This window comes from Bombyx mori, chromosome 17 (assembly GCF_030269925.1).
Source record: "Bombyx mori chromosome 17, ASM3026992v2".
Taxonomy (NCBI): domain Eukaryota; kingdom Metazoa; phylum Arthropoda; class Insecta; order Lepidoptera; family Bombycidae; genus Bombyx; species Bombyx mori.
The window spans coordinates 2,511,529-2,583,617 of record NC_085123.1 but is presented as its reverse complement, the minus strand read 5'-3'; the positions used below and the strand labels follow the sequence as shown (position 1 = coordinate 2,583,617).

The following is a 72,089-nucleotide window of genomic DNA, read 5'->3' as shown; positions in this document are numbered from 1 at the left end:
TTACATTCAGTAATGGCCAGAAACTTCTAAGATTTTCTTTGTGTAGCCAGAAATCATTTATGCTAATAGATAACAATCATTTCGCATTACCAAAATCTTTAGACACACCAATTGTTGCGAAGGACAGAGCGAGCTAAGTGATGTGGGACAGGATGCGGCGATAGCCAATTGAAATAGGGAACTGTCGGGACATACGCGGAGAGCCGATAATAGTGGTTCTACTATTACAGCAGAAAACGCAAAATCTTTATCTAAAAATAATAATTAAACAATTATTATTAAACACAACTTTATATACATTTACCGACCAATTTTTTTCTTTTGTTTCTGAATCGATTTCCTTTTTTTTATTGCTTGGATGGGTAGACGAACTCACGGTAGGACCTCTTGTGAGTCCGCACGGGTAGATACCACCACCCTGCCTATTTCTGCCGTGAAACCATAACACGTTTAAGCTTAAAGGGTGGAGTAGCCGTTGTAACTATACTTGAGACCCTAAAACATATACTCAAGCTGGATGGAGCATTTACGTCGTAGATATCTATGAGCTCCAGTAACCACTTTACACCAGGTGGGCTGTAAGCTCGTCCACCCACATAAGCAATAAAAAATAAATACTTTCTTGGAAGTGTGAAGTGTGTGACCTATTTTATTTATCAAGATATGTATATGCTGCACGAGTAAAATATTTAAATAACGAACTTATGTATAAGGGCTCACATATATTTACATAAGAACTCATTATGAATGAGTTTTTTTTTGGGAGTTGAAACATTTCATCACATAATTAATTGGTTTTATTTAAAAGTAACTACGACCGCACAGAAAGCGTCGCTGCCAAAGACAAAGGACTTAACAATTAATTTTATATTAGTATGAAGAATCCACCTTCAAACGAATTAATGACTGAATTTTTGATAAAAACTACCTGCAAGCTATGCCACATTAACGTTAACCTAATTAGCGATGTGTTTTGACTTAAGTCAATTAATTTTTGCAAGTATGTATCGACAAGCCACTTCTCTACGTTCGTTGAGTGACTAATTAGCTTGTGTCAACTGTTAAAGCCAATTCGAAATATCGAAAAAATATATATATATGTAGTAGAATCGATCGGAGACAATGCATACCTCAAAACAGCGTAATAAAAAATTCAAATTTTGCACTGGCAATAACAAAAACATGTTTCAGGCCGTTTTGGCGGGCTTTCTGACAGCTCACGTTAGTTCGCTAAATTGTTTTATTTTTTTGCTTTAATGTTACTCCAGATTTAAAAAGTGGTGGCTTATTATCCGTTCAGAATCTGTTGTTGCACATTTATAAGAAGTAGTTAGGAGTAGGTAAGGGTAGGTTCTTGTAAAATTGGGTATTTTAGTTTAATGCCCATTGTTTTACTTGGACTTAATTTAAGTTCAACTCATCTCGTGTCGATCCAATTCGTCCCGCAGTATTACGGTTTAAAAAAAAAACTATATGTATATCATTTCGCTCAATTTCTCATTTAATAAGATATCCGTTTTTTAATAATAAATGATTATTTCTTTTAAATTGGACATTTGCAATAATGGAAAAGTAAAACGGCAACTGCATACAAAAACCAAGAGGAACATGCATCATTTAATTATTAAAAACAATTTTAAAAAAGCAACGTCTAAATCTAGACTCCGCGTCTGTCAATGACCTAATGACCCACATTAATGTTTACTGAACTAGCTAGGTCTCGAAATATCATTAAATAATAAATAAATAATTGGAACAAATCACGGTCATCCGGCCCCAAATTAGGATTCGCTGTGTTATAGGTACCAGAGACTGACATACATACTTATATCTATATATTAATACGTGAAGCAAAAACTTTGTATCCCTTTTTACGAAAATTGCGCGGACGGAGGAGTATGAAATTTTCCACACTTATAGAGAAGAAGTGCACAATGCTAATATTTTTTTTAAATAATGCATAAAAAATACATTAAATCAATAACGAAAACATTACACACACTACATACCATCTATTTGACGCACACACGCATGCATACTATTTATTGTCAAACTTTTGTTCTTGACGTCTGTTGTCAAATTGAGAATAGATTAAATATTGTTTGTCTTTGTTAATATTTTTATAGTGTAGTCTTGGCGAAATTTGTGATTATAGAAGTATAAAATACAATCATAATAGTGTACAAACTTACAATTCCAATTAATTATAGTCGAATTTCGACTACTGCGGGACCTCTAGTACTTTTAAATAAGTATGTTCTTTGTTGTGGTTTCCTCACATTATCTTTAAAATCACTAACTATTAATATTCGACTGGAAACATTATTATTCAGCGCGTAATTGTCTGTGATTGCTGTTGATAAAATACACACTGAACGATTATGCTATATTTTTATAGCATTACTAGCGGATCCGGTAGACTTCGTAGTGTCTCAATCGATAAATAAAAGACCTAAACTTTTGTATGAAATAAACTTAAAACTAACAAAAGGCATCCGTCCAACGGGGCACACATCAAAGGAAAAACAAAATTGTTATTTTTATTTAATTCCGAGCATTTTTATATCTATCTTACATTTTAAACCTTCTCTGGACTTCCACGAATAATTCAAGACCAAAATTAGCCAAATCGGTCCAGCCGTTCTCGAGTTTTAGCGAGAGTAACGAACAGCAATTCATTTTTATATATTTAGATACAGTATTGAAAATGCGTCTTATTATTTTTCATTTTCAAGAAAAGAGAACAACCAAAAAGTTTGCGAAACATTAAAAAAAAATTTAAGAACATGCGATAAAGCATTTTATATTTCAAATCACAACTCTCTCTGATCTATATGTAGTCAATTTCACGAAACCAAAGCGGGATTCGAACAATAAAATTGAGCCAAAATGCTAAAAAATAAAAACTATGGCTAGTCATGCACGAGTAGACTCTGCGGCCCGCTATCAAATCTTGATAGATGTCAAAGACTTGTATAAGGAGGACAGTAAGACGTTGACGTTTTTAATATTTTAATTATAGAATACTAGCAGCCCGCTCTGGCTCCGCTCGGTTCTTTAACAAACATTTCAACGATATTTAACGTTCTTTTATTTTTTTAAATAAAAGAACACTACTTGTGGCATAACTGTAATAGTTAGACATATGCTGTCACGACACTTTTTATAAATAATAATGTGTTGTACAAAGTCGTAGTACATTATTTTATTCAATCATCAATAGTTTTCGCAGGGCACGCGATGTAAAGAATATTTTAGGTAATTTTTTTACACTTTGGGTTACATTATTGGAGTTTTAGTAAGGATCCCTAATTTTTTTTTCAAAAAAGATTATGGCCTATATCACTTGGGAATAGCTTAGCTTCCAAACAGTGAAAGAATTTTTCAAATCGGTTCAGTTGTTTCGGAGCCTATTCAATACAAACAAACAAACAAATATTTCCTCTTTTTAATTATAATATTAAGTACAAACAATGAATTGGAACGTAGAAATTCCTAAAAAAAATGTAAGAAAACATATGGCCACTTATCTTATGAAAAGAACAAATTGAGCAATGCAAATTTTATTAAATTAAACGTACATTTAAATAGTAATTTGATTAGTTTATCACATTCTAGAACATTATATTTAGAATACAGCATTTTTTTTGCATTATTTAAATATCAATTTCAGTTTTAATTAAAAACTTATTTTTAAGAATAATTTTGAAGTACATATATGTTACTGTTCTCTCCTCTTCGTACTCTTTTTCGAAGCTTACAAATAAGGCATGCCACAACAGTTGCCACTGAGCACACTAGCTTGCGTAGCTGAGCTTAACGTAAATACGTGTATAGGGTCATGAAACTTAAAAGGAAATGTGTACTACCAACATTTTTCTAGCGGCATTTGTAACATTAAAATATTTCGTTTCCAGTCTCGTCACAGAATTAGGGCCATTTACACGTTTCTTGACAGATCTTCATCAGACAGCATTAATGAGATTTTATTAGAAAAGTGAAAAGTCATTTTCAAATAGATTTGTCTTTATGTGTTTAATTCCAAGAGTGTTTTTTTTTATTGCTAAATGAGTGGACGAGCTCATAGCCCACCTGGTGTTAAGTGGTTACTGGAACCCATAGACATTTACGACGTAAATGCGCCACCCACCTTGAGATATAAATTCTAAGGTCTCAAGTATAGTTACAACGGCTGCCCCACCCTTCAAACCGAAACGCATTACTGCTTCACGGCAGAAATAGGCAGGGTGGTGGTACCCACCCGCGCGGACTCACAAAAGGTCCTACCATCAGTACCTAATTACGCAAATTTTAATTTTGCGGGTTTCATTATTATTACGCGATGTTATTCCTTCACCGTGGAAGTCAATCGTGAACATTTGTTGAGTACGTATTTCATTAGAAAAATTTTGTACCTAATTTCTGCCTTATAACAATTAAAACAACCATTAAATTAAAAACAATTAAATTAACATATTAGTTAGGTCCTTACTAATTTCCTTAGACATAACAATGAGAGCACCTACCATCTTGATGACGGTTTGGATTGTATATAATGACTATTCCGCTATTTACATCTTATCACATGAATGATACGCGGCAAATGTATGAATTAGTAAATAGGCAATCATTGACTATTTTTTAATTTTATTTTTTTATTGCTTTTTTATTAGGTTGGACGAGCTCACGGCCCACCGGATGTTAAATGGTCATCGGAGCCCATAGACATCTACAATGTAAATGCCGCCACCCACCTTAAGACATAAATTCTAAAGTCTCAGTTTTAACAGTACAACCGCTGCTCCACCCTTCAAGCCGAAACGCAATACTGTTTCACGGCAGATATAGGCGAGGCGGTGTTACCTACACGTGTGGACTCACAAGAAGTCTTACCACCAGTAAATTAATACCATAAATTAATACATCAGTAATAATTCAGATTACAGATACCATCCTCGTGAGTTAATATAGAGCACAACGTGTTTTTGAATGGTGACGTCAATATGCAAATTTCATAACCCGATTTCTAAATAGATTTAGATTCGGCTCACGCTAATGGGACGTATTTCTGGTTATCTTTTTGTGAGACAATAAAAATAATTAAGTGGCACACGAAATCGTTAACGAAAATAAACCTCAATCGACAGCGAAAATGATCCTTAATTGGTTATAAAATTAAAAAAAAAACAGTAGAACGGACACTCGTGCCACTTTCCAGTCACATATCGGCTTGTAACGTATTAATAATATGCATTAGGAACCGGATTTGTCCACTTATAGTTTTATAACGAAAAAAAAAAAACAAACCCATCTATGGGATCGGGCGTTGACTGATCGAGAAACAATTTTCTTTAATAAAGCACTTTAAGCACTAAAGAACTTTAATAAAGCTAGTATATATAAATACATTACGAGGAATGACGACGTCTTGTGAAGCGCATCACTAGGCTTTTCCGGTCACCGTCCTCGTCGAACCCGTCGCTTGCGACGAAGAGCTTGACGAGTGAATTAGCCCATAGACACAGCCCACTGAGTTTCTCGCCGGATCTTCTCAGTGGGTCGCGTTTGCGATCCAGTGCTAGATTCTGCGAAGCACTGCTCTTGCTAGGGCCAACGTTAGCAACACTTCCGGTTTCAGCCCCGTGAGCTCACCTACATGTTAGGGTGAGGCTGAAACAGCCTCTCAAGGCTATCAGCATATATGTATAGGAAAAAAAAAACTAGACAAACTGATGACCACGATCACTCTGCGAAGAGTAAAATAAGAAAAATAAAAATCAACATTCCCGTCGTAGGTAGTCGTGAGCTTGTATGGTAGATTTAATAAATAAAAAGCTATACTTAAAAAAATTGAAAAAGTATCCATATACATTATATTATTATTTCATCTCACAAACATAGCACTGCATAGTAAATCGATCAAATCTTTTTATACTATATTTAAATTGATAAGTTGTAATGTTTATTATATAATAATATGTATATAGGTAAACGGTATATAAGAATGTATGTATGTCTGCCGCCTGGTACACATACACAGGGAAACCTAATTTGGGGCCGGACGACCGTGCGTGATTCATTCCCAGTTATTTATTATTTATTAATTTCTTTTAAATGTATTATTCTGTTTTAAAGTCGTAGCTTGGTTGACTTTCGGTTATATTGTAGTATTCTAGTATTCTTTTACGAGTTCATATCTGATTGCTATTATTTAAAATAGTAATCAGATGAAAGTCTCCGCTATATTTAATTACTAATGTATACTTTGAGCCACACGCCACTCGTTATCAATATATAATTAGAAATTCGTATAATCAATAACAAGTGTCGGTAGCCATCATAGAACAGAAGATATTTGACAGATGCCTGAATCTCACTAACAACATTATCAAAATAAGCTTACAAGTTCCAAGCAACAAAATTCAACGTCCGGTAAAACATAAGCTCTCAAGCTCAAGCTTACTTGTAATAGGCACGAAAAAAGCGTGTAAACCAATAATCGTGTACCACGGTTTTATTCTAGTGTAAGTTATGTTAATGACTCTATGCGAATAAGTAATTACCGACAAAAATTATAAAAAATCCTAAGCTGAAGTTCGAACCGTTGATATTTTCACTGAAGCTCAAAAATATCTCTTTTATCAAGGAGTATTACAGAATTTCAGTGGAGCACAAAGAAAAAAATTTGGACGTTGTTTGGTTCAGTGTTTTGTTTTCAAAGTTACGGTCCGGTCCAGTCAAGGCTAGCAACAGTCTTCAAATTTCAAAATGCAATAAATTTCTAAATAGTTAATTATAAATGTTGCAATCCATAAAAACACCATCTCATATTTCTAGCTTAATTCCCGACGTGTCAAATAGTTTACGATTACATTTCAAAAGAACATTTGCAAAAAAAAATCTCTCAAAATAATATCGTTTTCAAATTAAATGATTTTGGGTAAATTATTTTTTAAATTAATCATGATTAACGTTTGTTTGCTTGTTTGTTATTGCGTGTTATATTCAATCTTTTATCTCTTATCTGATTGAGTTTAAGCTTTGCACGACTGTTATTGGTCCTTCGACGAAGGTTCTTGTCACAATACGTATGTACAGGCGGAGTGTGATTGGTTTAAAAAAATGAATATTCCTGATGCAACAACGACAAGCACGTCATTACGGACCCTCCCGATCCATTAATGGTGCATTTAGGTACCACAAGCACCGGTCATCGTCAAACCCGTCGCTTGCGACGAAAGGCTCGACGAGCGAATTAACCCACAGACACAGCCCACTGAGTTTCCCGCCGGATCTTCTCAGTAGGTCGCGTTTCCGCCCCGGTGGTAGATTCTGCGAAGCACTGCTCCTGCTAGAGTCAGTGTTAGCATCATTCCGGTTTGAGCCCCGTGAGCTCACCTACTAGTTAAGGTTACGCTGAAATAGCCTTTCAATACTATCAGCTTAGGTAGGAAAAAAAAAACGATAATCTCAGCGGAACGTGGTCGAGATGGTACTTCAACCAGGATGCATAGATTGTTTTGATAACGGAGACGTAAGGTTGATAGAGAAAGGTAGCTATTCAATTTGGAATATTAACTTATTCCCGTTTCGTGAATAGTGTCTTCACACCCTGTATATTTCTAATGTATGCTTCCCACCCTGTATGCTTAGCGATACTGGCTGCAACCCGTACCCAAGTCACACTTGTTCGGAATGAAAACGAGTTCTATTATATAATAGAAGCTCGCAAATAGAGCAGATGTGGATAAGCTCCTTTTAAATAGTCTTAGACGCTGGTTCTTGCTTGCATATCTTCGCGCATCGATCCTAACCGGGATGATAGGAATACCACATAATTACCATGCAAAGCTGCATTGAAACACATTATTAAGCGTTGTAAGGTGTAACATTTTTGTAATGTTATACGTCTGTACACATGTAGCCCAGCCTTAATTCCCGCAATGAACCAAAGGAAAAGAGGGGTAACTTAAAATCAGCGCTGTTCGATCTATCTATCATCCTTAAACAGCATTAGCTGAGCCACCTCCATTTGCCTTTTTCTTTTGTTGTATTTTTTTTTAATGTGAAAGGCAATAAATGATTTTATTATTATCATTATTTATTATTATGGACGATTCAATGAGAACCGAGATAGAGCCCAGGTACTCCAGTATTCTTGCTAAAACATTTAATATCTATGACCGCTATTAACAAGGCAAAGATGATGAAAAAGATATAGAGCGAGTAGTTTAAAGGGTCACTTCTTGTAAACACAGAGTTCTATGTATATAGACTAGACTAGAACTAAAGTTGAATTTGTCAATGACGTAAAATATATTATACCTAATACGTACGTATTATATACGTAATTTAAGTCGCAGTGGCCTAAAGGATAAGACGTCCGGTGCATTCGTATATAGCGATACATCGGTGTTCGAATCCCGCCGGCGGTTAGCAATTTTTCTAATGAAATACGTATTTAACAAATTTTCACGATTGACTTTCAGGTGAAGGAATAACATCGTGTAATAAAAACCAAAACCGCAAAATTATAATTTGCGTAAGTACTGATGGTAGGACCTCTTGTGAGTCCACATCACCACCCTGCCTATTTTTGCCGTGAAGCAGTATTGCGTTTCGGCTTGAAGGGGGAGGGCAGCCGTTGTAGCTATACTGAGATCTTAGAACTCTTTAATCAAGGGGGGGCGGCGGCATTTACGTTGTAGATGTCTATGGGCTCCGGTAACTACATAACACCAGGTAGGCCGTGAGTGAGCTCGTCCACTCATCTAAGCAATAAAAAAAACCGTAAAATATACACAATGCATTTTCCATTCCACTATACGTCTATTAATAACTACTTTTATTTATTTATTCAAGAGAGCTCCATCGCTTTGTATGAGTACACCACCACAACGCAATAAGCAGGCGACGCTTTCCTTCAGATCTTCAGAATTCTGAGCAATTAGCAGCACGCCACGAGAGAAAACATGTATGAGAAAAACTATAGGTACATTTTGTACAATTTTATGAAACTGCTTGTAAAATTGTAATGTCGGACGATCCGAAATCCTAATACATAGGTTAATTCATGGACAATCGTTACTTTAACATTAAGTTTTAATATTCACATACATATTCACATACATTAGGACTTCTTGTGGATCCGCGCGGGTAGGTACCACCACCCTGCCTATTTCTGCAGTGAAGCAGTAATGCGTTTCGGTTTTAAGGGCGGGGCAGCCGTTGTAACTATACTTGAGACCTGAGAACACATATATCTCAAGGTGGGTGGCTCATTTACGTTGTAGATGGCTATGGGCTCCAGTAACCACTTAACCAGGTGGGCTGTGAGCTCGTCCACCCATCTAAGCAATAAAAAAATAAAAAAACATTAATGATAACACCGAAACGATAACACCATCTTAAATGATAACACCTAATGATCGCTCAACACTTGTCCTCAGCATCTGTTCACGACTTAACCTAATCTAATCCACCTTAAGAAAGTGGGAGCATGGAGATCAGTAATACAGGTCTTTGAACCTAGTACATACTTTAGCTCTTTCAAAGGCTTACAAAATAAATTATAAGGTTAATTTCTATTTGTATTTCTACTATACCTTTAAGAGAGAAATAAATTATTATTATTATTGTTATGAAATTAATATATATATATCATACGTATTGTCGTAGAAATATCCGGGAAATAGTTATTTTTTTTCGATGAAAAGTTATTTCTGTCCTATTTAATAACTCTGATGTCATCTGTGAAAATTTTTATGACAATCGATTGCATATTTAAAAAGTGAAGGCGTAATCCTAAATTGGAGCCGGCTGACAGGGCGATTCGTTAAAAAAAATTATGATTACTCACGTTTCAAGATGTGTTGCATTATTTGCGTTCTTATATCTATAGGTCATATCACTGTTACGCACTGGGGTTCGAGATAAATAAAATTCCACCGAATTATTAACTAAAAACTGTATTCAACACTTAGAACACTTAAAACACTCAACAAACACTTTAAAACTCTCAATTCGCTTGATCCGCTTCGCTTCAGGTGATCTCTTCGCTGTTTCGCTTCCAGTAATTCCGATTACTGACTGACTGCGTATCATCCCTGCAGCGCTTTTATAGTCGATACCACATCCCTAGAATTATCGAGAATATTCCACACATCTCTAGTATTGTGTTTCCGCTATCTGACAATAGATGGCGTTGTACTTCTCGAGCGTTCTAGGTGCTGCTAGATCCTTCGATATTCGTTCGACTATTCGGCGATAGATGGCATTACTCTTACCGGCATAACATTACTAACCATAAGCTGAGTCGTAAACTCATCTATGTAATATATATTTTTAGCTAAAACTAAATAAAGTAACTTGGATAATATGAGTGGAATAAATATTATATTAATAACATTTTTTATTAATATTTACGAAATCTCATTATTTTGCAACAGCTGTTTCTTCGTACTTATATGCTTTTTTTATGTTTGAGAGATTACTTGGTGGCCCGGGGGCCTTTCCCGTTTTACCAGGGCAGGTGGGCGAGCAAGGGCTCAGCCAGGAGGGGCAGAATTTTCTAACAGCTGCTCGAGCGCCTCCAAAAGAGACCTAACAACTCAAGAGTAGCTGCTTAGCGAATGAATCTACTACCGGATCGGAATCGCGACCCGCTGAGAAGATCCGGCGAGAATCTCAGCGGGCTGATGTTTAGGTTAGGCTGCATGTCGAACTCTTGGCCGAGTTCGACGAGTACGGTTACCGGGATCCCTACTCCTAGTGTTACAGCTAAAGGTGTCGACTTGTCTGTCTGACTTGACTGTCGAGAGCGCGCATTGATAGTACTAAAACGTATGACTGCTTTGCTGCCGTAATACGCATGAAGAGTGTTTTTCTTCAATGGTCGCCAAAAGTATATTCCTCTTTGTTAGGAAGAAAGGGCGAGCACGAGCTCAACCAGGAAGAGTGGTATTTGATAAACGCTGCCCGAGCGCCTTCGAAGGAGACCTAACAGCTTAGGGGCAGCGAAAATACATCTACTATTGCACCGGAAACGCGACCAGCTGATGAGATCTGGCGAGAAACTCAGCGGACTGATGTCACACACATAAGCTCTATCAAACAAAGTATGTTAGCATATAGGTAGAGAGAAGGATTATAAATATGAATAGTTCGTATCGTAAATGCAAACACGTGCTATCTTGCAACAATGTATATAGGTCGTTTTCCCCTACCTATTTATTCGTTTGTAGCCTAAGAGCCTATTCCTACACGCAGACGGGTAGGCAAGCTCACGGTTTGAACTTGAAAGAATTTGCTAACACTAACCCTAGCAAGAGCAATGCTTCGCAGAATCTACGACCGGATCAGAATCGCGATCCACTGAGAAGATCCGGCGCGAAACTCAGTGAGTTGTGCCTATGGATTGTTTCGCTTGTACCAGCATCATATTATCAAACACATAGCAGTGCGTGCTACAAAACTATCATCTTTAAAATAGCAAAACAACAAGAAATAATTATACGTAATGAGACGTAAAACCAAAAAGGAAAATTGTTCACATAAAATCGTCTAAAGAAAACATAGCGTAAACAAACATTCGAATTGCAATTATTTCCCTCGCACTCATTCCTTCCGTTGAAGAGGCCCATTCGCGTACCCATTACTACACTATTTAAACACAATTAGAATATTCCTCGCAGCCATTATGGACACGTAGGCCGGGGCTGAATAGACGAGTTGAACTAACAGAAAAAACCTCTTACTTAGACAATTACGTAGCATCTAATTTACAATTGAAGATTACGATTATTGTTTCTGTATAAACATTTATATCGACGGGTGTGTGCGTAATATTTTCTTGTAACGAAATCCTCGTATGACCAATGATGTTAGAATTCAATTTCAAAGACTATTGACCCCATTTTTCAAGGAAATGCATGTGTAAACTAACACACCTAGTATTAATATGATATAAAAATAGAAGCCCGTGAACAACCCAACCCGAATTCTACCTCCCACATGAGACATGAGGTCGAACTTTTAAACCTTTTTCTACTGCTTAGTTAAATAGAGCCCATAGACATCAACATGAAAACCATCATCCTGAATACATTCTACAACAGTGGTCCCATCCTTCGTACTGGAACACAGGACTGCTTCGCGTCTATTTAGGCGGGATGATGATATTATACCTACCCGCACGGGCACACTATACGCCCAGTATAAGCGGGGTATTCCGTGGGATATTCCATTCTAACCGGTGCCATCTAGGTTAGCTGCGGATAGCCTGTCGACCGAGAGGGCTGGTGGTTGTGGCGCCGACGACCGCCGGTCTGGCGTCCCGAGGGGGAGGGTGATGGGAGAGATGTGCTCCGCACTAAACGCGTCACTTTACCCCCTTTACCTTTTCATGAGTTCTGTCTCATGCGAGGTTCAGATGTGGGTTGTTGAGCGACAGGAGGTTTTAGTCGGTTCAACTCCGTCATGCCCCGCCCGCCATCCCCAGTGAAAGGAGGAAGACCAGCGACTTCCTTCTAACCAAAAAAAAAGCGCCAACACAGAGTTATATTTAATAAGATAGATTATTTTCATGGTATAATACATAGTTTATTTCGTAATAAATAGCAAGCTATCTCTAAGTCTAGGCTAAATTAAAATTTAAGAAGAGAGTTTTCTAAAATATAATTTTACAATCTTCAAGACCAAAGTGCATTTATTTTTGTTTTTATCATTTTTTCTAAAGTTGGTATCAAAAATACATCTCTTAATGTGAAAACTGGATAGTATGAAAAAAGACGTTTCAAATTTTTCAAGATAATAACTTCTAAGGCAATGGTATCTGAGACTATAAAGTTAAAAAAAATCTATAATTATCGACAAACAATTAATAAATCAAAACTGACCTTCGTATATATAATTCCCACGTCGTTACAACATTTTCTTGTAGTAAATCCCGTGCTTCGTAACAATAAAAAGGAGAATTAAAAATTCTTGTTGTGTAGACGTAATTAGGAACGTCATGAAAAAGTAAATTTCGCACGTTTTCTACAGAAGTAAAGGTTTTATATGTATAGTTTTCAAGTTCTTTTTTTTTTTTAATGATGCAGGAATTTTTATTTTTTAACCTTTAAGCGTAGAGCTAATGAATAAAAAACTCTTTACGTATATCACAATAATACCCAACCTATATTATTTAGAATAAGACGTGCAATTATTTGGTCTTTCACGTTTTTTTTTTTAAATGTTGCAGTATTTTTATTTTTACCTCTTTTTATTTATTTTTTATTGCTTAGATGGGTAGACGAGCTCACAGCCTACCGGGTGTTAAGTGGTTAATAGAGCCCATAGACATCTACAACGTAAATGCGCCAGCCACCTTTTTTTTATATTACCTTTATTTAAGGAGATTATTCACCTAGTGAATATGTCACTCCATTGTGCAACAAAAGATAGTAACAAAAAATTATATAAAAAAATTAAGGAAACTGTTATCGTCTCTGAAGGCCCACCAACACTATTTTATAAAGTGACTAGCGACCCGCCCTCGCTTCGCTTCGGAAACATTAAAACACACATGAAACCAAAAAATAAAAATAAAAAAAGTAGCCTATGTTCATCAGGGACAATGCCGGCTTCTAATGGAAAAAGAATTTTTCAAATCGGTCCAGTAGTTTTGGAGCCTATTCGAAACAAACAAACAAACAAATCTTTCCTCTTTATAATATATATATATATATATATATATATATATATATTTACATCCTACAATCTTTTTGGCGTCTGCACGTCGTGCATCATTACGACGTCCTCCAGTTCCCATTGCTTTTTTTAACATGTCTTAATGAATATTGCTTAGTTTTTCGATTTCCAGCTCCGTGAGATACGTCATTTTCCGATAATTTTATTTTTCGCGATATTCTTCTTGCGTTCGTGCCGCAGCATTTTTGAACCCCGAACCATGGTCTTAAATTATAGGCGTCCTGGATATATTGATCGTGATTTACCTATGGCATCGACTATTTAGCATCCTCATAGGATGAACGACATTTGTAAGTGCGGCGTTGCCAGCTTTATGTTTACTTTCTCTTTCTTTGACAATCGCTTGTCTGTACATTTATACCAATTTCGTCAAATCTATACATATACGGATGCCCGATAATTCTATATAATTTATCTATCTACACGTATTAGTAACAATGGATTTTGATGAAGCTAAGTACACAAATAGTTTATAATAAGATAAAGAAAATTAAGCTCCTGTCTCTGAGATTTTTACATGAAAAATCGCATGTAGTAGCTAGAATAACAAGCATGTAATAATTATGTACATGTTTGTCTAGTCTATTTTTTCATAAATTTAAAACAAGTAGGTATGTAATCACTTCATTTGTGGGTTTAATATAAATATAGGTATGATAAAATAGGCATTGTATCCTACTATGGCCTGAACCAATATTATATAATAAATAATGCGTCTATATTATAAAATATATAATATCCAACATTATACACGGACTCCAATATCTACTTAGTCTGGCCATAAATACTGTTACAATCAAAAATTTAAAAAAATCTATTGCAAATAACATTTATTACTCTTACAGTGTGTTAGTTTAACACATAAATATAAAACAATTTAAAGTATAAAAAGCTTATTCGAAGTAGTCTCCATTGGCTGCAATACAGTCCTTTAAACGTTGAGGCCAGTTATCAATAGAAGCACGCACTCTTTCCATGGGAACATTTTGCACTGCCAATCCTACGGATTGTTTTAGGGACTCCAAATCATCATGGCGTTTAGAGCAAGCCGTACTCTCTAAAACTGACCATAAATCATAATCTGATTAAGATCAGGTCTAGACGACGGCCAGTCTTCAGCTCTGATGAAGTCCGAAACGTTCATTTCCAACCAACACTGCGTAGACTGAGCTTTATGACCTGGCTCCGAGTCTTGCTGGAAGGACCATTCTTGATTATTGAACATAGTGTTGTTAAGGGGCTTCACTACCTTCTCAAGAATGGTATCTTGATACACTTGTGCCAATGTTTTGATACCTTTTTCACAAAAGTATGGCTCGGTCACTCCCTCATAGCTAATACCCCACCAAACCATCACTGAAGTCGGATAGTGCCTACGTTGCACTCTGTCGACTAATTGGGAAGCTTCCTTAGAGCTTTGAGCATAAATACGGTCATTTTGTTTGTTAAAATGTTGGTCAATTGTAAAAAGTTTTCTCATCCGTAAACAAAATTTTTCTATGACCTCTTTTTGCGTACAGCTTCAGTAGTTGTTTCGATTTTACTACCCTATTATCTTTTAAATTATCAGTTAAGAAATGACTAGTACGTCTTTTATAGGCTGCAAGTCCTAAGTCATCTTTTAAAATACGCGACATGGTTCTAGGTGCTGTCTTCATCTCCCGAGATAAAATATTTTGCTTTCGGACAGGATTTTTTCGAATTCTTTCCCTTACTGCTTTGACCACCTTTTTCGTACGAACACTATGTGGACGGTCAAATCTTTTTCTGTCACAAGCAGAAGAGGTCTCATTGCATCTACTAATAGCCCGGTACACAAACATTTTACTAATACCAAGCGTATGGAGAGTTTTAAAAATTGCATTTGGCTCCATATCTACTTTGTGTAATGCAATCACAGTGATTCGGTTCTCTTTATCACCCCACTCCATTTTAATATCGCAAAATATTGTACAATTGGCACCAAAATGAGAAAACTCAATGAGTAATCATATAAAAATGACAGATTCCAAATTCAAATGTAATATTTTTGTTATTTTTAATTGTAACAGTATTTACGGCCAGACTAAGTATATACGGATGCCTAATAGCTATATACGGACGCCTAATAGGTATATACGGACGCCTAATAGCTATATACGGACGCCTAATAGCTATATACGGACGCCCAATAACCTGGCTTTTTTTTTTTATTGCCGAGATGTGTGGACGAGCTCACAGCCCACCTGGTGTAGAGTGGTTACTGGAACCCAAAGACATCTACAACGTAAATGCGCCACCCACCTTGAGATATAAGTTCTAAGGTCTCAGTATAGTTACAACGGCTGCCCCACCCTTCAAACCGAAACGCATTACTGCTTCACGGCAGAAATAGGCGGGGCGGTGGTACCTACCCGTGCGGACTCACAAGAGGTCCTATCACCAGTAATTACGCAAATTATAATTTTGCGGGTTTGATCTTTATTACACGATGTTATTCCTTCACCGTGGAAGTCAATCGTGAACAATTGTTAAGTACGTATTTCTACTACTTTAATTATACTTACTACTAATTATACTTTACACTGGTGGTAGGACCTCTTGGGAGTCCGCACGGGTAGGTACCACCGCCCTGCCTATTTCTGCCGTGAAGCAGTAATGCGTTTCGGTCTGAAGGGTAGGGCAGCCGTTGTAACTATACTGAGATCTTAGAACTTATATCTCAAGGTGGGTGGCGCATTTACGTTGTAGATGTCTATGGGCTCCAGTAACCACTTAACACCAGGTGGGCTGTGAGCTCGTTCATCCCTCTAAGCAATAAAAAAAAAAAAAAAAAATACTTTACTTATAACTTAATTTTTTTTACTACTTTAATTATACTTTACTTTAATTATAAAAATACGGCAGTATGTGAGGCAGTACTGTTTGGCTACAAGCTACTGTATGGTGGAAATACTGTTGCCAATAGTGTTGCACCATATTGGATTATTCCCATTTGTCCCCACAGATTTTCCCGGGACAAATGGGAATTATTGGCAGTTGGAAGAAATATTTTTAATCGACTTCTCTTGGGTATCCCACTAGATTTGAATTGGACATCCGTATATACCAATTGAGCGTCCGTATATAGCTATTGGTCGTCCGTATAAAGCTATTGGGTGTTCGATTTCTCATTTATTTAAATAATTTACTGAACATATTTAGCAGCTTTATCATCGTGTTTTAATTTACACTCGGTAAGCGGGTGCTGAGCTGGCTACACATAGGCACGACTCGGGAGCCGAGTAGTGCCTATATGTTTAAAATAAAATAACTTTATACAGGTGTATTTTTCAAGTGGAAGTGGGTGGCCAAATCCAAAATTATGAGCGCAAAACGAGTCTCGAGCCCGATTTTGAAGAAAACTACTATAACATCATTGGATTTTCGAAATATCAATATTCCTAGCCAGGAATCGTACTTCGTTATTTTGAAATAAAAGATACACTTGTATTATTACACCATTCGATAGTGTCGGTAACAAGGAAGAAAAATACAGAACGTGTCTTTTTTTTCAGAATCACCGATTTCGGTTCCTGGCTAGAAATATAGATATTTTTCAAATCCAATTATGCAGTTTCATTTTTCATCAAAATCGGCCTTGAGACTCCTTTGAGCGTTTTTCTTTGTTCTGACTTTTTAAAAGTTTAAATAAACTCGGGCTCCTAATGATACGCAACGCGAATACCACCTACGGCGAATATATTGTTTTGATTATAGCCCGAGAGCCCGTGGGATCTACCTGTATGTATTTGACCAGACCTGAATTTTCGTACATTGAGACCCCTATACCTACCATGCATGAGGTGGGGACTCACTAAGCTCAAAGTGGTCGACGCGCCGAGCGCTCAGGTAGGACAGGTACCGATTTTGACGGATTTTAAATCCATTTGACCAAGTCTGCCGTTTTGAAATTTTGAAAATATATGATTATTATTATCGGAAAATAAGAATGGCAGACCATTATCGCGCATTTTACTTTGTGGCAGACCACTTTGAAAATGCTAAATTGTATTGAAAATGCAAAATTTTGAAAGTAATTGACTAGATCTGCCATTGATTTAATAATATGTTGTTTATTATAGTCTTAAAAACTTATATTGATCACGGCAGACCTCTACATTGCGTACATACATCAACATATAATAAAATCTTAGCTACTACCCGGCCAGATGTATATTATGTTTTCCGTTCACTGTTTTAGAGGAATATAATTTACTTGCGATTTACTTTAGCAATGTATTTACCGAAATTAATATTTTTTTATATTATATATACTAAACTTCATTAGTTAGACAATAAAGAAGTGAATTTTTTATGGAATAATTATAAATAATACGGTATAATGCTGATCAAAAAATAATTCAATTCCTCATTTTTATCATTCAACATTTAACTTGCCAGCTATACAATGCCAAAAAATCTAGTGATGTAGATGATGGAAGGTTCCAGCTATTCGTTAGCAACTATTAGTTAGACAATTAAGAAGTGAATTTTTTATGGAATAATTATAAATAATACGGTACAATGCTGATCAAAAAAGAATTCAATTCCTCATTTTTATTTCGTCAAGACAAAATTTAAAAGTGTTAAATCAGTTAAAAAAATATATCATGCATGCATTACATATTATATATATATCAATCTTCATTCATCATCATCATCATCGGAGTCATCTTTATCGTTAGGCGACTCGTCTTCATCAACCATTGAATCGAATACTGCAAAAATAAAACATAAATTGTAAAATGAACGTAAATTCATCTGAACATGTTCGAGAAAGAATTGTTATCAACTTACCAGGAACATTGGTGATTAAGTCACTCACAAAATATGGAAGTTGGTCACCTTCGAACCCTTTGAAGGCATATATGTTGTCCTGCTCAATCCAATCATACTCCAATGGGTCTAAAGTTATTGTCAGTAGCTTTTTGTAAGCATTTCTCCAAATAGAAGAAATATAGTGGGCCCTCAAAAGTTGTTGATAAAGCTCACTCTTATGCGGTGGTATTGAGCTTGCCTCAAATTTTTTATTTTTTTTTCTATAATTTTTATTGATGTCTGAATATTTATAGTTGCTAACGAATAGCTGGAACCTTCCATCATCTACATCACTAGATTTTTTGGCATTGTATAGCTGGCAAGTTAAATGTTGAATGATAAAAATGAGGAATTGAATTATTTTTTGATCAGCATTATACCGTATTATTTATAATTATTCCATAAAAAATTCACTTCTTTATTGTCTAACTAATGAAGTTTAGTATATATAATATAAAAAAATATTAATTTCGGTAAATACATTGCTAAAGTAAATCGCAAGTAAATTATATTCCTCTAAAACAGTGAACGGAAAACATAATATACATCTGGCCGGGTAGTAGCTAAGATTTTATTATATGTTGATGTATGTACGCAATGTAGAGGTCTGCCGTGATCAATATAAGTTTTTAAGACTATAATAAACAACATATTATTAAATCAATGGCAGATCTAGTCAATTACTTTCAAAATTTTGCATTTTCAATACAATTTAGCATTTTCAAAGTGGTCTGCCACAAAGTAAAATGCGCGATAATGGTCTGCCATTCTTATTTTCCGATAATAATAATCATATATTTTCAAAATTTCAAAACGGCAGACGTGGTCAAATGGATTTAAAATCCGCCAAAATCGGTACCTGTCCTACCTGAGCGCTCGGCGCGTCGACCACTTTGAGCTTAGTGAGTCCCCACCTCATGCATGGTAGGTATAGGGGTCTCAATGTACGAAAATTCAGGTCTGGTCAAATACATACAGGTAGATCCCACGGGCTCTCGGGCTATTAAATATCGTGTGTTAATTGTGATCCAATGTTGCAAACGAGCTGGCAACGTCGTAGTTGTGGACGCCAAATACGCGGATCCCTAGTCAGGAACTCCCCGAGATATGCGGCTGTCAATATACGCGCGACAGCAGTGCCACATCTGCGTTACGATTTCGTCGCGAACTGTTTAATATATTATTGCAGCCATTTAAGAAATAATTTGGCTTCTATCGATATTTTTCCTACGGCTAGCGAGGACCAATGGGACGTAAACCCCACTGGCTATCAAAGTGGCGTCCAGTATGCGGACGCCAAAAGCAGGTGGACGCCAGTTTAAATGCATTTTTTTCTTCAGAGGACGTCTAATTGTTTGGAGGATAAATATATATATATATATATATATTACCCTTCAAACCGAAACGCATTACTGCTTCACGGCAGAAATAGGCAGGGCGGTGGTACCTACCCGTGCGGACTCACAATAGGTCCTACCACCAGTTAAAGTGTATATAATATCCCCGTGTGATTATACCCCGAATAGGTACCTTGTATTCATTGATTTCCAGGGCGAAGTAACAATATCGCGTATTAAATAAACGAGACTCGTAAAAAAAAATATTTTTCATTATTTTCATCATTATTCATTTAATGCCTTTTTGTGCGGTGATGAGTCTGCCGTTCTGGTTTGAATGGTGGCGCAGGATTTTTGTAATAATATTGACATTTCAAAGTCAGGACTCAACAGTAAGCCCCTTGAACATGTTTTATCAAAACAACGGCCAGTATTTAGAAAAGATCTAACACACTAAAGAGACTGGCAACTAATGTAAATCTAGTCAAGATTATTTTCAAGGAATAAATAATGCTTGTTAAAATGCGAAAGAAATGTATGTGAAAGAAGAAGATTAAAAAAAAACATGTTATTAAATTGAGTTTGGATTTGAGATAATTATGTATTTACCATTACTGCATTACTATACTACGGAACGTGAAACAAAATATACCTTTGTATTTTGCTTTTAAAATGTATTACTTAGAAAATTAAAGAAACTGTAAAACTAAATTAATAAATCGCTAACGCTAAAATAAGGATGTAAAATACCATTAAAAATAATGCAAACAACAGATTGTATTCACGGAACTAAATAACTCTGTGTTAAAGTCGTGTTTGCTCAAAATTATCTTTTTAATACATTGGCAGCTCAGCTAATGCTCAACTCTATCAAACGGTTTCAAAACGATCATGAAAAATCTTATGTTCTAAAGTTTCATCAACTGTCACGTTTCGCTCCACTTCCGCGAACGAGTTCAGATATGTCGTTCAAACTGTCTATGGTATTTGTTTATGGATTTCTATCGAAAGAGTTTCGTTTCATCATAAATTATTTCTAAGTATTTATGCAAATAAAACTTTATTTTTCTGCGTTCCTTAAACGCACAGTTATTATTATTTTAGATGCATATTTCGAATCGTTTTTTTTTATTGTTAGCAAACTTTTCACACTTGCGTTAAACGACCTTTCTGGGAAACGGAAGCGATAATGTTTTCTAAGCTTTCTCTTCGAACTATCGTTGTTATGTATCGAAAACTCCAGAACACATGTCACTACTAAAAAAGAATACATTCAAAAACCTTACCTTCTTACTAAAAACGAGCGCGTTCAGAACACTGGCACAAAAACACTGCACAGATTAATAAATTTAAAAAAAAACATCACTAGATTCTCTTGTTCCACTTCAGAACTGACACTAAACATTTTTTTAAAGATCGAACGTCATTTCGATCAGCTGTTCGGAAGGTCGCGGCAAAAAAGCACACATGGCTGACATGTGATACAAAAGGTCATTGCACTCGAAAAGTCGCCCGACGGAGCGTGAATGGACTTGTGATTTCGTGAATTAACTGATCTTTTTTATTATTATTTTCATTTATGTTTTTGATTGTTTGATGGTGCGCGCGCGTTCCGCTCGCCGTCTCTGCAGCGAATGAGGAGCCCAAGAACTATTTCAAGCATCTTTTCCTCTAATCCTTTTGGTGCGCGTGCGCAAGTGTGCTGTTTGTTACCTGGACAAGTGGACTGGTGTGCTCCGTAGCGGAAGTAGGGTTATCTCGGCATCTATAGAATGTAATAGATATATCTTTAATCAAACACCACAGATTACGAATAATAAGTTATTGGGAGATGCTTTTTGTGCGACAGGCGGTGTAATGCGTGCCTGCCATTCTGAAGGTTTTTTTTAATTTATGGCATAGATGGTTGTCCGAGCTCACAGCTCACCCGGTGTTAAGTTATTACCGGAGCCCATAGAAATATATAACATAAATGCCGCCACCCACCTTGAGATATGAGTTCTAAAGTCTCAGTATAGTTACAACGGCTACGATTGGCAATTTGTTAGTGATTTTTTCACATTTTTTAAAGGAATTTCCCTTTGCCCTCGTGTTGTCAGAATGCATACGCTACCATAAACCTCTTTGGATGCTTCAATTAAAAATACTTTTACACGGATATCCGTTACCACGAAAAACGTAAAATATTCGAATACTGTAATTGGACCTGGAAACAAAGTTATGACAATAGTAGGTAAGACTAATTTTAATTTAGGCAGCGGCTTGACTCTGCCCCTGGCATTGCTGACGTCCATGAGCGACGGTGACCACTTACCATCAGGTGGGCCGTATGCTCGTCTGACTACAATGGCAATAAATAAAAATAAAAAATTATAATCGCGAAATTTGAAAGAAAAAAGGTCCTATTTTGTCGAAACCATTTTCAATCTCAGTTCTGTGTTTTAAGCTGCGAAATGCTTCACTAAGTTGAACTTGTAAAAGCTATAATAGTCTCTTCAAATTTCGGTCACAATACGCAGGAGTAAATATATTAAAATTGAAATAAATAATCAAGAATCGGTGGTCCTGTAAACTCGAATTTTATGTAGAGTATTTTTTTTTATTGCTTAGATGGGTGGACGAGCTCACAGCCCACCTGGTGTTAAGTGGTTACCGGAGCCCATGGACATCTACAACGTAAATGCGCCACCCACCTTGAGATATAAGTTCTAAGATCTCAGTATAGTTACAACGGCTGCCCTACTCTTCAAACCGAAACGCATTACGGCTTCACGGCAGAAATAGGCTAGGCGGTGGTACCTACCCGCGCGGACTCACAAGAGGTCCTACCACCAGTAACTCTATATAACAAAACGCAGCTACAAATTTAATACGAACACCGCACAAACCCAGTCAAAATACATGTATGTATATATTCCAGAACCATTCGTGTATTCGGCAAACGATTCCATATCATTTAGTATTCTAAATAATAGTAATACTCATAAAATACATAAAATAATATTTAATTCAATTAATGATAACTAGGAAGAAAATCACGCACGGTCATCCGGTTCTAATTTAGAATTTTCTGTACTATGGATACCAGAGACTGACAAACATACACTTATATATTATGTTCAAATATATACGTATATATAAGAAATACACAGACAAAGAGCAAATAAGCTTGTTCATCACACAATCTTTGCCCGACGTGGGAATCGAACCCACGACCCTCAGCGCCACAAACAGGGGCTCTAACTACTGCACCACCGAGTCAATCGTGTTTTATTTCATTTATGTATATTTTATCATTATATTTATAGTAGCTTTTACACGTAGCTTCATTCGAGTTAATGTCGAAAAATGATAATAGCCCTTCGGAGTGGCACTTATTTTTTTAATAACAAGTATGTTTTTATGTATCCCTCTGACAATATGAATGCCAAATTTCATATGAACTCGTCAAGTATTGCCTGGTGTTAAGTGATTACCGGAGCCCATAGACGTAACACTGCTCCACCCTTCAAACCGAAACGCATTACTGCTTCACGGCAGAAATAGGCAGGGTGGTGGTACCTACCCGCGCGGACTCACAAAAGGTCCTACCACCAGTAAAACCAGTACATGGTCATGTCTTTTTTTTCTACCTATGCTGATAGCCTTGAGAGGCTATTTCAGCTTCGCCCTAACATGTAGGTGAGCTCACGGGGCTCAAACCGGGACTGTTGCTAACACTGGCCCTAGCAAGAGCAGTGTTTCGCAGAATCTACCACGGGATCGGAAACGCGACCCACTGAGAAGACCCGGCGAGAAACTCAGTGAGCACCACGTCTCTGTCGACCCCGCAAAACTAGCAGCGTGAATATATGTCGTTACAAGGCTCGGCACGCGCGCGCTCTCGCATAGTTAGTTCATCGAACTCGCACACTTTTTTGTCTTGCATCGTAGGCGGGTCGTCACGATTAAGATCTTCTGATTATCACTGCGTCGGCCTGGTGGTTATCGACGGCTGCACCACGGGATCCGGGTTCGGTACCCGGTCGACGGTTTGTCAAAAATATTCGAGATATACAGGTTCTTATGTCATTAAAATAAATAATTGGAATCGAATGTAGGTTATATGACCCCCGGTAGACCAACGCGCGACGCTCCGAATGTGATTGTTCGGAACTTGTATTTTTTTTATTGCTTAGATGGTTGGACGAGCTCACAGCCCACCTGGTGTTAGTTGGTTACTGGAGCCCATAAACATCCACAACGTAAATGCGCCACCCACCTTAAGATATAAGTTCTAAGGTCTCAAGTATAGTTACAACGGCTGCCCCACCCTTCAAACCGAAACACATGACTGCTTCACGGCAGAAATAGGCAGGGTGGTGGTACCCACCCGCGTGGACTCACAAGAGGTCCTATTTTGCGGGTTTCAGTTTTATTACACGATGTTATTCCTTCACCGCGGAAATCAAATATCTGGTCTTCTGTGATGGCTACTGCCACACGAATTCAAATTTTTTGATTAATTGTGTGTAATCTTGTATAAAAAGAATTGTACAAGGGTAAATAAACCTCTATCTTCTGGGCAAGCGAGAGTAAGTCACCACTCATATTCGCTTCGAGAGGATCCCATCCCTTTTTACCACCACACCGCCCATCACCGAAGCTGATTCGTACTAGGAACCGCTGCCTTCATCCACTGCACTTTTTAAAACCTTTTTTGTCACATAGTACCATCCGGCTTTGGAATGAACTTCCGGCGTTTTCCGATTTTGACATGCCCTTTTCAAACGAGGCTTGAGGAGAGTCCTCTGCAGTAGACAGCGTCCTGCTTGTGTTCCTGTTATGGCTGATGTCCATGAGCAAAAGTGGCGAATTATCATTAGGCTAATCATAAGCTCCTTTCTACTTGCAGAGGCAATAAAAAACAAACCCCTCAGACGGGCAAAAAAACGTGCCCATTTATCTTGCTGTAAGATAAAAATAGGTAAGCAAATTTCTTTATTATTTATCCAAATAAGTATAGAGAAAAATCTTCAGAACGTTATATTCTAGTTGAAAATCAGAAAAGCTCAAAATCAAAAGCTACAGCCAAATTAAAGGGTTTCGTTGATGTCTTTTGTACCGAATACTGAATTTTAGATGAGAAGACGGACCGCCTAGTATAAAAAAGTCTTCAGAAAGATTTGATTGTGCAATAATTGATGTTGTATCAAAATGGAACGTTTGAATCAAATACACTGATCAAGGATTATAGGGCCGGTACTGCAATGCAGCATTAACGCGCTCCTTAAAATTTTTAACATTAAGTGGGCCGTAAGCTTCTTCACCCATTCACACCAAAATATCTCCAGATAACGTATGTACACTCGCAGATGAGTGAATAGTTATATTCAATTACTTGTTTATTTTCTTAATTTACTAAATTCAAAATAGCAAATGTTTGTTCTTAAATTTACTGTAACCGACAGGTGAAATGCGAGCCATAGTGTAATGATCCATCTTCATTCGTCATCATCAACCCATGATTTTCCACGATTGGATTCTCCTCTCTCCCAATTTATACCAGTTAGACCGGCCTCAGAATCTTCTCCTCCATTTCTTGACGGCTACCCTCCGCAAGTCATTGTACTACCTCGCCGGGGGACGTCCAATTCAATTTCTTTTATAACTGCTTTTATAATAGCCGTTGTAACTATACTGAGATCTTAGAACTTATATCTCAAGGTGGGTGGCGCATTTACGGTGTAGATGTCTATGGGCTTCAGTAACCACCTAACAGCAGATGGGCTGTGAGCTCGTCCATCCATCTAAGCAATAAATAAAAAAAAAATAAAAAAATTGAGGTCTTTTTGATTTCGCCAAAATCCAGTTTTATAGAGTCTGTGGTTTTGGTTGTGCCCAGATATCATTTGGTGTGGTTTGGACTCGTCCCCTGTTAAGAAATGATAATCGAACATCACATGAGACGTCACTGTCAATGTTGTGGCAAATGTTGCATTGTCATATTTCATGAGTGAACGCTCTGAGTAAAATAATATAGTCTGCTCTTCCTGTTTCCGGACGCTTGATTGTTGATCGCTTATTGAACATTTAAGATGTAAAAAATAACCTTACATAAAAATTATTGTAATTATTTTAAAGAAAACCAGAAATAAAGAGGTCCAGTTAAAAAACAAGCCAGATTTTCATTATCCCCTATATTTGCCTATACGCAGTCCCCACTCGAGGACCCGTCTACTTCAGCGACCATTGGTTCTGCGGCCGGTCATCGTTCTCGTCGAACCCGTCGCTTGCGACGAAGGGCTTGACGAGTAAAGCAACCCTTAGAGACACAGCCCACTGAGTTTCTCGCCGGATCTTCTCAGTGGGTCGCGTTTCCGATCCGGTAGTAGATTCTGCGAAGCACGGCTCTTGCTAGGGTTCGTGTTAGCAACGTTCGTGTTCTGCGGCTTCTGGTTCTATATGTTCCGCCCTACTTCAGCTACCCGACTTTCTGGGCTATATCGATGACTAGTTCTCTGTTGCATAACCTCATCCCTGATTTGATCGTTCACTGAGGCTCCAAGCATTGCTCTTTCTATTCGCATCATCCAATCAGCCTGCGGGAATCTTGTTAATGTTCGTTCTACGGTACGCAACAATAATAAGTTACTGTAACAATAATTTATTATGTATGCGTTGAATCTTTATTGATATTTCAATAATGCTATCAAAATTACACGTCCTGTATTAATGTCACGGCGACCGATAAATTAGTAGAATGGTTTCATTACGACTTAATAAAACACAAATAGCGAACGAGGAAAGTTCCTAGGTTCAAGCAAAGCTGGGTTATAAATATCAGGCACACCTCTGATATTTAGGGCCTGTGTAGTATCTTTAGAGATCCTTTGGGATAATATAAAGTGGATATTGATAACGTGGATGACGTAAGACAAAACAATAGCCTCTTAGGCTACCAGTGAATAGATAGAGGAAAAAAAGAAATGTAACTGAAATGTAAATCCGACGAAACATTTCAAAATAAGCGGTATAACATTTAGAATCAGATAAATAGGCTTACCTGATAGCATAAGGAATAAAAACTAAAAATCCATTCAAAATAATAATGGGACGTCAAAATCAAATCCACTATTAATTCCTAAAAAGAAAGCCTTCATTCAATGACTCAATGGTCAAAACCACTGATGATCTATATATTAATACGTGAAGCAAAAACTTTGTATTCCTTTTTACGAAAATTGCGCGGACGGAGGAGTATGAAATTTTCCACACTTATAGAGAATATAGAGAAGAAGTGCACAATGCTAATATTTTTTTAAATAATGCATAAAAGATACATTAAATCAATAAAGAAAACATTACACACACTACATACCATGTAGTTGACGCACACACGCATGTATACTATTTATTGTCAAACTTTTGCTCTTGACGTCTGTGGTCAAATTGGGAATAGATTAAATATTGTTTGTCTTTATTAATTTTTTTTTTTATAGAGTAGCCTTGGCGAAATTTGTGATTATAGAAGTATAAAATACAATCATAATAGTATACAAACTTACAATTCCAATTAATTATAGTCGAATTTCGACTACTGCGGGACCTCTGGTAACATATAAATAAACTAATATGTATGTATTCGATTCGAAAATTAATACTCTAAATTGACGTTTGTCAAAGTTAAACGAACAAGAAGAATGAAATTTTATTGGACCTGTCATCCCGGATCGCGTGTCGGAGACGTGTAAATCAAGTGTAACCGCATCTCGGATACAGTGATAAACCAACGCCACTGACTTTAGATTATATCGAATACTAGACGTGATTCGCGGTTTGACACGCTTCAAAATCAAAAATCAAAAACTTTTTTTTTTTTTATTCAACATAAATGAAAGTACATACTTGTTGAACGTCAAAAGAACTACTGCCAATTCACAAGAACTAGCCTCCGTCCTGAGAAGAATTGGCAAGAAACTCAGCAGGCATGTTTTTTTTTTTAAATATTAGATAAAAAAAAATTGGATTTTTTTTAAATATTCATTTTTACAATGAGTATTATAACGTAACAATTATTACAATATTGAAATGCCCGGAGTGAGCAACTCGTTCCCACTTTGTGCAATCTTCTAGATAATCATTGACTTTATAGTAAGCTTTATTGCACAGATGTTCTTTAATAGTTTTCTTAAACCTATGTATATGTAGGTTCTGAACATCTTGTGGGATTTTGTTGTACAGGCGCACAGACAAACACCCGAATGAATTTCGTATCTTATGTAACCTACTCATCGGCACAACAAGAGTTGTTATTCATATATTTAACCGTTGGTAGGTATGTAATGTACTAGCCGTACTCGCCCGCTTCGCTGCGCATTTAAAATTATTATTTGTCATTATTATTAGGAAGTCCAACACTCATATAAACATTAGCCTATACATTAAGTACACGTATTTTCTATATGGATACCAAGCTTCAACTCAATCGGATGCATGGTCCAGTAGTTATAACGTAACATCCGTAAAAACCACTGTAGATTTATATATTAGTATAGATGTAATAAGGTAGGTATGTAAAGCTATCATATTCGCTAATTCAGATTATAGACAATCTATCTGCGAAATGTCATCCAAAGATACATATACAGATTGTAATTTAAGTCTAGATACTCACACTGATTTATTACGTTGATTTATCATTAAATTAATTGAGCAGTTTATATATTAATTGATTATACTCTATTCCAATTACGAAGTCCCATGAGACAGATGTTATTATTATGTTTTTGTGTGTGTGAATTAATTGTGTAATGATTTAGATTGGTTGTGTATTTTTTAAATGATTTTTACGACCATTAACAAAAAATTATAATTATTTAAAATTACGCGAAACGTGAAGAGTTACGTTGTAAGAAGTGTCAAAAGAGACTTCGTAATTGGAATAGAGTATAAATAAATAAATATTTACTAACAATCACGCCACGTTAACTGGTCCCGTGATAAGTTCGTAAATAACTTGTGTTACAGGTACCAGATAACGGAAATAAATGTAAGATTTTTTATTATACATATACATATATTTTTTAATATACATCCATAACCCTGGAAAAGACATTTATATTTACCATACAAATATCTTCCCTTGGCGGGATTCGAACCCGCGACCCCCTTGTGTAGTGACCATGTACCACTACACCAGACGGCCGATAAAATTATAGTCGTATAGTTATAGTCGTTGAAGTCTTTAATTTAGGACTTCGCTTTTTGTTGAGTTGTTTTGTTTTCAATTTCTCCGAAGACCATGTGAGCGTAGTACAGCAGTATCACTTCGGGCTTAGCCTGCGCTCACGAAGCTGGAAAAACCTTCGTACCACCAGGAATCCCTCCATTAAAATAAATTCGACATATAACAATGTTTTAATGTCGTTGTTTTTAATGAATTTAAATGGCTTCTCGACTGCTCTCTCAATAACACTGACATTGATAGGTAAATTTTGATCTCATAATTGGTAAGGTTGTTTGCACTCCTGGCTGTACCACTAGATGATTCCTCGTTAGCATTTTTGTTAAAGATACGACGTATAGAACAACGATAATTCGGGACAATTTTGTCTGGAACTATTGACTGCTGCTTGATTTTTGATTTTTGAAGGATGCAAACAATGCGGTAAGAGACCGCAAGCCTGACTAGGTAGTCAGAGAGATTGTAAGACATTGAAATTCGACGAATATCTGCAGCTCTCTGAAGCAGTTCGGTAAGGCACGTCCGTGTCCCAAATCGCCATTTTACAAAACCAAATCGATCCCCGCTTGTTGATTGCTTAAAATCAAATGTGCCTGTTTGGCTTTTGTTCTCATTCAAACTAATCAATTTCTTTTTTGTGCAATAGAATGTGAGTAAGAAACTTTTGTGATAAGACAATGAAGACTGCTCCTAATACTGGCGATTCTAAGCGCGTGTAAGAATTTCACGCAATGTTCCTTAAAAGATCAAGTGCAGTTTTGTTGTTTGTTCAAAGGTTTGTCCCAGAGTACAAACAATTCGCGCTAGGTAACACGCTAGTCGCATAACAAATGGATTTCTAATACTATTCGCGGATAGTCACAACACAAATCGTTCACTAATCTATCCTAAAATACTAATATTATAAAGAGGAAAGATTTGTTGGTTTGTTTGTATTGAATAGGCTCCGAAACTACTGAACCGATTTGATAAATTCTTTCAGTGTTTGGAAGCTACATTATTCCCGAGTGACATAGGATATAATCTTTTTTGAAATAATTAGGGATTCCTACTAAAACCCCACTAACGTAACCCAAAGTGTATAAAAATTAACTAAAATATTCTTTATATCGCGTACACTGCGAAAACTAATGATGATAGAATAAAATAATGTATTACGACTTTGTAGAACACATTATTATTTACAAAAAGTGTCGCGACAGCATATGTCTAACTATTATAGCCATGCCGCAATAAGTATTCTTTTATTTAAAAAATAAAACGACGCCAAATATCGTTAAAATTTTTGTTAAAGACCCGAGCGGAGCCGGAGCGGCCTAGTAGTAAATAAATATAAATACCTACGTAACGTATAAGAACATATTTAAATTAAAAACAAATATATATTATTTTTACAGCCACGTAAGAAGTTGTTGTGAGTTTATACATCACGCACACTTAAAACCAGTAACGCCATCTATGAACAAAGTAATGAATTTAATTCTCAAACATTTACCGAAAAGATTAGAAATACGAGTATTTTATTAAATTGCATCGACGCGTGCTTATAATTTACTTAGGTTGACAAACGAGTTTACTTCTAACCCTGTATCGCTGGCTGAGACCATAAGGGCTGTGAATGTCACTTTTCACTTTAAAAACCTACCTACTAATAGATAGCGACTTGGCGTGGTTGGTAAACTAAACTCGCCCAAAAACACGTCATTACGGATCCTCCCGATCCATTAACGGTGCTTTTAGGTACCTCAAGCACCGGTCACCGTCCTCGCCGAGCCTGTCGCTTGCGACTAAGGGGTCGACGAGTAAATTAACCCATAGACACAGCCCACTGAGTTTCTCAGTTTCCGATCCGGTGGTAGATTCTACGAAGCAGTGCTCTTGCTAGGGCCAGTGTTAGTAACACCTCCGGTTTGAGCCCCGAGAGCTCACCCACACGCTAGGGTAACGCTGATATAGCCTCTCAAGGCTTTCATCAGCGTTACTATCATCAAAAACTTTGAGTTGGTATTAAGCTCGCAGATATGTTAGCTGAAAAATCTGTTTGTCTGCCTGCGACTTTCTTTTAAAATTATTTTTACGCTAAGTAACACCTACAGCAGCCGTTATACTGTAAGGCGGAGACTTAGAACTCATTTCTCAAGGTGAATAGCGACATTTACATTGTTGATGTCTATGGGCTCCAGTAACCGCTTAACGTCAGATAAGCCGAGAGCTCGTTCACCCATCACGACAGCAACATGGTCGGAGTTTTTGATTACTTTGAAGAAATCTACTAAATCTACAAGAATTCATGGTTACACTAAAGAATTAACTGAGCTTACAAAAGACCGAGCTTTATATAGCGTTTAATGTTCCTCGTCACTACGAGCAAACGACTTTATTTCAAAGCTGCACTTTGTGCATGCACGTTGTAAATGTCAACGTCATATTATTATTTTAACGTGAAATCCAATCTTATAAATGAATTTCTTTTCTTTTCTTTATTTCTATACTTTAACCAACATTTCTGTCTTTTATCTGTTTATTTGGTGGTGTTTGGTGGTTTTGGGGGTTGGTGCTTCCCGCTTCCGTAGGTTTAACCCGCGATTCCCTACAAGTGACCCCTGGGTGGTGCTAAACGGGAGCCGAAAACATAACCGGTGGTAGGACCTAGTCCGACTGGCTGGCGACCACCCTCCAACTAGAGTCCGCCGCCAAATAGCCTAGCTGTGTTCCGGCGTGTGGGTTGGAGAGCCAGTTCTATCCCTTCCTTTTCCCCTTCCTTGTTGGGGGTGAGTCTTGGTGACGCCTGGAACTTGCGGAGCAGACGTGCGTGCGAACTCGCGGGGCGTGATTGTTTGACGGGGGTATAGGGAGACCCAGTGAAACGGTACCCGCTGCCGCCCGCCGGTCAGTAGGGGACCTGAACCCGGGTGTCTCTACTAAACTCCGCCCCGGGAAGCTGTCCCGCCAACCGGTGTAAAATCCTGTCGTGCGGTCGTCGTGCCGGAGTCGGAGACCGGAGTGGATCCCGGCGATCGCACGCAGAGTGGACTGGGGGCCCTTCCATGCCCTGCGTCAGTCTCTCACGCAATCCGTGGTCGAGCACGTACTATGTTCCGCGCTTCATTCAGGTGTTGCCTCGATCTCACCTCCAACATCCTACCTCTCCTAATCCTACTCTCCGAAAATTTTACAACTATGAAGTCGCCAAAAAAAAAGAAAAGGGTTTCACAGGCGGTTCCCCATTCCACATTTAATGTGGATTTCAGCAATGTCAGGGGCCTACATAGCAACCTTGACGCCGTACACCACCACCTTGAGACGGCGCAGCCTGCCCTGCTTTTTTTAACGGAGACGCAGATATCTGCTCCGGATGATACCTCATACCTTGAGTATCCCGGCTACGTATTGGAGCACAACTTCCTGCGTAAAGCCGGGGTATGCGTATTCGTCCGGGCTGATGTCTGTTGTCGCCGTCTTCGGGGCCTCGAACAACGGGACCTGTCCCTCTTGTGGCTGCGCGTAGATCACGGGGGCCGTAGCCGAATCTACGCGTGCCTGTACAGGTCCCACAGCAGTGATGCAGGTTCAGCTCTGTTTGAGCATGTGCAAGAGGGGACTAACCGCGTGCTTGAGCAGTACCCATCTGCGGAGGTGGTGGTTCTTGGAGACTTTAACGTTCACCACCAAGAGTGGTTGGGGTCCAGAACCACTGACCTCCCGGGTCGGACTGCCTACGATTTCGCCTTGGCCTACGGCTTCTCCCAGCTGGTGACACAGCCCACCCGTGTCCCAGATATCGAGGGGCACGAGCCTTCTTTGTTGGACCTTCTGCTGACCACAGATCCGGCCGGATACAGTGTGGTGGTCGACGCTCCACTTGGATCGTCTGATCACTGCCTTATTCGTGCTGCCGTACCACTCTCTCGTCCTGATCGTCGAACGACGACCGGGTATCGAAGAGTTTGGCGGTATATGTCAGCAGATTGGGATGGATTGCGTGAATTTTACGCATCCTACCCATGGGAGCGGTTCTGCTTTTCCTCTGCTGATCCTGACGTCTGTGCGGACCGACTTAAAGACGTGGTGCTCCAGGGGATGGAATTGTTTATTCCCTCCTCTGAAGTGCCCGTTGGGGGTCGCAGCAGACCCTGGTATAACAATGCCAGCAGGGTTGCTGCACACCTCAAGCGGTCCGCATACGTGGCATGGGATAATGCCAGGAGACGTCGGGATCCTAACATCTCAGGGGAAAGGCGGAAATATAACGCCGCTTCCAGGTCCTACAAGAAGGTAATTGCCAAGGCGAAGTCGGAGCACGTTGCTAGAGTTGGCGAGCGATTGAAGAGCTATCCCTCCGGGAGCCGTGCTTTTTGGTCGCTCGCCAAAGCTGCAGAAGGAAACTTTTGCAGGTCTAGTCTCCCACCACTGCGCAAGTCCGATGACAATCTGGCCCACAGCGCGAAAGAGAAGGCTGACCTTCTGGTCAAACTCTTCGCCTCGAACTCGACTATGGACGACGGGGGTGCCACACCACCGAGCATCCCCTGGTGTGATAGCTCCCTGCCGGATATCTGCTTCACACAGTGTGCAGTCAGGCGGGAGCTCCGACTCCTGGACGTTCATAAGTCGAGTGGGCCAGACGGCATCCCCGCAGTGGTTTTGAAAACGTGCGCCCCTGAGCTGACACCTGCGCTAACGCGTTTGTATCGCCTCTCTTATTGCACTAACAAGGTTCCGTCTTCATGGAAGACTGCTCATGTCCACCCTATCCCCAAGAAGGGTGACCGGTCGGACCCATCGAGCTACAGGCCTATCGCGATAACTTCCTTGCTTTCCAAGGTGATGGAGCGAATTATAAATACACAACTCCTGAAGTATCTTGAAGATCGCCAGCTGATCAGTGACCGACAGTACGGTTTCCGTCACGGTCGCTCAGCTGGCGATCTTCTTGTATACCTTACTCACAGGTGGGCTGAAGCCTTGGAGAGCAAGGGCGAGGCTCTCGCTGTGAGCCTTGATATCGCGAAGGCCTTCGACAGGGTCTGGCATAGGGCACTTCTATCGAAGTTACCATCTTACGGAATCCCCGAGGGTCTCTGCAAGTGGATCGCTAGCTTTTTGGATGGGCGGAGCATCACGGTCGTTGTAGACGGTGACTGTTCTGATACCATGACCATTAACGCTGGCGTTCCACAAGGTTCGGTGCTCTCCCCCACGCTTTTCATCCTGTATATCAATGACATGCTGTCTATTGATGGCATGCATTGCTATGCAGATGATAGCACGGGGGATGCGCGATATATCGGCCATCAGAGTCTCTCTCGGAGCGTGGTGCAAGAGAGACGATCAAAACTTGTGTCTGAAGTGGAGAACTCTCTGGGGCGAGTCTCCGAATGGGGTGAATTGAACTTGGTTCAATTCAACCCGATAAAGACACAAGTTTGCGCGTTCACTGCGAAGAAGGACCCCTTTGTCATGGCGCCGCAATTCCAAGGAGTATCCCTGCAACCTTCCGAGAGTATCGGGATACTTGGGGTCGACATTTCGAGCGATGTCCAGTTTCGGAGTCATTTGGAAGGCAAAGCCAAGTTGGCGTCCAAAATGCTGGGAGTCCTCAACAGAGCGAAGCGGTACTTCACGCCTGGACAAAGACTTTTGCTTTATAAAGCACAAGTCCGGCCTCGCGTGGAGTACTGCTCTCATCTCTGGGCCGGGGCTCCCAAATACCAGCTTCTTCCATTTGACTCCATACAGAGGAGGGCCGTTCGGATTGTCGATAATCCCATTCTCTCGGATCGTTTGGAGCCTCTGGGTTTGCGGAGGGACTTCGGTTCCCTCTGTATTTTATACCGTATGTTCCATGGGGAGTGCTCTGAGGAATTGTTCGAGATGATACCAGCATCTCGTTTTTACCATCGCACCGCCCGCCACCGGAGTAGAGTTCATCCATACTACCTGGAGCCGCTGCGGTCATCCACAGTGCGTTTCCAGAGATCTTTTTTGCCACGTACCATCCGGCTATGGAATGAGCTCCCCTCCGCGGTGTTTCCCGAGCGCTATGACATGTCCTTCTTCAAACGAGGCTTGTGGAGAGTATTAAGCGGTAGGCAGCGGCTTGGCTCTGCCCCTGGCATTGCTGAAGTCCATGGGCGACGGTAACCACTCACCATCAGGTGGGCCGTATGCCCGTCTGCCTACAAAGGCAATAAAAAAAAAAAAAAAAAAAAAATTTGAAATTATATTGCAAAAAAATAGCCTCACCTTTTGTAAATGTTGTCTGTATGTTTGTTTTCAAGTCGTTCACACGTTTTAGCGTCACGCAATACGAGTGAGTCGCTTTTTTTGTTTTCGTTGTGTTCAAAATAGTACCAATATATTTAAAACCCGTTGAATAATAATAAATAAATGAAAATAAAAGGGCATTTTTATTTATATTGTATTACAATGTACATTGCTGTGTTTTTGTGTATATTTTTCAATATTATTTAATATTGTGCTTAAAGTTTGGGCTATTTTGATATATCACTCTGCATATCTATAATAATTGTATACCGCGACATTCCTGTTGTATCTTTTTCAAAATTTCTTTATATGTAAACCGTTGCTTAGAAGAGATCGCTTTTAGCGATAAGACCGCCTGTTGTACATTTATATCTACTTGATGACTGTATTTCAATTTTAATTATTTTTTGTTGTGCATTATAATATTTTATCTCCCTCTCTCTTTTTCTGTCTTCGTCTTATTGTACCTTGTTGTTATCGGTCAGTATATTAGAGAAAAGCCATAACATTATAGTATTGCCATAGTAGTCCATTAATACGTGTTCAAATTTTTGAAATTTATCACCCGTCTTGAAGTGGGTGAAACTGACGTTCAAACATATCATTACATACGAGAATACATACAAAATTAATGATTGCGATTTATTTTATTTCTTTATTTAGGTATATTGTATGAATTTGTATAAGTTTTACCATTTTTTACACCAACAAATGGATCATTCACTCTTACGTATTCAATCAACATAATAATTTCATTTCTATGAGAATAACGAACTTTCCACAAGGTTCACGATTACTGAGCCGACGTCAAAAACTTTCAGATGTTTTCATGATCCCTATAAAACACAACACTAAATAAATCATCGTTCTCCTGTCCTTTACCTGGGGTCGGCACAACATTTTTTCTCCTTCCATACTCTTCTATCATATACAATTTCTTCACTCACTCCCCTCTTACCCATATCGTCTTTCACGCAATCCATCCATTTCTTCTTATCCTCTATATCCTTCCACATTCATAGTTAACACTCTCTTACCAACCTCATTTTCATTTCGTCTCATCACATGCCCATACCATCCCAAACGCGCACTTCTCAGCTTCTCTGTCACAGGTGCCACTTTCAAACTTTCTCTAACATATTCATTCCGTATTCTATCTTTTCACGTTACTACAAACATCTGTCGCATCTCTGTTGCATGCCATCGCCTTCACAAAACTAAATATCGAAGATCAGAAAACACAATCGTGTGCAATTCGACACATCGAAAGCGACGATCGGTAACAATATTCTCGCGTTTACAGATGCACATAATCACGCGCACATATACACGTATGTATACACAAGTACACATTCAGCTTGAACGCTGTCCATACGTGTGGGCGACTCATCACACGTCACCCGCACACCCAACCGCGGTTATGAGGTAACGCCTTCGTTGCTACGTTCACTAGATGCTCACGTTGAATTCTGTTTGCGCGTTTTTATTTATTTACTAGCTGACCCGGCAGACTTCGTGGTGCCTCAATCGATAAATAAAAGACCTAAACTTTATTTAATTCCGAGAATTTTCATATTTTAAACCTTCCCTGGACTTCCACAAATAATTCAAGACCAAAATTAGCCAAATCGGTCCAGCCGTTCTCGAGTTTTAGCGAGACTAACGAACAGCAATTCATTTTTATATATATAGATTGTTTTGTTGGGTGAACGACCTCACAGTCCATCTGGTGTTAAGTGGTTACTGAAGCCCATAGACATCTTCAAAGTAAACGCACCACCCACCTAGATATAAGTTCTAAGGTCTCAGTATACAGTGGACTCCAAACTGCAGTGGCCACCTCATATTCATAAATTGGCGAGTAAGCTCAGCTCTGCAGCATACGCAGTAAAAAAAATTAGAATGTTAACAAACGCGGACACGGCTCGTTTAGTTTACTTTAGTTACTTCCACAGTGTCATGTCCTATGGCATTTTGTTATGGGGCAATGCGGCCGATGTAGAAATGATATTTATTCTGCAGAAAAGAGCTGTACGTGCTATTTATAACATGCACTCAAGGGAATCCCTGAGGGAAAAATTTAAAGAAATTAAAGTTCTCACTATGCCATCCCAGTACATCTTTGAAAATTTGATGTATGTTCGTAAACATATTGAGGAGTTTCCTAAAATGTCGGACATACATAATAGAAATAATGTGCCGATGAGTAGGTTACATAAGATACGAAATTCATTCGGGTGTTTGTCTGTGCGCCTGTACAACAAAATCCCACAAGATGTTCAGAACCTACATATACATAGGTTTAAGAAAACTATTAAAGAACATCTGTGCAATAAAGCTTACTATAAAGTCAATGATTATCTAGAAAATTGCACAAAGTGGGAATGAGTTGCTCGCTCCGGGCATTTCAATATTATAATTAATAATTGTTATGTTATTATACTCAAGTAAAAATGAATATTTAAAAAAAAGCAATATTAAAAAAAAAACTAATATTTAAAAAAAAAAGATATGCCCGCTGAGTTTCTTGCCAATTCTTCTCAGGACGGAGGCTAGTTCTTGTGAATTGGCAGTAGTTCTTTTGAAGTTCAACAAGTAAGTACTTTCATTTATGTTGAATAATTTTTTGATTTGATTTGATTTGATTTGATTTGATTTATACAACGGCTGCCCCACCCTTCAAACCGAAACGCATTACTGCTTCACGGCGGAAGTAGGGGGGGTGGTGGTACCTACCCGTGCGGACTCACAAGCGGCCCTACCACCAGTAAAAAGCGCGTTAATTAAAGATGAATTTTTTTAGAGACACAGGAACTTGAATCACTTAATACAACATGAAATTGAGCTCCCAGTTGTATAATAGTTTTGAGAATATTAAACAGTAAGAACCGGCTTTGGTTTGCCTCTGACATTGCTGAAGTCCATAGTCGATGGTTACCACTCACCATCAGGTGGACCGTATGCTCGTCTGACTACAAAGACAATAAATCATAATAATAATAAGTACACCACGCATTAAACCAGAACAAACTGCTTGATACATAAATAAATATGATGGCAATACCGGTCCGTACGTGTTTACAAAATTCTAATAAAGTCAAGTGCATTTGTCAAAAACAAATAATGAGCAAAGTTTTGTTTTAAAATCATAGTGCTATTTTCGGATGACTTTAAAATCTAGATAGGACAAATCTATATCTATACTAATCTATACTATAATATTATAAAGAGGAAAGATTTGTTTGTTTGTTTGTTTCGAATAGGCTCCGAAACTACTGGACCGATTTGAAAAATTCTTTTTCCATTAGAAGCTGACATTGTCCCTGATGAACATAGGGTACTTTCTTTAAGTTTTTTTTTATTTATTTTTTTTGGTTTCATGTGTCTTTTAATGTTTCCGAAGCGAAGCGAGGGCGGGTCGCTAGTCATTAATAAAGTCAAGTGCATCTGTCAAAAACAAACAATGAGCCTTTCTTTGTTTTAAAATCATAGTGCTATTCTCGGATGACTTTCAAATCTAGGTAGGACAAATTATTTGCTATCGCATTTTCAAATCACGACAGACTTCGAAGATAGGTTATCTACTTGATGGCTTAATCAGTAACTGGAACACGATGGTCTAATAAATACATTAATTCAGAAAATATGTCTCAATTAATAAGCGCCCAATTCCTTTTAAAATTATATTGCAATTAACATACTTATAAAATTCATTGTATGTATTTAAATTATTATAGCATATTAAATTTTGTAATCAAATTCTATTGTAAATTAATAATATGTGTAGTTTAAAAATTAAACAAAGAAACATGGTCATATAGCATATCGAATTAACAATTCATCCTTTTTTATCATGTTGATAATTGTCAGGATATTAGAGCCTAGTTATGAAATTATTATATTGTTATCAGACATTTATGCATATGCTATTACTGATGGTATATTACTAGTGGTAGGACCTCTTGTGAGTCCACACAGGTAGGTACCACAACCCAGCCTATTTCTACCTTGAAGCGGTAATGCGTTTCGGTTTGAAGGATGGGACAGCCGTTGTAACTATACTGAGACCTCAGAACTTATATCTCAAAGTGGGTGGCGGATTTACGTTATAGATATCTATGGGCTCCGGTAACCACTAACACCAGGTGGGTTGTGAAATCGTCCACTAATCTAAGCAATAAGAAAAAAATGCCAACTGTTCAATCAATCAGTCGTCTTGAATTATCTGAAAATGACATTCAAAGGTTCCGTTACATTCAAAGAAAACAAGCTAATAAATCGTGTTAAAAATCGATAATGAGTCTGACAATATTATACTTCCCTCAATCATTAGTACATACAGAGCGAAAACATTTTAAATTGACGAACCAATCTGCACAAAATATCATGTACAAACACAAGCTCAACTAAGGCAATAGTATAAAATAACCGATTTATAAAATTAAATTACCTACTTAATTATTTAAAAGAAAAAAAAACCACAAGTGAACCAACACCGCATAGCTTGTTATATTAATATTCTAATGACACGCATTGTAATGTCGACGGTACACGCCTAGAGGTGGCGCGGAGGTGGTAACGAGCAGTGGTAGGTGGTAACCAGACGTGATACGTGGTGGGACGTCGGAAGTGGGGTGGACAGAGAATACGCGAGCTAGCCGGGTGTGTGACTCACGCGCTGTAGAAAGTAGCTTACATAATTTCTGAGTGTATGTCTTCGATACGTTTAGGGCGACAACGGTATAACTAAAATTTGCACTGTGAATTGTGTATTTTAATCAGAAACCAGTGTGCTTAGTGCGAGTTCATTAAGCTCTCGATCACGTAAAAGTTAGCTCAAATTTGTGTGAAGTTGAAACAGCGTCCTCACGTTTGCCACTAGCACTAACCACACAAGCATAAATATTGAACTAATAAAGATAAAGGTTATACGGAACCATAATTATTGTAACAAGCATTTTTTGATGGTGAAATTTTTTTAAAAATGAGAATTTGCTTAGAACATATTTTTAAGCGCTGCTTCGTTCGAAGAAAAAGGGCTTGATTCGTATTATACACAGGCTCAAAAGACGAAAACTTCAATTCGTTAATGTATCCAAACTCTGCCAGAAAGTTGGAAATAAATCGTGGCTAATAGTGAGAAATTTACTGGTGGTAGGACCTCTTGTGAGTCCGCGCGGGTAGGTACCACCACCTCGCCTATTTCTGCCGTGAAGCAGTAATGCGTTTCGGTTTGAAGGGTAGGGCAGCCGTTGTAACTATGCTGAGACCTTAGAACTGATATCTCAAGGTGGGTGGCGCATTTACGTTGTAGATGTCTATGGGCTCCAGTAACCACTTAACACAAGGTGGGCTGTGAGCACGTCCGCCCTTTGAGCAATAAAAAAATAAAAAATGCTTTTAATGATACATTTGTAAGCACCTTCCAACAATAAAGTTGGATTTGTATAAAAAAAACACTTAACAAAACTTACTACCGGAGTTTAAGTTTCAATATATATTCATAAGATAAGAGAGACGGCATGGGGAATTCATACAAAAGTGAACCACCAAACAAAAAACGACACGCGAAATAACCATCCGTCACAATGCTTTTTCGCTTTTACCCAAGTTATGACTTTTTATTTCATTTTTTAATTCATTAATGAGTTACGAGTGAACGAGGTCATGGTTAAACTAGGATTAATTGGTTAGAGTTCATTGACATGACAATGTGAATTTTGCGACTTTTTCGAGGATCTCCTCAAAGATAAGTCTCAATTGTGTAGCTTCCTTCAAATCGAAATGTCGTGACAGAAATCGGCCGGGTACATCCCACCTATAATACTTTCCCTAGACAATATCTTCTTAGTCTCTTCTACTTAACACTTCTTTCCTATTCATGTCGTTTTACTGAAGGTAAGTTTTTTTTTTTTGAGAAATTGTGATCCTATAAGGCTCGCACCATCAACCCGGTTGTTTGCCGCGAATCAGTCAAAAGCGAGTTATTTGATTTAATGTTATACTATTTTATGCGATGCTATTTTTTCAGTAATGCGTGTTGAAATTTGGCAATTTTATTTAATCAGTATATAATACAATAATAAAGGAAAACTAACTGGATATTAGAACATGATTAAAAACAAAAGAAGTACGATTTCTAAGCTTTTCAAAAAAGTTCCTATTTAAATTGGCGTTATCAAATGCGTAAAATGAAAAATATAAATGAATATTATATAGTAATATCAATAAATAAGTGATTTACTTGATTTTGATGAAGCATTTTTTATTTTGAACATGCCAAAATACCAAAAAAAAATTAGAGAAAGTTTAAATTCATGAAATCGTTACTTTTTTGAAAATGACCCTTATGACAATAATATTAGTTGTTTAGAAGTATACCTACACTTTTTTCTTGTTGTTAGCGAAACATGCAAATCAAAAGTATACGTATTCCATACATTAAATATTATAATTATTCGACAAAATCCGGTCGATCATTTCAAAACCGGCACACGAATCGCGTGTCTAATTCCTGTAACGATGCTTCAATTAATATCTCTATGTTGTAACAGAACAAAATAAGTATTCAATTAACTAACTCTTTTCAACTATTTAATTCGATTATAATTACTGTTTAAATTCCACGTTTGCATAACTTTGATTAATGATTTACGTATTTTCTATTTTAACATTTGTTTTTATTGCTTAGATGGGTTGAAGAGCTCACAGCTGATCTTAAGTAGTTTCTGGAGCCCATACACATCTACAACGTAAATGCGCCACCCACCTTGAGATATAAGTTGTAAGGTCTCAGTATAGTTACAACGGCTGCCCTACCTTTCAAACCGAAACGCATTACTGCTTCACGGCAGAAATAGGCAGGGCGGTGGTACCTACCCGCGCGGACTCACAACAGGTCCTACCACCAGTAAAATGCAATAACATGCTTTTATTAGCTTGTAACGGAAACTTTGAACGTCTTTTTCATAGAATCGAAGTCGTTCTATTACCTTGAGCCCACTGAGTTTCTCGCCGGATCTTCTCAGTGGGTCGCATTTCCGATCCGGTGGTAGATTCTGCGAAGCACTGCTCTTGCTAGGGCCAGTGTTAGCAACACTTCTGATTTGAGCCCCGAGAGCTCACCTACCCGCTAGGGTAAAACTGAAATAGCCTCTCAAGGTAAAGGCTATCAGCAAAGGTAGGAATAAAAAAATTAACTTGAAAATTTGCAAATCGACGACTATGGTAGTAGTTCTAGACTACCCCGCTGATACACTAGGCTCTCACAAGTTGTCTCCACTTTTTTTTTATTCATTTCATACGAGCTCACGGCCCACCTAATGTTAAGGGGTTACCGGAGCCCATAGACATCTACAACGACATCTAAACAGTAAATAAACCACCTCTATTACCCTTTCAAACCTGAAGAAACACTAAATAGACAAAATAAAACAAATCTCATAACTTCCCTTCTCGCGTTTCCGCCAAAAAATCTAATTCTTAGTTCGGTTCGCTATTTAACAATGTATTTTATATTAGGTACATATATTTTATAAGATCTACCTCTGTATGCAATGTGGGTATGAGCTAAATAAAATATTTCTAAAGTATTATAACCTCGAGGTTTTTTAATTAATCTAATTAGCGCAAACTTTTAATGCATTTAATATCGCATTGTTTTATTTTATTATAATGATATTAAACGCGTTAGAAATGCGTTAATGGTAATATAAAAAATGCGTGTGCATCTCCGCATCGCAACTGGTTTACTCTATAAGCGCAATTTTCATTGAATATACAATAAACTAGGGGTTAATATCTTTTATAACACTGGAAGCAAGTTTATACTTTTAATAAAATTCATTTATATTAACGATAATATTTAATTTTAAAACATTACGTTACATAAACAATACATGTGCTGCCATCTGTTGTCAGGTACCTGTATTACTGTGACAGCACTATGTTAATTAATTTATTCAAGTATAAGTTTCAATTCAATAAATCACGGTCATTTATGTCCGATATTGATCTACGTACTCAATATGTAGTAAAATAGAAATATCAAGTAGACATTTTAATACATAACGCAGTAATAACGGGCTTGGATATTGAATACAATAGAAATTTATTTATTTTTAGTGCTGTGTGATAAATTCTATTGGAATGAAAAACGTTAACCGTTATTGTTGAGGTTCTGTTTTACTGCCCATCTGATTTTCGTGCTGTTGGGCATTAAATCAAATCGATTCTCAAGGTTTAAACTAGAAAAAACCAAACTTTACAAATATGATAACACAATAATTTCTTAGCAAACATTAACTAAGTTATCATTTAGTCTTCAAAATTCAAAGTACCCTGAAATTATTGTGAATGAAAATCACGATCATATTCTTCCATTTTACAGACGCTACAGACGGAACAAGAGGGATCGGAACTTCTGTTGACTATTAACGAATGTAAGAATTAATGTAACAATTTTACTGGACAATTTTGCTGGACCACCCTGCCTATTTCTGCGTGAAGCAGTAATGCATTTTGGTTTGAACAGCGTGGCAGCCGTAATTAAAAGTGAGACCTTAGAACTCATGTCTCAAGGTGGGATGCGGCATTTACGTTGTAGATGTCTATGGGCTCCGGTAACCACTTAATATCAGGTGGGCCGTGAACGGTCACCGGGGTCCCTAAGCCTGCTCCTAATGTTAGAGCTGAAGGCGTCTGATGCAAAGGTTATTGGAGCACTTACTGGTCGAAGGCAAGGTATTGAAGTCGTCGTGGCCTAAAGGATAAGACGTCCGGTACATTCGTATCGAGCGATGCGACTGTGCCGGTGTTCTAATCCGGCAGGGGGGTAACATTTTTTCTAATAAAATACATACTTAACAAATGTTCACGAATGACTTCCAGTGAAGCAAGCACGCAAAAATTAATTACGTAATTACTGGTGGTAGATATTTTGTGAGTCCGCACGGGTAGGTACCACCACCCCCATTATTTCTGCGGTGAAGCAGTAATGCGTTTCGGTTTGAAGGGTGGCGCAGCCGTTGTAGTGTAAAAACTGAAATCTTAGAACTCATGTCTCATGATGTGGCTATATTTACTTTGTTGATGCCTATAGACTCTGGTAGTCATTTTAACGCCAGTAGGTCATGATAAGTGAAAGCCACCTATGTCATTAATATAACTAGTCAGGTCATAAATATTGTCACACAGTAAAAACTTTTCTTTTAGAATGCTGGCCACAAAAAAGTTTATTGAATTCGAATCTCGAATTGTTCATGAAAATAAAAATGTATACTTTTAGAATTTTACTCATTTTTAAATATGGAGTGAACGCTTAAAGAAGACCGTGTTGCAGTTATTGCGTTGCATCGTTGCGGTTACGCGCCAATTCAAATTTTTAACATACTGAAAATTTTGAATATAACCAAAAGATTCGTTTATCGTACCATCAAACGATACAATGAAGACTCTAGTGTAGATGACAGGTCAAGAAGTGGTCGCCCTCGATCTGTTAGGACTCCAGCAGTGATAAAAGCTGTGAAGGCGCGAATTCAAAGAAATCCCAAACGTAAGCAGAAACTGTTGGCCCTTCAGATGGGGTTAAGCAGAACCACGGTGAAAAGGGTGTTAAATGAAGACTTAGGGCTTCGGGCATATCGAAGAAAAACAGGACATCGTTTGAATGCTCGTCTAATGGACCTGAGACTGAAGAGATGCCGCGCTTTGTTGAAGCGGTACGCGGGAAAAAAATATCGGGAAATTCTTTTTTCGGATGAAAAAAATTTTACCGTAGAAGAGAGCTACAACAAATAAAATGATAAGGTGTACGCACACAGTAGTGAAGAAGCGAGCAACCGTATTCCGCGTGTCCAACGAGGTCATTTTCCATCCTCGCTCATGGTATGGTTGGGAGTTTCTTATTGGGGCTTAACAGAGGTACATTTTTGTGAGAAAGGTGTAAAAACGAATGCAGTTGTGTATCAAAATACAGTCCTGACGAACCTTGTGGAACCTGTTTCTCATACAATGTTCAATAACAGGCACTGGGTATTCCAACAAGATTCGGCGCCAGTTCATAGAGCGAAGAGCACACAAGACTGGCTTGCGGCGCGTGAAATCGACTTCATCCGGCACGAAGACTGGCCCTCCTCCAGTCCAGATTTGAATCCGTTAGATTACAAGATATGGCAACACTTGGAGGAAAAGGCGTGCTCAAAGCCTCATACCAATTTGGAGTCACTCAAGACATCCTTGATTAAGGCAGCCGCCGATATTGTCATGGACCTCGTTCGTGCTGCGATAGACGACTGGCCGCGCAGATTGAAGGCCTGTATTCAAAATCACGGAGGTCATTTTGAATAAACTTTAATGTCATAAGAATCTATTTTTTGTTAAGTTCATTTTGGTATATGAATGGTTACATAATGAATAAACTTGTTTCAATTATTTTACATTAAACATGTGACAGAATTTATGACCTGACTAAGTATTTATAGGATTTTTGAGTAGATATTAAATGAAAGATAAATGGAATGTCAGTATGTTTTTGTCTTATTTTTTTCCGGATCCTGGTGAACCGAACCGGTGATTAATATTTATTTATTTTTAAATAACTTTGTTAATATACTACTATAGTCGAACATATGGCTAGAAATGTTTTATCTATACTAATATTATAAAGAGGAAAGATTTGTTTGTTTCAAATCGGTTCAACAGTTAGGCTCCGAAACTACTGAATCGATTTGAAAAATTCTTTCACTGTTTGGAAGCTACACTATTCCCGAGTGACATAGGCTATAATATTTTTTGAAAAAAAATAGGGATCCTTACTAAAACTAGAATAATGTAACCTAAGGTGTAAAAAAACTACCTAAAATATTCTATACATCGCGTGCCCTGCGAAAACTTTGTAGAACACATTATTATTTACAAAAAGTGTCGCGACAGCATATGTCTAACTATTATATTTATGCCGCAATAAGTGTTCTTTTATTTTTAAAAATAAAACAACATCGTTGAAATTTTTGTTAAAGACCCGAGCGGAGCCGGAGCGGTCCGCTAGTAGTTAATATAAAGATGTACAAATATTTGTTCCCGTACGTGAGAAGCTGGAATAACCCCTTAGGCTACCAGAAAATAAGTAGAAAAAAAATTGAATTCGTTTAGGACCGTACTGTGTGCTTAGTGTGAGTTTTTTAACGTTCTCGATAGCGTAAAAGTTAACTCAAATTTGTATGCAGTTGGAACAGCGCCCCTAGCGGCAAACGTAGGCAAACGTTGTGACATAACGTGTCGTGTCGGATCCTCCCGATCTACTCTCGAAGCTTTCAGGCACCTGTCACCGTTCTCGTCGAACACATGTAATTTAAATCAGAAAACTTATGGATACAGATTCGTTTGCGTAATTAGGTTATAAAGTAAGCAAAAAGTAGGGTAGTTCAAAAAAAATATCAAGTGTCAGAAATTTAATTACAGGATAATTAAAGATTAAATTTATTATAAATTTAAACGACTTTTGATAGTAAATTCATTGTTTAAGCTTTACATTCCATAAAAATTGTTTATCGAAATGAATAGAACTGCGTTTGGAAAGAAGAGTGTGAGTTGCCATTTTATTTTTTGTTATTTTGATAATCTATGCAATATTTGCGTGCGCTAACCAAGATTCCGTCTTAATTAATATTAATTACCATTAAAATCAATTCACATTTACTTCGACGGAGTTCTTCCGTGCCTTTCTTTAAATACATTCAACATACTTTGAAAATGATGATAAAAACAGTTTACCATTTAAACTGGCATTTATTTTATTCATTTGTCAGTAAATTATTATCTTCGGTTTTCGCGAGCTGTGGACATAATTAAACTTACTTTTATCTTTTTAGTATATATTTATATTATTTTATTAAACCTACTTTTACGGTTTAGTATCTCGTTTATTATTGTAAAGGCGAGAATAATATTAATATAATATAATATAATAATATAACACTTTATTTAACACCATATGTGAAGTAAATACAAAATAAGTAGCAACTTGTACAGTTATATCATAGGAGCCATATTATTGTCCAAGGTAGTGCGATTTCAATCTGAAATTAAAAATTTCCGGCGAGGACGATTATTTGATGCTTAAGGGTAGTGCATTCCATAAACGGACTGCTTCAACCGTAAAGGAATGGTCATAAAATGACGTCCCGTGAGCCGGAAACTTCAGCATTAAGTTCTCCGATGACCTAAGCGAATGGAAGAATAAAATGAAGAATAAGACGTAAAACTCTTTTTAATTTCGACGTTTTACGATCATGGCTATCTAACATTAACTTTACAGTAGATATAATATCATTGTTACATTACTAGATAGATCTTAGACCTACAAAACATCCAGAGAAGATAAATTTTGACGAAAAAAGTTTATGTTAAAAAAGTGGATATGAATTAATTTTAATTTACCTAAGAATACATGTATCATCATCATTATTACATCATTGTAATACTATAAATATCATTTCTAAAGCCTTTAATTGGTCTATTAATGCTGTTCTATTCCCGAACGCCGAGTACATTATTCGCTGTTATCAAACTAATAATTAAACAGATATTTATATAAAATTCATGAATTGGACTCAGGTCTCATCCAATGTTAGGAGATTCGATTATCAAGCTGAAGTGGGAGTGGGTGGCTTACTATTCAAGGGACAATTAGCCTCTGAGGCAAATTTTTTTTTAATGTCACCGGAATGTGCTGAATGCGGAAGACGTTATTGTTAATCATGGGAAGACTTATTTCACGAGTAAACGAACCCACGGCCAACCTGGAGCTCACAGACAACGCAACGTGATTGCCCCCACCTACTTTGAGACATGAGGTCTAACCCTCAATTGTATAGTATTACGGCGCTCCTATATATATTTTTTATTTCTTAGATGGGTGGATGAGCTCACAGCCCACCTGGTGTTAAGTAGTTACTGGAGCCCATAGACATCTACAACGCAAATGCGCCACCCACCTTAAGATATAAGTTCTAAGGTCCCGGTATAGTTATATAAGTTGTAAGGTCTCAGTATAGTTACAACGGCTGCTCCACCCTTCAAATGCATTACTGCTTCACAGCATAAATAGGCAGGAGACAAACCCCGGCCGCTACTGCAGTCTCACAAGACGCCTTAACCACACTAATTAAAGGTTCGCCCACTACCATAAGTAGCTTACGAATCTCAGTTCGTTATGCAGAGATCACATTTACAAACTTAATAGTCAAAATGCGAGAATAAGTCTGCTTGTCTTCATAAAATTTGTATAATTGTCAAGAGTACATAAAAGGACATAGGTGGATGTATAAATTACCCTCCCTAAAGATCCTTAAATAACAGAATAAACAAAAAGGATCTGTAGCCTCCAGGAAAAAAATCCAACACACCGAAAGAATGCCACAATTTTAGTTTTTCCAGTTAAGTCGTATAGCAATTTTATATTCCGTTTACGCAATACCTAGGTTTTGCAAGAAGGAGGTAAAAGATTCTATTGTGACAGCGTCATTTATTAAAGTCTGCCGAGTACATAACTGGAGAGAATAACGCGAGCGAAAAGCTAGCCTCCTGAAAAAGCTAGTTGCCAGTCGTATTTGAGAAATAGTTTAAATGTACTTATAAGTTAGGCTTTGGTTGAGCTTTGAGAAATTTTACTTTCGATTTATTGTATAATAATATAGAATAATTAAGATACATTTAAATGTTGCTTCTAAATATTATTACATATTCAAAATGTTCAAAAATTAAGTCATAATAATCTCCAATTGAAAACCGAGTCAAAATTCAAACACATAATCGAGGTGATTTCTAAATATGGTTTGTCATAGTACCAAAAAATATTGAAACACATCTAAATAACATGAACTTACTTACACGCTTACTGCAGTTTCACGGTTTAATATAATATATGATTTATTATTAATACGCTTTTATTAGCTTCAGACGTATGTATGTTTGTAGCCGAGTCTTTGAACATAATTTTGAACCCCTTCAAAACTTCGGATTAACTCGAAATTTGGTATACTTATTAAGGACAGATGACAATCCAATATGATAAAAAAATGGAAAAAAAAAATATAAAATAAATTTTAAAAAATTACAATTAAAAATAGTGCAAGAAAAAATGATTGTATTGTAAAAAATGCGTGGGATGCATGGTATCAATAGTTATAAATATTTTATGAAAAGATATGAGTACAAGGGTTATAATCGAGGTGATTTCTAAATATGGTTTGTCATAGTACCAAAAAATATTGAGACACATCTAAATAACATGAACTTACTTACACGCTTACTGCAGTTTCACGGTTTAATATAATATATGATTTATTATTAATACGCTTTTATTAGCTTCAGACGTATGTATGTTTGTAGCCGAGTCTTTGAACATAATTTTGAACCCCTTCAAAACTTCGGATTAACTCGAAATTTGGTATACTTATTAAGGACAGATGACAATCCAATATGATAAAAAAATGGAGAAAAAAAAATAGAAAATAAATTTTAAAAAATTACAATTAAAAATAGTGCAAGAAAAAATGATTGTATTGTAAAAAATGCGTGGGGTGCATGGTATCAATAGTTATAAATATTTTATGAAAAGATATGAGTACAAGGGTTATTTTGATAATATCCTGAAAAGCACCCACGCTTTTTTACAATAAAAACATTGTTTCTTGCACTATTTTTAATAAAATTTATTAAAATTTATGTTCAATTCTTTAGTTGGATTTTCTATAAAAGCGTAGTTTGTTAGATTTTTTAAACTATTATTTAATTTTCGGATACTTTACAGTTTATCATATTAGTAATTTAATATTAGCCCGCGACAAAAGGTGCTCTGAGTCGTATCTGTAATATACAAAATATGAAATACTACATTATATAAATACCTTGTTTCTAAGTCTAGTCCCTCTCGGATCGTCTCAAATTTGCCCCAACCTCACCTCTTGGCAGCCAATCATTGACTGACAATAAAAATTGACTGCGAACTGTAAACGAATACATTACGTTTTTAAATTTTCAAAGTCTGCAAAGCTAGTAAAAAAAAACACCATTAATTAACCCCATTTCTAACTTATATACATAAAAATAACTATTAACTTGCGTACGCAATTATGCTTAGTACATATTAATGCATTTGCCATAAGACATTGTGTTAAAATCAATTTAATTTAATGGAGTTCCGTGTGACTTTTTCAGTAACAAATCTCTTTTTAAGTGAAAGGCTTTAAAATAGATGTTCATTGCAATTTTAATAAAAAAAAAGAAATTTGTCAACAAAACTTTGACATGTGAATGCAACATAAAATATTATTGGCGCGCATTTGCAATGCCTATTAGCATGTAACTATTAGCATGTAAGTTTACTAAGGCAAATGATAACACGAAACGAAAATAAAATAAAATAAAAACTAATATAGAACATGATAAATAAACTTTTATTAAATTTAATATCAATTAAAAAAAAATCATCTCATTATCATTTGTATCGTTTGTGTATCTATATAATAAAATAACGTACAGAACCCGAACATAAATTGGCGACAGTTTAACTTGACCGTTTCGTTTTTGTCTCGTTCCCGTCAAATTCTAGAAATTGATAAATAAACAACGTTCAGGCGGCTTGGTACGCCACGCATCCATACATGACTGCGCAGTTTCCCAGAAACCGCCAAGCTCGGTGCGCAACTTCGAAGAATTTCACTGATGGTCCGCGGAATGAGCAGCTCGCTAATCGTTATGTTTTTCAACTATTCCCAGTATTTCGACTAATGTTATAGTGAAAACTAGTTATGTTTCGCAGTATCGCCCTCGTATTCACGTAAAAACATTTTGTTCCAGTTGAATAGGCGGCGACCCCGAGTGGATAGGTTCGTTCTACCCAGGGAACAACTGGCCGAGATTAAAAGTCGCGCTCTTTGGAAAATACCCTCAGCTTACACTGGCGACATTTGGGTCAGGATACTGAATAATATCAAACTATTTACACAAATTTGTTTGCTCATTTCTTATGCAATGAAAAAATTATTATTTTCGTCAGACTCTTGTGTATTTTTGGACAAAACCATTTTTAGCTTATTAAAATGGAAATTGGGTAATATTTGTCGTAGACTAAAATTGATATTGCATCAATTCAATGAACTTCAGACTATGTATTACTCTTTTTCTAAATGAATTACTCTAGAAGAATCTATCGCCATTTGATCATTTCGGACCTGACTTTTGTGTCTGGGAACAAAACTACTAGAGTACAAAACAACCTTCGCAATAATACTAAAACCATTATCATGACCACCTGATCTTTTCAGAGTTCAGAATACTTACAACGGAAGAAATATGCTGAATATTTAGATGAAGCTTTCGGTTTGGAACCCTTGAAAGCTCATGATTGTAACCAGTCGATACCTGACGGGTACAGAGCTCAAGCCTGGCCCTGCGTGCCCAGAAAACGTAGATACCTCACTTCAGCCGACAGCATATTGGATCTACCGACATACAGCTATGCTTTGTGTACATTTTACATTATTTTAATCTCTCATATGAGGCAGTAGTTATGAAATTCTGTCAGTTGATCTTAGAAACAGCTCAATGTTTTGACTATGGTTTATCAATTTAACTTGACCACTCGTCAGCTATTGATTTGTAGCTCACGAAGAGGAACGCCGTGGGAAGATAGTTTCAACGATACAATGACCAAACGGTTCTGCAATAGGGTCTTGGGTACCAAGTCGAAGTTTATAAGACCCAATTGTGGCCAAAGGTTTTCATTTTTTTGAAGATACATTCGCGAAGGAACTGCTCTTGGGATGTTAGGTTTCATTCGGAGGAGCTTAGGCAGCTATTAACCAATTCCACTTCTGGCTGAACCCGTGCTCGCCCACCCCTGGTGAAGTTAGAAAGGCCATGATTACCCTTCCACCATCCAAAAATAAAACGGTTTCATACACCTGTGGGATGCAGGCTTCAGACAATTAATAAAAGTTTCGCGTTTACTACTTCCACGTTTTATTTCAATACAATTAATATAAATTTTAATTGTTCCGTCGTGCTCGTGCTTCGTTCGTCGTCGTTCATCCATCTGTCATTCTGTCATCTCACACGTCATCCCCTTCCATTCTCGATATACCACTGCGTTCACAAACATCAACTTGCATCCATCATATCATGCGTTCAATAAAACATCATTCCCACATTCGGCCGTCCTGCACGTAAGTCTGTCCTCAGAGTTACCTTTTTATAACACTAACATCTTAAAACATAGAGAAAGTTATACAAAAAGTTATAAATCATTCTTAAACAAAACAATTAACAACTATTACATTAACATCATATGACTAAAGACTGAACATATTACAACAAAACTAACTTAAAAAAAAACAAAACTCATCTTATGATAAAAGGATATTAGAACATCGTATGCTAATAAATGTAACATAATAGAACTATAACTAGGGTTAACAATATAATTCACTCATCCTTTCATACTACCAATCTTGAACTCATCCTTTCTGTTTATTCAGTCACTTAAGTAATCAGGCCACTTTTTCATAAAATCAGCAGATGTAGTAGTCTTGTTAGGGCCTTCAACTTGTGCGTCAGCCTTCTCAACATTGTATCTATTCTTTCTTTTGACCTTTACTATTCGATATGGTCCCAAAAACTTTGGTTTCAGTTTCATTCCTGTACCAAACTGAGTCCTTTTCACAGCTACTAAGTCGCCTTCCTTGTATATAGTACATTCTTTCATTTTCTTGTTGTAATTTCTTCTATTTTCTTCTTGTACTTTAAATATTTGTTTCTTCGCTTCCTTCCTAAGTTCTTCTCTACTGTCAATGAAATTGTGTCTTTCTTCTTCCATCAAAAGGTCCAGTAATTGAATATCTTCTTTCCTCTTCATTTTTATTCCAAAGAGTAATTGAAATGGGGTACTATTTATACTCCTGTGGTAAGTACTGTTGAGTGCTCTTTGAACTCTGCTTACCAACTTATACCACAATGTAGGTTTCTCAACTGAAAGTTTTGTCAGTACTGAAATTATTGTTCTATGAACCCTTTCAACCTGACCGTTTCCTCTGGGAACCCCTGTTGTTATTTTTACATGCTCTATTTCTTCCTCTTTACAGTACTGTGCAAAATCGTTACTCGTAAATGCAGTCCCTCTATCTGAAATAATTCTTATAGGATTACCAAATACTTGTTGATGTATTTCCAGCTTATTTAACACTTCTTGGGTAGATGTACTCTTTGTAGGGAACAACCATACAAACTTGGTGAATGCGTCAACAATAGTCAATATGTAATTATATTGCTTACGTGTCTCCGTAAGTGGTCCAATGTGGTCCAGGTGAAGTGTATGTAATGGTGTGTCACCCTTTTCTATGGGATTCAAAAATCCTTCTCGTTTACCTTCTTTACGGGATGCTAACAGACAAGGTATGCATGTAGCAATATAATCCTCAATCTTTTTCTCTAATTTTGGTATGTAATAATCCTTATTAATCAATTCCAATGTTTTCTTCTTTGAAAAATGACCATTATCATGCGCCCTCTTAATAATTTCAATTTCCATCTTCTGTGGTACAACCAAACAATGTTGTGGTCCCTTGCAGAGTAATCCTTGCAAATAAAAGTCATTATATAGTTTACCATCTCTCAGAATATTTATAATTGCATTTAATCCGTTGTCACTCTCTTGCGCACGTCTTAAATCACTATGTAGGTCTGAAAATATAAGAGCTACATATGGGTTTCGGCTTAGAGCATCTGTGTGTTTCATCTTCGAACCTTCACGATGTTCAATAGTGAAATCATAATCTTGTAAGAACAATATCCATCGTGCCACTCTCGTACTCATTGCTAGATCTTTTTTATTCAGTGTCATTTGAAAAGCTTTGCAGTCTGTAACTATCTTAAAATGCTTTCCGTATAAATAATGTCTAAACTTCTTTATACCTTCTATTATAGCCAAAGCTTCTAGCTCATAACTTGTATATTTACTCTCAGCGTCAGTTGTTCGCTTGCTCATATAATGTACTGGATGTAGTTCACTGTTGTCATCTTTCTGTAATAATATAGCCGCATATGCTATACTTGAGGCATCTGTATGAAGTTCTGTTTCTGCTTTTGGTTCATAAATTTTCAATACAGGATTACTGGTCAACTTTTCCTTAAGCATATTGAAAACTAATCTATGTTCATTGTTAAATTCAAACTGCTTATCCTTTCTGACAAGAACAATTGGGCTAGTATATTCAGAAAAGCTTACCCGAATAACTCCTTGTTCCAGCCACTCCTTAACCTGTTTATCTACCTCATCCTGTTCTTTTGGTGAGATGCGTCGTGGTCGTTGAGCCACTGGGATGTCGTCTTTAAGTGTGATTTTCAACTCAATGGGAGCCTCTTTAGTTTGACATGGCCGATATTCATCTACTAACCTAGTCACTTCATTCCTCACATTTTCATTCATAACATGACCTACAATGTCAATAGAACATGGAAAACAATTTACCTTAAACAACCAATCATTTGGTTTCATCCATACCAAACCATCTTTCATAACTGTAATAACATTTCTTAAAAATTCATGTCCCAATATCACTTTAATAGGTATACTGTCTCTAGGAATCACATAAAATATTATATCACGATACGTGTAGCCGTCGATTTCAATGTTTGTTTTAAATTGTTCAGTTGATATTACCTTTGATGAGCCTAAACCGGTAAGAACTGTGTTTACATTTTTAAAACACGTCGGAGAGCCTATTTGCTCATAATAGTCCATGGTTACTAAATTAACTTCACTACCAGTATCAATTAATGCATGAATTTCGTTATTATTACACAATTTTACTAATTTCAAAGTTTTTTTCAACACTTTACATTCTTTATTTACTTTTAAAATGTCAACCTCACTGTTATGACATTTGTCGCGCACCGTACTGTTCGCAGAGCCAATCACAGCATTCATAGCGTTGTGAACTTCGTTAGATTGATTTTCGAAAATTGTGTTCGCGCCCTCCTGCGTCGTAGCGATATACGTGCGTTTCGGTTGCTGCTCTGTTCTCGCGCTGCTAGCCGTAGCCGATGACGCTTCCGCCTTTGCCGGACATTGTGAAGAAATATGGCCGAACACGTTGCAGTTGAAACACTTTTTTCCTTGCATCTTTTTCGGGCAATCTTCACTTTTATGACTCTTTTCTCCACAGCTATAACATCGAACTTTTGATGACCATTCTCTTGTATTAGTAATTTTCTGCTCTTTTCCGTGAATAGGTTCTTTCTTCATTTTTTCTTTCAAAATCTCGTATATTTTTAATTTCTCCTTTAATTCAGCGTACGTTGTGACTCCATATAGCATTATTTTATTTATTTCTTGATCTTGTATGCCATCTACAACATATTTTATAGCCACGTAGTCCGCCATTTTGCCTCGGCGTCCAAGCTCTTTCATGGCAAACATGTAGTCAATGCATGATTCATTTGACTTTTTCTTTTTAGCACTCATCATTTCGTGAATAGTCTTGGCGTCTATGGTGTCAGGGAACTCCTTACTGATGGCTATCTTTAAAGTATCCCAGCATGGAAACGTTTTTTCAGAATTTAACCACAAAGCTGCCGTGCCGGTTAATGACCGTCGAGCCACTAATAACCGTTGCTTTGGTGTCCACTCGAATATGTCACCATTTTCCTCTATATCTTGTATCCACTTTGTTACAGCATAAGTTTTGTCTTTGCCGTCAAACTTCCTGATGATATTCTCCGTTAAGTGAAACATTCCACCACGCGTTGGTCGATCGAAAATACTGTCGTCGTCATCGAAGGACTGGCTTTTTGATCGTCGTCTTGCCATCCTCGTGTATTAATCTTTTGTGATCGTCGTACACAATGAAGATTTAAATACGTCGTGTGTATATTCGTACAATTGACGCGTTGTTTGTTTCTCGTAATGGCGTCGAAACAATTATTATTACTTGCCTTTTCTTTTGGCCGATCCCGGACGAAGCCCCCAAAATGTGGGATGCAGGCTTCAGACAATTAATAAAAGTTTCGCGTTTACTACTTCCACGTTTTATTTCAATACAATTAATATAAATTTTAATTGTTCCGTCGTGCTCGTGCTTCGTTCGTCGTCGTTCATCCATCTGTCATTCTGTCATCTCACACGTCATCCCCTTCCATTCTCGATATACCACTGCGTTCACAAACATCAACTTGCATCCATCATATCATGCGTTCAATAAAACATCATTCCCACACACCTATTTCCGAAAAATCACAATATTCTAACAAAAGTTCAAATACTCTTTGAATACATGCTTGAAGAAAAAAAGCGCCAGTCATAATTTAGTTGGTCAAACACCCACGTTGTGGGTAAGCGAGCGAAACTAAGTGGTGTTTTGTGCTAATGTAAAAGATCAATCGTCAATATTACTTTTGCGTGCCGCATTCACAATTAATTTTATAACCAGTGAAAATGATTACGTCCTGAATTTAATTTATTTACTTTGGTTTGAACGCTGATTTTACTTCGCCACGTTCCGTGCATGGAAGTATTATCGCCATAATTTTAAACCTTACCTTTCATAGTTGTATATTCATATTGATTTCGAAAACACAGAGGCATACTGCCCTCTTGGTACGAAACGGTCACCAAAGCCTACGTGCATCGCCAATGCCAGAAATAGTATGATCATGTTGCTACATACCTTAAGCCTGCCTGCTTACAATTTGTTTAAAAAATACTTGGTATATGATCCTATTCCAACATGAAAATTCTAAGTCTACAAAGTGTTAATGTTGGCCACTGTGTTTCGATAAATCTGGATTTTGGCATAGAGTCGCTGAAAACAGATGTTAATTGGCTAATAATAACGACGGCAATATTTGGTCAAAAAGAAGTTTCTCAAACACTTTTTTAATTTTACTCTCACACAGCTTTTGATGCAAAACATATCTTGCTTGACTTCCTCAGTTCCAGAGCTTTTGGACTGGAGCAGTGATAACATTCTGGTGGCAGCTCTGGGCAGGAACTACCATAAATGGAGCTGGCGCACTCAAAGCCTTACCAACCAGGGTTTTACGCAATATGAAATACAATGCTGCAAGTTTGATCCTAGAGGAGAACTCTTACTGGTAAGATTTTCTTATTGCTAATTTATTTAATTTTGTTATTACAAGGCAATGATATGAGATAGAGAAGAGTGAGTGTTGAAAGGACGGCTTATAGAAGCGAATGGAATACAAAAAATCGCTGTGCCAACCCCATCTAGTGGGATAAGGTTGAAATAAAGAAGAAGATTATATGGCCATGTGCATTATTTATTGATGAGATTAAAATTAAGATTCAGATTGGATGTATTTACTAATAAATAAACAAGAGGATAATCAACAGAGGTATTTCCTTCGTATCAAAATCAGATAACTTATTAGTAGAAATTAGGAATGGACACGAATTTAAATTACATTTCGGCAAATTTGCTGTCAGTTTCAAAATTAACTAATGCTATTTAATTTTTTGTGTTCTTCATGATTCGACTACAGCTTGGCACTGACAACCAGATAACGGAGATTCACAACAACGCGATGAGCAAGTGGGTGGCTGAATGTTCCTGTTTGTGTAACAGATTTGTAGCCATCTGCAGCATCACTGCCGTCGATTGGAGCCCTACAGGAAACTCTTTTATAACGTAACTATTTTTATCTGGAGTCGATGTTGTTCTAATTCTTACCATGCTAACTCTTACTATACCAAAAAAGCCAATAGTCTAGTGGACCTAATTCAAAGCTCCCTGATGTAGCTGTCACTTGTACAAGGAGAAAGATAGGTACTAGATATGGAAAAATCACCTTGGTAAGACTTTGAATTCCTTACGTTCCTAAGGTCAAATGTTGGATAGCAGAAGTGCTCAGGGTCTAAGCCCTAATCAAAACTGGCGCAGTACGAGAATATTCTAGAGTCTTCGGAACTAATACTACTATTGTTAGTTTCAATTGTCTACCAAACCTTTTTCGTCTATTGTTGGTGACTCAGATTTGTTGGATACTAAGTTACAGCCGACTTTCCGAAAATTTGTTAAATCTCTCAGGGGATGTTCTCGTGGAGTGCTGGTGTCATACACTCGCACTGGAGACATGCTGGGGTGGCGACGTGTGGGCGAGACGATGCTGGCGGTGCGCGTATCTCCGGACGCACGGTATGTGGCGGCCGCGGCCGTCAACGGAACCACCGTACTCGTCATGACCTGGCCGCTACTCCACTTGTACTCTAGTTTGGGCTCTAACTGGACTGTTAAGGTAACGTCAACAATGAATACTGTGATCTGTTCAATATTTCTGTCGAAGATCAACTGAGAATTTGATCTCAAGTATCAGCTCAAATGGTTGTGTTCACGCTATGTCGAAGAAAGTGCTAGGTTCACCATTTTAAGTGGATCTTGTACTCATCTCTAAGCACGATAGCTTCAACGATCATATACTCGATACTACGACAGTGTAATATATAAAATAACATTTTTAACAATCGAAGTAATAGGCAAATATTTGTTCAAACAGTTTATAGTGTACACTCTAAGCTCCCAAACTTTTTGACTATGACTTCATACTCCCAAGCAAATTCCTAAATTTTATTCCGTTTTTCCCCTACAAGACTTTAATTCTCACTTAAGTTCTATTCGTGTCTTACACATCCGAAAATATTTTATCTTACGATATTCAGGCTTTGAGCTGGCACCCATGGCGCTCCGCCTTGCTGGGTGTGGGCGCAGTGACGTCACGGATGAACGCGCACGTCGCGGTGTGGGACGCGCCCACCTCCCGGGTCACGGACACCACAATCCGCCACAGCCGCCATAGTCTGGACGCTATGCTCTTCAGCCATAAGACCGGAGAGCTGGTCATCAGCTTGTGGAACCCGGGTACGGTTGAAACCTACTATAACAATCCTATGATACACGTTTTGTCTTCTTTTATTAGCCGCTAAAAATGAATTCCACCATTACATGAGTGTTTGAAGTTACCAAGTTTTTTATTATTTATTGCTTATATGTGTGGACGAGCTCACTGCCCGCCTGGGTGTTATGTGGTTATTAGAGCCCATAGACATCTACAACGTAAATGCGCCACCCACCTTGAGATACATATTCTAAGGTCTCAGTATAGTTACAACGGCTGCCCCACCCTTCAAACCAAAACGCATTACTGCTTCACGGCAGAAATAGGTAGGGTGGTGGTACCTACCAGTGCGGACTCACAAGAAGTCTTACCACCAGTAAGAATATATGAATAACCTATCATATAGATGTTATTGGACATCTAATAGCATATAGTCTGCAACTTTAAGCGATATTCCAATGCAACCGTTAATTACGCAAGCTTTCCAAATCTGATCCCCTGGAACTCTTTACATCATGAGTCCCGGACATGTTCATCATATGTCCTGTGCTGGTCGAATATACGTTATATTTATCTCCGTCACACTTGCATTCGTGGTCTAGTGAGTAATTATTGACAAAGAGTAGCAATAGTGATGGGGAGTATCGTAAAACAGCAGGGTACAATCTTCCTGCTTTTTTTTTTCCACAAAGCAATCCTACGTTACGGTCTGTCGTATTCGACTTTAGGCTTTTGTAATTAATTACATTAGAGAGTTCGAATGCTAGATCACCAGTACCGTGACTACGTAACTAACTCATTTACGTCAGCAAAAAGTACAACAGCTCTGTAAAGAGAAGTGATGCATGGAAATGCTTTTTTTTTATATATATGATTGGCGATTATAGGGAAGAGGAACAGAACCCTTTATAGGATATTGCGTATTTTTCTTTTGTGAAATCAAGCCGTTTTAGATCTATTGGAATACGACGATCTAACCTTAATTCTCATGACAACTCTTGTCGTCTTTCATGAGTAGTTGCTCCGTCTAGCTAATGGTCACAGCACGATGACATTTGCCGATTCGCGGTCTATTTAGGAACACTAGTTTTCTTTTCAAAACGAAATAACTAAACACTGGGTTTAGTAGCGCTTATTAATAGAAGCCTATGTCTAGCAATGTTGACGTGTGATGATAATGATGATGATGAAGGTTGATTGTCTAGCATATAGCAAAGCCAACATCGGTAATGGAAAAAAACCTTTAACAATAGGTATATAGAATTGAATTTGTTTACATTATATTGAACAGCACTGAACAAAAGGAAAAGCGTGTCACGATTCGATATATCTTGAATAATCCATTTTAGAACGAGCCGTTTCATCGCCGAAGACTTGTTCACAATTGGTAGTGATGAGTGGACCAGATAAAGTGGTCGATCAATGGGGCGAAGAACGCTCGGGACTGGACCGGATCAGGACTATGGTTTTCAGTCCCGATGGAACTAAGCTTGGTAAGGTAAATTGTTTTTTTTTTTTACAAAATAATGGTATTATAAACTTTTACCTTCTCATGTATCAAAATTGTATGTTTCGTTAAACGAGTCCCCGAAACTCAAGGTCTGGCTTAAAATTTTTTGACGGAAAAAATATTATTCGCAGGGAATTCGATTCCCGATTGCCATTACGCTTATTTATAAATATTCAGAATTTGGAATCCGGGTGCATTCTTTCATATATAGTCTGTGTACGTTTTTGATACCGATTGAAATGATGAAAATCCCAACTTGAAGGTGCTATTTTCCGATTTACCATCCCTCTTTTTTTTAAGTTGTTGGAAGAGCTCATGGCCCACCTGATGTTAAATGGTTACTGGAGCCGCAACCCAAATGGCGCCTTCCACCTTAAGATACGAGTTCTAAGGTCTCAGTTAGTAGTAGTCTCATAGTTACAACGGCTGCCCCACCCTTCAAACCGAAACGCATTATTGCTTCACGACAGAAATAGGCAGAACGGTGGTTCCTATCCGTGCGGACCCATAAGACGTCCTACCACCAGTAAAAATTGCGTCATACGTCATAATTCCAGCGACAGCAACAGCAGACGAAGACCTCATCATCTGGAACTTTCTCCCGGAAGACTCCAAGAGGAAGAAGTGGAAATGCGACAGATTCTGGGCGCTTCCGCTGTACCTGGACGAAACGACTTACGGCCTCTCAATGCGTTAGATCGTTTCTCAAACTTAGATCGTGAACTCTAGTCAGACGCCGCCGGGAATACGGGGACGCGAAATATAATAAAAATACGTAAAAAAATTGTTTCCAAAGTCACAATTAAAATACTTTTACAATAAAATTTTGACTAGTGACTCGAGACCCAAGAATGATCGAGTTAAAAAGATACGCGAAGCTGACGCCTCCGTCTGGAAAATAAAAAAAAACTAATAATTTCTCTCTTCTTTTCCGTTCTCCTATTTAACTCAATACTATGTCAGTATATTGCAGAGAGCCGCTACATATTAGCTAATCTATGTTAAACATTAAGACGAACTCGGAATAGCATATTATGATATTACCGGCTACCACACGCCACACCCAACGCATATAAATATTATAATATTCCCAACAAAACCCTAGTAATATTTCAAACAATTTCTGACTTTCGTATGTAACACGAGACCATCTGACAAATTTATTCTAGATCAGTGTTTCCCAACCTTTTTTGTGACATGCCCCACTGTAACTTTTCTAAAATTTTTAACATTAATAAATTACCCCTTAATACATCATTTTTGACATTAATAAATTAATTTGTTCCCTTAAGAAACATAACGTTTTAGAAAAAAAAATACTATGAAATTGTTATCAGAACAGAGTATATAATAGTTCAAAACATAATAAAAAACTAAAAATTAAAATTCAAAATAATTTTAATATAGATTTTCAATATTCATTAAGTGCCATTGCCTCCCTTATTTATCAAATTGCTCCCTTGTGGCGCGTGGACCCTACTTTGGGAAGCACTGTTCTAAATCATACATCAACTGCCTTAACAGAATGATCTTGAGTTTATCAACTTAGTTTTATAATTTCGCCATTTCAATCAGTCTTTCGCTACTGTAAAATCAACTAAAATACTAAAATACGTCGACATTAGAATATCGTGCGAACTATAAAATATTCGAAAGATATAATATAATTATTGAAAACAAAAAAAAAAAAATACTTTTTACATAAAACCGAGAAGTATTATCAATATTGCATAGGACAATTTTATTATTTCATTTTGGAAACTATTCCGCGACTGCGGGATTAATGCATCAATTTATTTCAAGACAAAATATGTTATTAACCTATTTCATATAATATATAATTAATGCGCTGTTGACATTTAAAATTGTTGTTTATTTGTAAATTTTATGATATTGTAATTTTGTAAAAATAAAATGGATTATTAAAATCTGATTTACTTTAATGGTTTTAAGCCTACTAATCTAATGGTACTTCGAAAGTTGCTTTACATGTTTAAATACGAACAATTGCCATGAGGATTAAGTAAGTAAGCATATCAACATAATTGCAACTGCCGTGAAGCAGTAATGCGTTTCGGCTTGAAGAGCGGGGCAGTCGTTGTAACTACACTGAGACCTTAGAACTTATATCTCAAGGTGGGTGGCGCATTTACGTCGTAGTTGTCTATGCTCCAGTAACCACTTAACACCAGGTGGGCTATGAGCTCGTCCACCCATCGAAGCAATAAAAAATAAATCAGTAAACACATTTTTTTAATGCGTAGAAAGATGAACGAGCTAACGGCTCGCCCAGCGGTAAATCGGTATGAGAGGACATTGATTGAGAAGTCTCAATTCTGCAGTATAATAGACGTTTTACACATACAATTTACATTAAACACCAGCATAATTTCTTTCGCTTTTAATACGCTGTAGTACAACTTAAGAAATTACAACTAAATTAATTGAATTGACAAATCGAAATACGTAAATTACAATCAAAATACGAAATCGACGAATATTTACGATATTACTATGCATGTTAATATAGATGACTCAAGAAAGCCGACGTGTTACCCTACTAAGGCGAGACGGAGCATTGGCTCTGCCCCTCCAAACCATAACCTCTCGCAACTCACCAATCCATAGACACACCCACTGAGTTTCTCGCCGGATCTTCTCAGTGGGTCGCGTTTCCGATCCGGTGGTAGATTCCGTGAAGCACTGCTCTTGCTAGGGCCAGTGTTAGCAATACTCCGCTTTGAGCCCGGTGAGCTCACCTACATGTTAGGGCGAAGCTGAAATACCCTCTCAAGGCTATCAGCATAGGTAGGGAAAAAAGCAACTTATCTGATTATAGTCTTGGTGACCCATCGCAAGTGTTAAAGTGGAAAAAAAATTAATATAGATAAATTTGTTTTTGGGACATCATTTTATGTATTAGTTATACATGTTATTTTCTCTTAGCTTGGGCCGAAGACGGTGATACGTCTATTTGTTTAATTGCTTAAGCCCAAGCTAGACACGTTTGTAACATGACACACACAGAAACTTCTCGAATCACCACCAATGTTCCAATTCAAGTTTGAGAATTCTCTGCTCTTTCCGAACGCATTCTTCTGTCTGAAAATCTAAAGAGTGTAAAATATGATTGGTTTCGCGGCTAGAAATGAAATTAAAAAAAAACTATTATGTTCTTCGAGTACTTTCGAAAAAAAATTCTATTGCTTCGATGGGTGGACGAGCTCACAGCCCACCTGGTGTTAAGTGGTTACTGGAGCCCATAGACATCTACAACGTAAATGCGCCACTCACCTTGAGATATAAGTTCTAAGGTCTCAAGTATAGTTACAACGGCTGCTCCACCCTTCAAGCCGAAACGCATTACTGCTTCACGGCAGAAATAGGCAGGATGGTGGTGGTACCTACCCGTGCGGACTCACAAGAGGTTCTACCACCATTAAATTAAATAATTTTATTTACATAAATTAAATAATTGATTTATGTAAATAAAAGTGTAGCCGAATTAAGTAATTCAAAAGGGTGCTTTAAATTCATAGTACCTACGAACTACATGGCACAAATAGACGAGGTCATTTTTCGTTCCTCGAAAAAATGACAAGGGGACACCCGGGTTTGAACCGGGGACCTCTCGATCTGCAGTCGAATGCTCTACCACTGAGCTATATCCCCATTAGTTCTCTTGCACGAATATTACATTTATATTGAAAAGAAATTATAATATGACTTCTATTCGCTTTGATAAGAATTAAAAGAGCAAACAAACAAACAAACAAACCCAACCAGTTAGAACATGTCAGCGTGATTGCCTACTGCCACTTCATTGCCACTCTCATTGTCAGTATTGACATTTAGGTATGAATTGAGAGTATTAAACCCACTGAGTTTCTTGTCAGATCCTTTCAATGGGTCGCGATTCCGATCCGGGGGTCTACCGGACTCTATTCTGTGAAGCGTGTATTATTTACTGGTGGTAGGACGTATTGTGAGTCCGCACAGGTAGGTACCACCGCCCTGCCTATTTCTGCCGTGAAGCAGTTTCGGTTTGAAAGATGAGGCAGCCGTTTTACTGTAAAAACGGAGACCTTAAAACTCATATCTAAAGGTATATGGCGACATTTACGTTGTAATTATCTATGGGCTTCGGTGACTACTTAACATAAGATGGGCCGTGAGCTCGTCCACCCATTAAGCAATAAAAAAAGGTTGAATTAAAAAAAAACAGCCACCGCATCACAGAGCATGCCTAGCTAGCTTATAAAGTTGCAAGCTGCCCGTATTAAGAAGTCACAATGGCCCACTACGTAAAAGATTTACAAGTCTATTGAAGAAGGCAACGATTCACTGAGATTTATAAGGTGTGAAGTGAAAGATTACTACTTTGGAGTTGTATACATCAACTTTTTTTTCATTCAATAAATGGCTAACTTGTAAACTAGATATTTTTGTTGTTTTAAAAGTAGACAAGGACCTTTCTGGTGTTCGTCAGTATACAGACATCACAACATAATTGAGCGAATCGGACTATTAATAGTATTGCTATCGACTATATCCTTTTTATCGGAACACGAGATGTTTCAGTGATCGATGATCGATGATTCGATGATCTGTAATAGAATAGTTTAGAGTAACAAATCTCTCCTACGATCCAATACGAGATACCACCGTCATGACAATCGCCTTACCGTTGCTGCCGCTGACTGCTCCCCGAATCCTGATCACGCAGGAGCAAGTCACCGTCGTCGCCCTAGACACGTCCTTACGGATCCATCCTATCCAATAACTCTTGCATTAGATACCTTCAGCTCTAAAACTAGGAGCAGGCTTAGGGACCCCGGTAACCGTTCTCGTTGAACTCGACAAAGAGGTCGACGTGCAACCTAACCCATGCATCAGCCCATTGAGTTTCTCGCCGGATCTTCTCAGTGGGTCGCGATTCCGATCCGGTAGTAGATTCATTCGCGAAGCAATTGCTCTTGAGTTGTTAGGTCTCCTTCGGAGCCGCTCGGGCACTTGTTAGCAAATCTCACCCCTCCTGGCTGAGCCTTTGCTCGCCCACCTGTCCTGGTGAAACTGGAAAGGCATCCGGGCCACCAGTAAGCTTTCAATCATAAAAAAAAAAAACAAGATACCACCAGTATTTTACCATATAAATATTGCGAAAAAGGGTATATTATTTCAATGCAATTGATATACCGTCGTCAAAATTTATGAGTTCATCCCATCATAGACCTAAACTAAATGAATGAAACTAAATGAAGTCGTCGTGGCCTAACGGTTAAGACGTCCGGTGCATTCGTGTTGAGCGATGCACCGGTGTTCGAATCCCGCAGGCGGGTACCAATTTTTCTAATAAAATGCATACTCAACAAATGTTCACGATTGATTTCCACGGTGAAGGAATAACATCGTGTAAGAAAAATGAAACCCGCAAAATTTTAATTTGCGTAATTACTGGTGGTCGGACCTCTTGTGAGTCCGCGCGGGTGGGGACCACCACCCTGCCTATTTCTGCCTAATAAAAAAAAAATCATTGTAATTTGTTTTTTTTTTAATATTGGTGGACGAGCTCACAGCCCACCTGGTGTTAAGTGGTAACTGGAGCCCATAGACATCTACAACGTAAATGCGCCACTCACATTGAGATATCAGTTCTAAGGTCTCAAGTATAGTTACAACGGCTGCCCCGCCCTTCAAACCGAAACGCATTACTGCTTCACGGCAGAAATAGGCAGGCTGGTGATACCTACCCGTGCGAACTCACAAGAGGTCCTACCACCAGTAAGAAGTAGTTTTTTGATGTGAAACATTTATAGCCACACGTAAAACCGATACCGGTTCATAAATACTGCCCTATTCACTCCGTATTTATTTCGTGTAATTTATTAGCCGACTGTGATAAAACTGTAAGAACGTTAGAAGTGTTTTATATTTAAACTAGCGCCCCGCTCCGGCTTCGCTCGGGTCGTTAACAACATTTCCAAAATTACACACCTTGGGTTTTACACCTTGGGTTACATTATTGGAGTTTTAGTAAGGATCCCTAATTTTATCGAAAAATATTATAGCCTATATCACTCGGGAATAGTGTAGCTTCCAAACAGTGAAATACTTTTTCAAATAGGTTCAGTAGTTTCGGAGCCTATTCAATACAAACAAACAAACAAATCTTTCCTCTTTATAATATTAATAATGTAGATATAGATTTTACGTATGGACACAAACAATAATGCTTTGATTTAAAAAAAAATATCAGCACATCCCTATTTTATAGGGATGTAAGACGTCGTCGTAGCTCGATTGAATACAGACTCGAATTCACAATGGACTAATAAATTAGAGGCGCGCCTTATTTCGACATCTCAATGATCTGATGTGTGTTTCTATATATTCCACTATTGCTGGCAATATCTATGTTAAATGAACGATTTTAAAACTTCATTAGACATTAGGCAGCGGCTTGGCTCTGCCCCTGGCATTGCTAAAGTCCATGGGCGACGGTAACCACTCACCATCAGGTGGGCCGTATGCCCGTCTGCCTACAAAGGCAATAAAAAAAACATTTGTTTTTATTGCTTAGAAGGGTGGACGAGCTCACAGCCCACCTGGTGTTAAGTGGTTACTGGGGCCCATAGACATCCACAACGCAAATGCGCCACCCACCTTGAGATATATATAAGTTCTAAGGTCTCAAGTATAGTTATAACGGCTGCCCCACCCTTCAAACCGAAACGCATTACTGCTTCACGGCAGAAATAGGCAGGGTGGTGGTACCTATCCGCGCGGACTCACAAGAGGTCCTACCATCAGTAATTACGCAAATTATAATTTTGCGGGTTGCATTTTTATTACACGATGTTGTTCCTTCACCATGGAAATCAATCGTGAACATTTGTTGAGTACGTATTTCATTAGAAAAATTGGTACCCGCCTGAGATTCGAACACCGGTGCGTCGCTCAACACGAATGCACCGGACGCCTCATCCGTTAGGCCACGACGACTTCGAATATTAAGCCATGTCTTTAAAAGCATTGAAACTAAAGTATCTGTGTCCTTACAGCCTTATCAAAAAATATTCTTGGGCATTAAAAGTAACGACCACTAATCATAAATTTCTCTATTTAACCGTTAAATAATCGAAACAGTAAGAAAATGTAATAAAAAACATTATTTACTATCACAATTCAGTACAGTTACCGCTTACATTGTTGCAAAATGCTCTTAGCGCTGAAACAGGTTTGTGCAACATGTCAATTTTACTGCGGGATGTCACACTACAGGATTAGGATCAGGGATTTTAACTAAAAGTACGATACTATTTGAAATTAAAATCAGCTTATGTTTTAATCTATTTTATGTTAAATTTTTTTATCTAAAAGACACTAATCCAATATGGACCATAATTGTAAAACTTTTGATATTAAAGTTAAATAGTACTTAATCAAATCTTCATTAACTCAATCATGTTTTTAATTCTACATAATTAATTCTATTTTCACGTCCGCCATATTGATTTCAATAATGATTCACGAAAATTAAATTTTCACCCAATTCAGGTTTTAGTTATAGTTATAGAAAAATTTAATGATTCATTCCCTCGTTTATTGCTATTTCATCGTAACCAGAGATTGACACAAAACTTAATTAAATAATCGTTCCAACTACTCGATGTCATGACTTTCTTTTCAATAAAGATAGATTCGTCCTTCGAGTTTATGATCGAAAATGAATGCGTTGAGAACGGGAGGCGGTGTGCAACGACTGGACAACGCTGGAGATTATCAAACATTTGACATTTGGTGCAAAGCATAAGCGGCTTAACAAAATTACATTATAATTTGTTTCATTGACCGGTGGTAGATTCTGCGAAGCACTGCTCTTGCTAGGGTTCGTGTTAGCAACGTCGTTTTAGCATCAGCGAACAGATAGCAATTTTCTAATTTCTATTCAAATTGTTTACAATACAGCCTAGCCGGTCGTTCTAACAGATCTAATTCTCCGAAATATTAGTTAAATGTGGTCGTTTTAAGAGGTATGTCGTTATTAGCAATGTCGTATAAAGCAATGTTTTTAATAAGGCGGTCATATAGCATTCAGCCGGGACCTTTGTCCTAGGTTATTATAACCGGCATGTTGTTCTAAACGATGTCGCAGTAAACGGTTTTGACACATATATATATGTGTGTGTGTACGTTTGTTTGGTAGTGTGTATTTTGAGAGAATAGTATCGCGTATTTCATTAAGCCTACAGATCGATGGTATAGTTTATTTAAAAGTTAAATAGCTGACTTAAACACTATTAAACACCTTTCTTCTATCGGCTAATAATGACTCAATTAATGCAAGCATATTGGGCAGCCGGCCGGGTCTATTCTCGCCCTGCCCGCATACATCCCCCTCAGAGGCAATTGAAGAATAACAAATAGGGAATTAGTGCGCGTTATAATATCTATTGTAAACACTCAACGTCGCCCTAAATATAATTATGAATCCTCCGTAATCCTTCAAAAAAACGTTATTGTCAACTTTGACAATTAAAGTAGTGCTGTAAATTTGTCATGGCACAATTAACTTGGTCATGTCCATGATGGCTCCACTGATTACTTAGCATCAGACTCAATAAAAAGTACTCATTAAATTTTATAAGCTGCAGTCTTCGAATATCCTACGATCTATCCGACCTAAGAATCGGAGCGAGTAGATCAAGTCTTACTTCTTAGACCATAGACGCTTCCAACGACCGCTAGATAACAGACAAGTGTAATCATAGATCTGGTATGCAATTTTAATTATAATATAAAAAAAATCATATTTTAAGTTTTACTTGATTAACTTAATTATTATTATATTTTTTTATTGCTTAGATGGGTGGACGAGCACACAGCCCACCTGGTGTTAAGTGGTTACTGGAGCCCAGAGACATCTACAACGTAAATGCACCACGCACCTTGAGATATAAGTTCTAAGGTCTCAGTATAGTTACAACGGCTGCCCCAAACTTCAAACCGAAACGCATTACTGCTTCACGGCAGAAATAGGCAGGGCGGTGGTACCTACCCGTGCGGACTCACAAGAGGTCCTACCACAAGTAATTACGCAAATTATAATTTTGCGGGTTTGATTTTTATTACACGATGTTATTCCTTCACCGTGGAAGTCAATTGTGAACATTTGTTATGTACGTATTTCATTAGAAAAATTGGTACCCGCCAGGTACCTATTTGTATTGGTACCTATATATGTGATTTTAAACCAGCAACTAGTCTTCGAATTAAATTCTTTTATATTGCGGGATACGTACGCTGTGGTTGTCTTCCTTGGCTGTAGCAGTTTGGCTGCAGCTCTGGCATTGCTGACGTCCATGGGCAACTTTGGCTACTTACCATAGGGTGATCCATCTAAAAAGCCTCAAGCAACGTCAATACTTTTGAGACTGTTACAGTCAGAATTCAATTTCTAAATTGCATTCACAGATCCGCCATGCAACAATGTAAAAGACAGCACTCGCCATAAGGTTTCCCAACGGTATTGATACGCGCCAGGGTTCCGGATAAATAAAAAATCTACCGAAGTACAGATTGAAACTGTATTAACACTTAGGACACTTAAAACACTTTACGAACACTTTAAAATTCTCAGTTCACCTCTTCCGCTTCGCTTCAGGTGATCCATTTGCTGTTTCGCTTCGAGTAGTTCCGATTACTAATTGCCTTCGTGACATCCCTGCAACGCTTTTATAGTCGATACATCCCTACAATTGTTGCGAACATTCCTCACAAGTTGAGTATTTTCGATATGCGTTTCCACCATTTGACAATAGATGACGTTGTACTTCTCGAGCGTTCTAGATTTCCCTGGTTCTTTTGATATTCCTTTCTGCTATTCGACAATAGATGGCGTGGCTCTTACCGGGGTAACAGTATCCTATAATTAGAATCGAAATCAACAGTAGGTCATCATGGTCTGAAGAGTTTAATAGTAATACCGTGTTCGGTTATTAATCAGAAGATACAGGCTCTCGGGTAACAAGATAATCGTATCATCAGTAATCCCAGAATCTCCACCTTCATAACTGTAGTCGACTAGCTTTGTCCTAACAAATTTCTCTACAGTTTACAGATTTATAATTAAGCTAGCGACTCGCCTCGGCTTCGCAGGGGTGCAATGTAGTGTTTTCGGCTACTTTGTAGTATAATAGTATATATGTTTCATACTTAAAAACCTTGCTCTTGAATTACACTATCTATTGCAGAAAACTGCATTGTAATCCATTGTATAGTTTAAAGAATACTATGTAAAGATTAAACCTTAAAAATAGTTTTACTTATGCCTATCACATCAACTGAAAAAAAAAACCACTATATTTATATTTTTATTAACATCATAATAATATGCTTTTTACTGGTGGTTATATATCACTTTACGTAGTCCAGACATAGCTTAGGCCTTTCTTACAAAATGATTCGGTGCTTAAGCTATGTGCTTATCGAATAAAACAACAAAAAATTCCTATAGCGTCTTGTAATTATTTGAGTTCGATGCTTGAGATTATAAAAAAATGGTTAATAAATAGTTGGTCGATACAAATTACATTAATCGCCAACATCTAGCTTCGCCTACATAGTAAGATGTCTAAAATTACGTTCAGAAAACATCTGCCTCAAACAACTCACTCAAGACCTATTTCTGAATAACGAATTATAACATTAAATTAATCGTATGCCATTTAAAATTATATGTGCCTCGTACAAAACGCGTGGCTCCTTTTAAAAGTTAGACAAAGTGTTTTCGTTATGAAAAAACAATATGCAGGTTTATTTTTGGAACGAAGTTCCTTATGGGACGATGCGGAGGGGTACCCTAACGGGGAAAAAACGTCCGTAACGTAAGATTTTTATTAGTAATGCACACATTGTACGACTTAACTTTGTAATAACGTACAAAAATAGCATATTTTTATTATTTATTTTTTATAAATCATTGTGAATAAAATAAAGTTGATAACTTTGTAAAGTTTGTTAATTAATTTTATCTAAAAAAAAATCATGATAAAAATGTATATCCGAATAATTATTTTCTTTATACCTCGAATAGAACTTAAAATTAATATTTTTATAATAAGGAGCTTCGTTCCTATGCGGTGTCCCACGATAACACACATCTTTTTTTTAAATATACCTTTGACTATGGCATGTAAATGACATTACTCTATTTGAGATTTGAAGTCGATGTACCCAAGATCGGGCC

General features: G+C 37.5%; 2 protein-coding genes, 1 long non-coding RNA gene and 1 other non-coding gene across 5 annotated transcripts; 1 reads left to right on the top strand and 3 right to left on the bottom strand.

Moving 5' to 3' along the window:
• Positions 1–18,315: 18,315 nt before the first annotated feature.
• Positions 18,316–18,712, bottom strand: LOC134200394 (uncharacterized). The gene is made up of 2 exons (XR_009975288.1): positions 18,571–18,712; positions 18,316–18,491 (listed from the first exon to the last, which is right to left on the bottom strand). It is a non-coding gene; the product is annotated as an uncharacterized LOC134200394 (long non-coding RNA).
• A 28,052-nt stretch (positions 18,713–46,764) lies between these two features.
• Positions 46,765–62,778, top strand: LOC101744919 (protein cortex). Of its 2 annotated transcripts, none has more exons than XM_021348117.3 (9): positions 46,765–47,005; positions 51,283–51,396; positions 51,750–51,951; positions 57,413–57,573; positions 57,982–58,127; positions 58,527–58,734; positions 59,156–59,354; positions 60,681–60,829; positions 61,399–62,778. In XM_021348117.3, the coding sequence occupies exons 1-9, from the start codon at positions 46,976–46,978 to the stop codon at positions 61,561–61,563; spliced, it is 1,374 nt and encodes a 457-aa protein (XP_021203792.1). In that variant the 5' UTR covers positions 46,765–46,975; the 3' UTR covers positions 61,564–62,778. The 2 variants fall into 2 exon arrangements, with proteins under 2 accessions (XP_021203792.1, XP_004921982.1); XM_004921925.5 differs by having other exon boundaries at positions 46,768–47,005; positions 60,681–60,824.
• LOC105842320 (uncharacterized) lies at positions 52,430–56,709 on the bottom strand. The gene is made up of 2 exons (XM_038016812.2): positions 53,755–56,709; positions 52,430–53,604 (listed from the first exon to the last, which is right to left on the bottom strand). The coding sequence occupies exons 1-2, from the start codon at positions 56,288–56,290 to the stop codon at positions 52,958–52,960; spliced, it is 3,183 nt and encodes a 1,060-aa protein (XP_037872740.1). The 5' UTR covers positions 56,291–56,709; the 3' UTR covers positions 52,430–52,957.
• A 1,663-nt stretch (positions 62,779–64,441) lies between the features above and the next one.
• Positions 64,442–64,513, bottom strand: TRNAC-GCA (transfer RNA cysteine (anticodon GCA)). The gene has a single exon. It is a non-coding gene; the product is annotated as a tRNA-Cys (tRNA).
• Positions 64,514–72,089: the final 7,576 nt, after the last annotated feature.

Coding starts and splice junctions, on each gene's coding strand:
- LOC101744919 (XM_021348117.3), top strand. CDS start 46,976: ATGAATAGAACTGCGTTTGGAAAGAAGAGT. Junction 58,735..59,155: donor GCTCTAACTGGACTGTTAAG/GTAACGTCAACA, acceptor TACGATATTCAG/GCTTTGAGCTGGCACCCATG. Junction 60,830..61,398: donor ATGGAACTAAGCTTGGTAAG/GTAAATTGTTTT, acceptor TCATAATTCCAG/CGACAGCAACAGCAGACGAA.
- LOC105842320 (XM_038016812.2), bottom strand. CDS start 56,290: ATGGCAAGACGACGATCAAAAAGCCAGTCCTTCGATGACGACGACAGT. Junction 53,605..53,754: donor TGGACCACTTACGGAGACAC/GTAAGCAATATA, acceptor GAATTATTTCAG/ATAGAGGGACTGCATTTACG.